We start from the raw sequence: 60,948 nt of genomic DNA, 5'->3' as shown, positions 1-60,948 counted from the left end.
ACAAATCATAGATTTATTTAATGGTGACGGCTACTTAAGGCATGTCACCATGTCAGCAATGCCATTCATTCTCCCTTAATTGTATTAATATCATTTGCTTGTGACTCAATTAACTGTGGCCATGATGTTAATTATTTTGTTTGCTACCAAGGGCACAATTTTGTTTGGTAATTCAAACTAGTATAGAAGCCGTGCATAATGGAACTTCCTTTTAATTATTCTTTTGTAAGCAATAACCATTGATCTTTTGCTGGCTTTAATAATATGAAGTATAAACATCACTGACTAGTATACACACTAAAAAGTTTAAAGTCAAATTCTCACTAATGTTATAGAATTATCTATCTTGTTAACATATGTCAATATTTTTACTTATTTTAAGTCTAGTTGTAAAGTCTATCCTAAAATATAAGAATCGACTTAATTCTCTTATATTTGATTCTTGTCTTTGTTAAAATAATAATTGATCAACGAAAATCATGTCTTAAGAATATCTATCTTTCATGGATCATGTTCATAGGCCAAAAAAATATTTCTAGTGATCTCAAAATTGTGGTCACTTCCACATTATTACTAGTTCCTAGTTTCAGTTTCCACTTGCACATTTGAAGTGGAAACTTTTAAATACAAGACATTATTATTTGGCATGACATATCATGTGTTTATGATTCCAACCAATCTTGACTAGCCATGTAGTCAAGTTTTATTAATAGTTTCTCATAAATTGAAAAACTGGGTTATCTATTGCATGGAAATTGCATAGAATAATTTCTCCCTAAAAAGAATGTCAAAATAACAAAAAAAGAAGATTCAAGGAGAAAAATATTGCTACAATTTAACAGAAAATGCAAAGAAATATGACATATATATATATGTGTGCTGCATCTTGGTCAAAACAGAAAAGAAAAATTTAATCACCAATTGTGATGCCTTACATCTGAACCCTCATAGATAGAGGCATGTTTTTTAACTTTTCTTTCTTGCATGAAAATTTATGGAGCTTGGCAAAGGGTATTACTATTAACATTCTACACTCTGTACAATACAAAAAAGACAGTGAAAATAAGAGCTCCTTAATTATATTCCAACATCTGTCTTTGCTGAATCTGTTGAAGATGGATAAAAATTTACTCCTTACAAGCTTGATAATTCCAAAGCTCAGCATTTTTCACCTTAGACACACTCTGCAACACTTCAGAGGGAAGAATATCGCCCATAACCACTACTATTTTTGTTTCCAAATCCACCTTATATGAGCTCACTCCTGTTAAAAACGTGGAGTGGATTCAGAAATTTTAATTTTAAATAGATACAAAGAAAAATACAAACATACTGAAAATAAACAATGATAATGTTGACTTTTTTGCAGATTTTGTCAAAAGGAGTGATTAACATATTCTCTCTCCTGTGGTGGACATTTGAGCAAACCCCACTGTGCTCATCTTAGTGTTCAACAATATATCTGACAGAATTTGCTTTAGCTTGTGATGAAATTTAGAGAAAAAGATAAAGCAAAAAGCTAACTTGTCTAGCAGTGGCAGTAATGTTAGATCTGATTTTTTTTCCCATTTTGTGACAGTGAAATTACTCTAGAAAGCAGCTTTATGATATGAAAAAATTGGCAATATGCTCACCTTCCAACTTTGAGATATGTTTCTCAACTTTTTTTGCACAGCCATGGCAATGCATGGACACCCTCAATGTCACTATCTGCATGTTTGATCAACAGGAAGATGTTAGATTAACCCTTACAAGGTGTATAATATAAGAGAAAATAGATTATGTACCGAGTTTTGCACTGATACAATTTGTTGACTTTTCTAATAAATAACTAAAAAATATTAAGACAGTGAATTATAATTGGTTGACAATTATTTTATACTATCACTCCATACAATTAAATTCATTTTTACTTTTCATTTTTGGAAAGGGAGACTTGAGATGTTACAATAGAAAATTCACTACAGAATAAGAGTTGGAACACCTACAACAACAGTTTAAGACTAAACTAGAACAAAAAAGAAAAACAAAAGGCCTCACCTGAGGTTTCAATTGGAAAGCCAATGTCTGCTTTCCATCTACAACGTCCTTCAATCTTAGTTTATGATCAGTGGCACTTACAATCAAGGGCTTTGTCTCAAACTCATCTTCAAACTCCTTTGAGTTCATGCAGAAACAAGTGTTTGAACCAAAAGAAAGACAGAACGTGTCCAACACCCTCCCTAGTTTCCCCATTTCAAAGTCTTGATCTCAGTCACAAGCAAATCTGAGTTGAAAGAAAACCACACTTGTAAAACAACTAAACTAACCTTCCACACGTCTCAACCAAAGTAGGGTCTAGTAGGAATATCTTATATTAAGGAGGAGAGAGACTTCAAAGGAGTGGGGTAACACACAAACTTAAGGTCAAATTTCATTGGGGAAGCCAAAAGCAGCACAGAACCCAATAAATTTTACGAGGAATAACAATAGAAAATAGATTCAGTGTGGTTAGATATTGTCATGTGATGAACCTCCAAAAGCACTTGACCAAACTAAAATTCAAGGATGCAAGATGCAACTAAGATGACATTATTTGTCACTATAAACTATACCACTAATGTTGTCAGTCACAACTCACAAATTTTAATTATTTGAATCGGATGATGGGTATAATTGCTTTAGAAAACGTGATTTTGTGAACCAAAATACGTTATAATAAACTTTAAACAACACGTGAGAACAAACCCACTAGAAACAGATACATAAAAAAGTGTCATTAAAGGAGAAGCATAGTTTGGAAGTTGTCTCTCAGTGACTATTTTGGCTATGGAAGACAAGAAACAGGTGCGTATTAAAAGAGGAGAAACTTGGGTCACATGATCAAAGAGGACATAAGTAAAGGAAGAGAGGGATCTCAGGATTGGAAATAGAAATGACAAACTTTATTAGTGAATGTGATGAGGCTTGGCCCATGTTGGGGGAAAAGAATATGCGTGTAGATTGTAGATCCATTTTATCATCCAAATTAATGAACTAGAAGCTTTGAAAAATGGTCAAATATATAAACAAGCGTGCTACATATTCTTAATTAGAAGTTGAGACTATTGTATTAGTTCACTCATGTCGATGCAAAGTATACTATAGGGATATAGTAATAGCATATAGTGCTTAATTAATTATTTTTTTTCTATGGTATTAGTGTAAATTATCTTTGTTAATTAATTCTTCTTAAAGAATGTGACTAATCAATTTTAATAAAGTCTTTTTTAAATCATATTTTTTCATCAAGAAGATTCAAATATAAAGCTTTACTTAAAGAATTCAAGTCTAATTTCATTCGGATCAAAATATATTTTGTATAGTGATTAATTGAACATGCATAAGTTGAATAGTCTATAAAAATATTTAAAAAATAAATTACATTAGTACATTTAACTTCCTTATTACCAACATTACTTACATTTGTTAAAATGTTATTATAAATTAATTTAATAGATTATTTTATAATATTTTTAAAAAAAAATATTACTATAGATAGAATAATATTTTTTATCTCAATATTATTTTTTAATTATTTTTAAATTAAAATTTCATATTAAATAAATAAATGACACATTAAGAGAATATATATAGTTATAGAGTGGTACTTAAATGAATTTTGATATTTGATGGTAACTAACTAAAGACAAGAATATCTTGAACTTTAAAGGACTTGTAGGAGGCTAAAAGTCATAAAGTATAAATGATAGTAATATCTATAACAAAATTAATTATTATTTGATAAAAGTTAACTAAAACTTAACAACATTATCAAAATGTTATAAAAATACTACTTTAATAACATTTGAAAAATTTTGTCTAATTATATAAAAATATTATTACTAAAAGTCTTGAATAATGTGAACTATATACAATATTTGATAATATGATATAAAAATAAATTAACAATATTTATATATAATTAGATAATATTTTTTAATGTTGTCAAAATCTGTTTTTGTTGTAGTGTGACTCCCTATGCTTAGACCTAAATCGTTAGAAAATATACTTGATTGAAAGGTTTGGCATGCTTGATATTCTAGATTATTATGCCACTTAAAACTGTTAATGGTTTTTTTTTTTTAGTTATGATGCAAACTTTTTTATACTACTCTCCAATCATATATATATTGTTAAACCATTCAAAAAAAATTAAATTATTACAACTACTACTTAAAAAATACTTAATAATGTGTGAATATGTCATGTAGTGACAGTATATAGAGAGAAAAAAATAAGGTTAGTTATCAGTGCATCAATTTTATAGTCAAATTTAGATGCCTAAAAGGCAAAGAAGGAACAAATGATAGAATAAGTAATTGAGACCCATTAAGACCTGAATGAGAAGCTTTGGACATGTTTGTCTTTACCTTGAATATGTGATGGTGCAAGATGGGACAGAAGGTGCATGCATTATTGGACACCATGAGATAAGAAGCGTTTTCAAATTATTGAATCGTTGAATAATTGCGTTAAATAAAGGCTCTTTTATTACAGGTTGGTCCATGTGACAGTGGAAGGAACCTTTCAATGGAAGCAGAAGGAGAATTTTGAAAAACAAATGCTAAGGGCTAAGTCATGTGTCAGGTATGTTACTCACATGAGTTTTTCTAGCTTCTGCATGGATACATTAAAGTAGAGGGAGAGTTTCTTTTGGTGGTTAACATGATGTTCAAACACACCTAATAAAGAACAAACTGCAAGGTTCACAGTGAATTTATCGAACGCATGAATTAATTTACGCAAATTTATTTCAGTTTAACTAATGATTTTAAATTTTGAATATGTAACTGGTTAAATACTTAAAATAAAAGTTTATTATCTGCAACCATTTTGCTTGATCTACGCAAAATTGTGTTTTGTAAAAAATAATTGTAATCTCATAAAGAGACATGAGTTGCTGAGACTTGTGTCTGCTTTAGCTTAGAAAAACCAAACATGTTGTAGTGTATTCACAGCATTTTGCATGAACATTACTTAATTTCTACCAATAATACGAAGTATCTTTCACTAAAAACATTAGTTAATTTTTATCAAGAATTGCGAGTGTATATAAAATAAATATTCTTTTTTTAATATAATTTATTCTACACTTAAAGTTAATATTTAAATCCTAGACACTTTTGTCAAAAAAAAATTTATTTTTTATCTCTTTTTCATATTGTTTTATTTTTATCTCCTTTTACTGAAAAAAAAAAAAAGAGAAGTAAATATTTTTAATTATATATAAATAATTTTTAATTTATAATATAAATATAGAAGATCAAAAGCAACAAAAAGAGCTTTTGATAATATTTGAATGTTATTAATTTATTTTTGTAAAATATTAGCAAATGTTGTATGTAGTACATGTCATAAAAGATTTTTAATAACATTTATATATAATTAAGTAACATTTTTTTTAATATTATTAAATGAAATTTTTATAACATTTTAATAATGTTACTAAATTTTAGTTAATTTTATAAAATAATAATTAATTTTAATATAAATATTATTATCAATTATATTTTATATAGCTCTTAGACTCTTATAAATTTTTTAAGTTAAGGTTAAAAACATCTTTAATTAGTTATCACTAAGTAAATATTGTTAAAGAAGTAAAATATAAAATTCACATGTGTTGCAGAAAAGTGTTACTATACGTTCCAAAATCATTCATTTGAATCATTCTTGGAACCGACAAACAATTTACACCTACAATAATTTTATTTAAAATATTTCTTGAATTTCAATATTTAAAAATTTTAAAAGTTGGGAAATTTCGGGGGATGCATAATTTTCCATAGATTTAGAAGCAGAAGCAGAAATGCTAACAAAAAACTAACAGAAGCAGAATGCAGTGAGTGATGTGACAAAGAGCAGTTTAGTTGGTTCAGAAGTGGGTCCATATCCCACAGTTTCCTATTAGCTACCGGTCGCTATGCAAGTAAAACTATCCCTACATCCCAATAACTACGGATACAAAATAATATTATATATAGGTATTGTGAATAATAAATATAAGTATCTTTTTTATTCGTATGTTAATGTACTCCTACTTGTAATTATCTATTAATATTTATTTATTTAAATTTATAATAATAAAATATTTTAATAATTAAATTAAAATTCTTTTTATTAATAAAATTATATATGATGTTTAAATGATTTAAGTTTCAACTTTTAAATTATTATTTTTTAAAAATATTAAAATAAATAAAAAAATTATTATTATTTTAAAATTAATTATTTTCTAAAAATAAATCTTTAAATATCTATAGCTGTAACGATCCGTCATGTCTCATACTGTCTATAGCATCCAGATACAAGTATAAAATAAAATATCACTACTAAACAATTATATATATATTGAGAATACACAACTAAAAAGTCTCATAATATATATAACTGAAAGTAGAGAATAATATCCTATACAACAACTAGGTAGTCAAATGCTACCAATCAGCTAAATACAGCGTCAGCCCTCCTCCTGAGTCCCAACCAAAAAGAAGTTCACCTAGTCCAGTAGAGCACCTACCCCTGATCTGCTCGCATATCAAGGTATGGTCATCGCAGTCTCAACCACATGGGAAAACATGCTAGGGTAAGCTCACAACAATAATCATAAAAAAAATAGCATCAACATATAATAAACAGCAATAGAATTCTACTTTCAACTTGCAACTTAAAGCAACACAACACATACAACAATAGATATACAACATCATCTAATAGCAACAACATTTTCAACACATCGTACTTTACTCAAATTGACCGCTTGTAATCGGTATAGCTCGGCCTGACCCCTATACCATGGTCGTTTCATACACGTGTGCCTTGACCTTGCCCACACACGAGACCAACCATGTCCTAGAGGAGAACAACACATCATCCACTCCAAGGGACAACTTTCCAAGGAGGGTTTTTAAACAAGTTGGGCTCTTAAAGCACCACAACTATCTCAATCCGCACAATGGGATGAGCAACTTCGAAAACTTTTCCTCTAATCCTAGTGATCAACAACTCATCATCATAACACAACCACATAGTTTTTAACACAATAACTCAACTATCTGTTCATTCATATAACATTATATGCAACTTGAATGCAACAACACATGCAACATCAACTAATGCGTCGTCACGCATATACAACTAGGAGATCTCCAACAATTGAGGTTGAGCAGTCTAGGTGGCATAAAACCTACCAAATCCAACGTTTGACCTATCTCAATCATGTCAGGTATAGGACATCGTTAGGAACTCCGAAGAGAACCAAGTATACACAACAATAGGCGATTGCTCAAGTGTGCCACTTAGACTCGGAAGTCCAGTACTACTGTCAAGGCAGAAGGGTTTGGGTATGGGCCTACCACGGCCTTGACTTGCATAACCAATCCACATATGGAGTTAGCTCACCCACTACCATCCAAGTACCACTCACCCTCTAGTACCTGGTCAAAGACTACATCTCTAACTATATACCTTACTCAAATTGGTCATTCACCCATGACATGGATCGACTACTTCCATGTCGCCCACACAATACTAAGGGATTCAACTTTAAAACAACTTTCAACTTATCACCTTAGTACTATGTATCTCAACATAGGACATATATCTTCACCATATGTCGCCAACTTTACAATTTTACAACAATAGTCATCCGACAACTTTAAATCAACTCAATGCAACTTAACAACTTTAAACAACTTTACAACAATAAACTACTTCAACTTATACATCTCAATTTATTAATAATTCAACAATAAACATGTAAACAACTTATTTTCACCAAATACACAACATATGAACAACTTAAGTCAACAACTACTCAACTCATCTTCATCAGGAAACTTAGCAACTTAACCACGTTATAAACAACTTCTAAAACACAAGAACAACTACATGCAACCACTAATTTAAAATCAATCATCTCTTTTTCTTTCAAACAACAAAAACCCAACTTGTTAACTCAATCTGTACCCAAAAACTCAACCATTTCAAGGAAAACAATGCATGAAGCCTCCCTAACCTGAAGATTGACTCAGAATAGCCAAGAACTAAGAAGAAGCAGAATTTCCTTTCAAAGCTCAACCCGGGAACTTCAATCTTCCAAAAGCAAGCTTCCTAGCCTAGAGTCCTTCTCTCTAAAACTTCTCTCTAAAACCTCTCTCTAAGTTCTCCCTTTTTTTTCCTTAACTGCACGCATGTGGCCTATTTATAGAAGTCTAGAGTGGCCAGAACGACCTGTTTCGAATCTGAAACGACTCGTTCTGTACTCATTCGTCATGTGTAAAATTCACATGTAGAACGACTCGTTCTTAAATTAGAACGGCTCATTTTGGGGTTACATTTTAATCCATAACGGTCATGTTTGGAACAAACCATTCTTACACCAGAACGATCCGTTCCCAACTAGGGTTTATAGGTCTATTTAGTAGTTTGGAATGGCCCGTTCCAGTTTGGGAACAACCTATTTTGGACTACTAAATCACCCTTGTTTTAGTAGTTTGGAATAGCTCGTTTCAATTTGGCAACGGTCCGTTCCAATTTAGTAATGCTCCGTTCCAGTCTACTAATTACGTTACAATAGCTATTTGCAAATATTGAACAAATGTGTAAGAATCCACTTAATACATACTCACATAAATATGAAGACAGATGTGTAGTTGAGATTTATCTAATAAAACGGGTAGTGGATATCTAGTATTTGTACTTGTCCTATCATTTGACATTCCTACATGTCGCTTATATTAAAAAACAAACTTAAATATGTTTTTAATCTCTCAAATTTTAAGTAAATTTACTTTTAATTTCTAAAATTTAAAAATGATCTTTTTAATCTTTTTAATTTTTAAAAATCATGTTTTAATAATACTCAAATTTTGATAAAAAGGTTTATACTTTTCATGCACACAAATTAATTATTTTGTGCGGTTCTTTTTGAAACTGATTAACTTATTTTTCATGTTTTCTAAATATTGCATTCATCTATCTCTATATGTAAATTTTCCTTGTTATTGGTGATCTTGCTCCAACTTTTGGGTCTGCTCTTACAGGAGACATTGTTGATGGAGCTTCAAAGTGCGAACAGTGACATAATTGAAAACCAAAGTGGCATAGAATGCTTAAAAGATTCTGAGGTTTTCAAGAAACATTACGCCACGATACTGGTAGAGCTTAAGGAAGCCAGTGGACAGGCATGTGGCTTCCAATGGATTATTTCTTTAATTACAAAATTCTTCATTAATCTTGAAGCAACATCTGAGTATTTGTATTTTTCAGGTTTCTGATGTTATGTTACAACTGAGGCAACGAAATACTTACAAAGGAAACTCCTTGCCACCATGGATGAAGCCCCAAGCAAGTTCCAATGTTTATGACAACCTTACCAATATGTTGGATAGTTCTCTGACACAAGAGTTAGGGTCAACTGTTTTTCAAATTATTAAAGGATCCAGGCTAAGGGCACATGCAATGGTAGATGCCGCATTTCAGGTACAAATGGTCTATGGATCTTCTTTGCCCCCCTGCATTATTAATTTATTATGAATTGTATATAAAATCATTTTTTACTTGATTTTCTCTCCCCACTGTTCTCGATCCAACATTGCATCCCCTCTCTGTATATAAATTAGGATAACTATATTGAAGAACATTTTTATCAGCCATTCTTCATCTAGCGTTTTTAGGAATTTATTTGTTGTTGGTTTAGCCACAAATCTTAAAATGGTCATGGTGGATTTAGGTCACATGTAATGGTAGCTCTAGATTGTCGTGAAATATTTTATTCATCAGAGCATCATTTAAGTACTATATCAAGCTCTGACTTTCGTTAAAAACTTTTGACACTTTGATGCTACAATTCAGGCATTGTCTTTGACAAAGGAAGGTGAAGATGCATTCATGAAGATTGGGCAGGCATTGGATTCTATTAATCACCAACAATTGGCCTCTGTGTCTAGATTACCTGTGATCAGATCTCAAGAACAAGTGAATGTGAATGGCAGTTTTTATCATAATAATCATTCACAAACTGCATAATATGTGTACTGGTTAATCACTGTTTACTGCACTTGTACACATTTTTATTGGTACACCATTGCTATATTTTGAGTTGTGTTGGCTAATGAAATATTATTGTCCATATTTAACCTGCTGTGAATTGTGATTATATGTTGAATTGAACAGATTTTTAGCACTTTCTTACACTCGGAATATGGAGGTCCTGCTACACTCTTGGTCCTTCCTTTCGTTGACATGGCTGATGCCATAAATGAACGAGGATTGCCTGGTGGGCCACAAGCTGCACAAGTGGCATCTTTCATATTTTTTTTAGGATTGGTGAAGGATGTACATGCAGTGGATCGACATAGATGGAAATACTTATAGGATGACATTTATCAATGCAATATGTTTTCCTTTTTTATTTCTAATTAGCAATTTTAGCATAATGAATTTGTCATTTTTTAACATAGTTTGGATACTTATATGTCTAGCTCTATGAACAATGATACTTGAAATATAATACAAACATGATGTTTATAATAACATGATAACAATTACTAGTTGTTGACACTGATACTTATCTTTTCCTCTTTTTTATGTTTTGTATATATAGTTTTTATTATTTAATGAAATTTAGCAAGAACAAAATATTAAATTAAATATATTAGTTAATGAAATTTGACTTTTTTTTATACTTTAATGTCATTTTTTGTATACAAGATAATAATAAAATTTGAACTACACTTCATATAGAGTACACATATTCTCTATAAGATTATATATATGTATATATATATATATATATATATATATATATATATATTTATTTATAGGTACAATAATGATAATAATAATAATAATAAATAAATAAAAATATTTTTACCTATAGTCAGAGCATGTAAGAATAAGTTAATGACTTTTATCTACAGTCATGACATGTAAGTACAACTTAATAGTGTTTACCTATAGTAGGGAGTGTAAATATAAGTCAATGACTTTTACCCACGCATATTGCAAATTGTAGGTAGCTCTTCTAGTGACAGTCAAATGTAGTTGTAGGTAAAATTATGTCTGTAGGTAAAACTTATAGTGATAGGCTATTAGTTGTAGCTATATGCCCCCTCAAAGTTGACAACTTCAATGTCTGTAGGTCAAAGTCCATGATACCTTTACCTATGGAATTTATATTTTTTGTGACATTTTTTGTGTGTAGGCATAAGTCATTTTTCTTGTAGTGTAATAATACTCAAATTTTGTTAAAAAATTTATCAAGTACTATTACATAAAATATATTTATTAGTGTCTATATTAACAAATACATTACATAAATCTAGTAGATATTGCATAATTGTTTTCATCTATTATTTTTAGATATATTATTTACGACTCGAGTGATTAAAATATTTTTTTTTAAAATTATATGATTAAAAAAATAATTTTAAATTTAACAAATTAACAATAAATATATCTTTTTTTAGAGAAAATAATAACATATTTAAACGTATTTAAAAAACATAATCAACCTTATTTCTTAATTTGAACATGCAAAATAACTTTTACCGATGAAAAGAAGACACTCATATTCCACCAGTGATCATTAAAATGTTATTTTGCACCTTTTAAATATATAAAGTTATTTGTACATATATAGAGACGTAGTGGATATGATGTTTTAACATAAACTACATTGAATTTTCTTTATCTTTTTTTAACACCAACGTTGAATTTTCTTAAAAACAAAATTAACATAATAAACTTAATTTAGAGAGAAATCATTTTTAGTTTTTCATGTTTGATACTTAAAGCAACATCAATCATTCTTGATTCTTTCTTATCAGATTTATAACTTTTTTTAAAAATACCGGCATATCATCCACGTAAACATATGATAACATAATTGAAGTCTACCATTTTTACACGCACATAATATATATATATATATATATATATATATATATATATGAGTATGAGAATAGAACTGTTTAGCTTAAACTAATAATTCAACAATGTGTTATTGAACTTCTTGCATCATTACTTAGATGTTTGTTTTTAACCATGTAAAAATTTTCTAAACTTACATACGTTATGTTGTTGTCCGTATACAATAAGAATAATTGGTTACTTTATGTAATTTTATTCCAATATCTTAAGGTGCTAAAATATGCATTCTTGGTTCTTTTTTATAAGAAAAAAAATTACACATTTTTTTTTCAAATATTACTAAATTTTAACTAATACATTTAATATCATTTTTAGAAAAATATATCATTCTTTAATATATGACTCGCTAGTTATTACATCACTTATTTATAAAAGGATAATTTATGATTAGTAAAATTTAATATAATTAATTGATTTTTGTAATGTATGTAAAATCAATTTTTTTATTATAAAAGAGAACGAATGGTCTATTATTATTTAAGCTCGTAAATTTAGATGTACTTCAGTTGTATTAAAACTAATCAGTTTTTTTTAGACCAGATAATCTGCTTTACTCAAGCACTCCCACACATCTTATAATGACTACTTTAGATGTATTTCTATTTTAGTTATTATAAAAGCTCTTAAAAGTTAAAAGTTAATTACTTCTTATACACTTCTAATTTAATTATCACTAAAGCCTTTCTTAAATAAAATTTAATATTCGACAAATGATAAAAAAAAAGAATAATAATTAAACGTTAATGATAACTATTTTAAATGCACTTTTAACTTGGTTATTACAAAAGTTTTCAATGGCTAATAATGATCATTTTAAATGCACCTTTAATTTAATTGATTGTTGTGAACTTTTTTAAATAGATTTTAAAAGCATATAAATATAATTATAGTTCAATATTAATCACTTTAAAAGCACTTCTAATTTAATTAACGTGAAAACTAAAAAGTCAACGTTAATCACTTCAATTACATTTTTGGAGTCTATTTGTGTTAAACTTTTTTCCACTGCAACAATGCTTTTTTAATAAAAACAAATATTTATATTTTTTTAACATGTTTGTCTTAATTTACATTTTTTTAAATAAGAGTTTTTTTAAGCAATTCTTATCTAATTATTAAAGATTTTTTTAAAACCGTTTATTTAGAAACATTTTTTAAGTTTAAAAAAATGGACCACGAAATGTTAGGATTCTCACATTAAGTAAAATATAAAGTTCAATGTAATACTTAAATCTTGAGATTTTTTTCACCTAGTAGAGTAATTTTTTGGGTTGGACACTCCTTATGTACATAGGTCCTAACAATTTGTGTTTTTTTATCAAGAGTTGAGCTATAAAAAAAAAAACTACCTACACATAAGTTAAATTAAGGTACAAAGTGAATTCTCGTAGGTGAAAGAAGTCATTATAAAGAAAAGGGTTACCATCAGGTTAGTGTGGATAGAATGAAAGTCGTTGTAGACGTCAATCTTTAAAAGGGGTGACAATGTTAGGATTTTTACATAAAAGGCTAACTATATATAGGTTGAATTAAGGTACAAACTAAATTCTGGTAGTGTTGGAACCCAAGTCTCTACAATATAGTAAAAGGTTGTTGATCCTAAGGGACTTGTGAAGTAGAAATTGACTTCTATTATACTAATTCCTACTTGTTTAATCAATTTTTCGATGTTTACAAACATTAAATATTTGATATGAACAGTAAACCAGAATTGAATTAAACTTAAAGAAATGCATATATATTAAGCAGTTAGGATTAAGTTTCATCAATTTTCCTTCTATGCATTCCTAATAATTCTTGCAAATAATTCCATTATTCATTACCATTGAGTTCTCTATATTCATTCTAAACCAATTCCTTGACATTAGAAATTATAAGATATTTAACTCAATGAGTGATTCCTCACTTCATCCAGTTAAACGTCTCACATTAAGAATTAGAACTTATTGCAACTATCAGTTTCGAAACTATTCCTAGCTTTCAAAACTAATAGGTGATTCATTTCAAAACTAGACTCAGAAAACGTTTTCTAACCAAGATCTAAATCCAAGACCAACGATAAATGATCAGTTTATCAAAGCATTAAGAATAGAATTTGAATCACTAGCATTGAATAATAGATGTAATATATATATGAATCAAAAAGGAATACACGGGAGTTTGATGATTACATTTAATCCCAACCAAAGAGTTTTAGCTCATCATAGTGAAGGAGATCACAAGATGAAAACAACAAAAAGAAAGGTAGTTGAAAGAGATTGATCCTAAGAACTCTGTTCCCGCGAGCTTTAGGGTGTTGCGTTTGGTCTGTCTATCTCTGTTCTCCCTTTGCTGAATCTCTGATGCTTCTTTTTCTCCCCTCTGGTCCTTTTATATGTGTTGAAAATAAAACAGAGCAGGTAGGAGAAAAAAGAAATCGCTTAGCACCTGGGAATCGCTGTGCGGATTGGAGAATCCTTCATCATGAAGAAATCCAAAGGACTGAGCCTTTTTAATCCGCTGAGCGTCTGGGAGAATCCTTCAACCTTAAGTATTCCAAAGGGTTAAACCTTTTAAATGCGCTAAGCGCCTTAGAGGTCGAGAATGCGCCTTCTTCAATGACCAAACCGCTCATCCCTTTTGAGACACTAAGCCCTTTTGAGGCGCTAAGCCCTTTTGCCTCTGTTCCACTTATCTTACTCTCGGCCTTAAAAGCCACTAGTACAAAAGAGGTGTACTACGTCGAATATTTTAGGCTTTTTACGTCAAAAACGTATCGACATAGAAGCGGGAGACGTAAATTTTACGTCGGACCTGCAAACCCGACGTAAATTTACGTCGGACATTACGAAATCCGACGTAAAAAAGTAGTAAAAAAACAAAAAAAAAAACATAAGAACGCAGGTAGAACGACCTGTTCTGCAATCAGAACGGCCCGTTCTGCTTCGTAGAACAACAAAAAAAAAACGCCCACTACCTATACAAATAGAACAACCAAAAAATCGAATAAAACAGATAGCCAGAGTAACAATGCTAAGTAGAAAAGTGCTAACGAAACCTTGTTTCATACCTGAGGAGTAGCAACAATGTGCAAATGAGTAACAAATAGTTCATCCCTCTGCAAAAAACAAAAAAACAATTCAGTAACAAAGGAGAGGGAGAGGGTTTACAGAGAAAAAATGAAAAGTGATGAAAAGTGAATGCGCGCGGTGTGCCTCGCGCTCTCTTATTCAAATTTGCGTCTTTTTTACATCGGACCTGGTAGGGTCCGACATAAAATGTCAAATCTACGTCGGACAAACATATCTCTGACGTAGATTGGACTTTTTACGTCAGACCCTACCAGGTGCGACGTAAAAAAGTTCGTAAAAATTACAAAAATGCCACCGCGTTTTTTTTACGTCGGATTTTCGTATTTCTGACGTAAAAGGGGTGACGTAATATGCTTATTTTCTACTAGTGAGCGCTCAGTGTTAAGTCTCAATTATACTTCTTTTTAGATAGGACTTATTGAACAATTCCACTCATCCCATGCACTCTTACAATATAATTGTTCTCTTTTTTATTCAATTTTTGTGCAGATATAGCTAACTCAAAACTCATCTAACAATACCCTGATACACCTCATTTTTTGTGCAGGTATAGAGTGAAGAGTTGAAGTTGAAGACTCATTGGATTAGAAATTGAAAGAGCTTAGGAGCAGGAGAAGAGTACCTGCGCCGGACAAAAGATTACCCGCGCCGGGCTTGAACAAAACAGAGAGCCACACTCTCTGTAATTCAGAACTGCGTCGAGCTCAAGAGTAGATGCGCCAGGCGTGCTCGAGACAGAGAGCAACCTAAGCTCTCTAGAAGACATTGCGCCCAGCTTGAGAGTAATTGCGTCGGGCGTGTCTTGAGACAGAGAGTATCTAAACTCTCTGGAAGGCCCTGCACCGGGCGCAAAGCATAATGTGTCGGACGTGGTAACCCTAACCTGACTCACCCAGCTCGTATTTGATCAAGTCTTTGAGGATTTTTCCCTCATTCACACATTAGGCGACTTCTAGGAGCTGTGGAAGGGATTCCCGGTGCTTGGGACCGTTCGTGTGTGGGTCTTTCCTTCGGTTCTTCCACCTCTCTTCCATCTCTATTTTTGTTTTACCCTCATTGTTTTGAGCGGTTCTACCCATTATTTTGTGGGGTTAAATCTAACCAATGAAACTCTTTTGTAATCTTCACTTTATTAATGATATATATGTTGTTTCATTCATTGTTGTGTATGTTTCTATTCTTAATACTTGCTTTGAATTGATTCTCCTTTGCTTGATATAGAGTCTGTTGGGTATTGGAAAATAGCCTTTTGAACTAGCTCTGAAACAAATGCCTAGTGGGAGATGTATCTAGGAATGGAGCTTGGCCCATTAGTAGTCTTAAACCCTAACCCGTAATGCAGGTGTATGTATTGGATATTCAAGAAATTGATATTCATTACTTGCACCTAGGCTATTTCTCTAAGGGATTAGGTTTGAGTAAACTCATGGGTTGACTAAGCAATGAATGCAACTAGAGAACAAAGATTCATCAGAGTAAAGTTCGGAAACATTTGACCCCACAATTTTACAAAATCACAATACCATTTCTTATCCCTTCCACACACACACTAATTATATCATAGGTTTGAAATTCCAATAACCTTTATTTGAATTGCATGACAACCTATGAAAATTGGAATTATTCTTTAGTCACAAATAGTCATTAAATGCTTATTTTACCTACTAGTCCCCGTGCATACAATTTTAATTTACTATTTGAACGACCGGTATACTTGCCGTGTTTGAGTTCGTTGTCAGAGTCAAAACGATTTATGATAAGAACAAAAGTTAATTTCAACAGAAATCTCAACACTCAGCCCTTTAAAAAGGCTCAACCGTTTGCTCCCAGGGACTTCTTCTTGTTCTAATCTCCAAAATTTGCAAAACAAAGGAATAATTGGTCACAAAAAATTCATCACTCCACAAAATCACTTCATTTGAAATCTCTTTTGATTCTATTTATATTTTTCATAATTTTATCACTTTATTCAGGAAAAAAAATTATGCTAGATAAGTGTCATAATTCAATATTTTCTTTAGACACATTTGACACTTACCAGATAGCTTAATGAAATCATCATACAGAAAAAGATTACCATTAGATTAGTTTCAATAATAGAGTGAAAGTTGTTGTGGACATCGATCTTTAAAGGGAGTGGCAATGTTAGGAGTTTTACATTGGGTAGAATACAAAACTCAATGTAGTACTTAAACCTCAAGACTCTCCTATCTATTTGACTAATCTTTTGGGTTGGTATATCTTTCTGTGCATAAGTCATAACAATTGACACTTTCATTGATAATTAGGCTACAAAAAGACTACCAATAGGTTGGATTAAGAAGCAAACTAAATAATAATAAGTGAGTAAAGTTGTCATAGAGAAAATGACTATCATTGGATTGGTGTTAATAGAAGATTAAAAATTTATTTCAATTTTACAAAATTATCTTTTAAGATGATAATTGTTCTTCACTTATATACATTTTATTGATCTTATCACTAATCGATCTGAGAAGTTCAACATCAACTATAATAATTATAAAAAAAGACTTTATGTCACTTTAAATATATAAATAATATAAAATTAAAGAAATGCAAAATGTAAATTTCAATAATTAATATTTTTTTTCCCGATTCTCACCAATAAATAACATTTTTCCATTAGAATATTTTAAAAGAGATTAATTTACGAGTTTATCAAATTGGTTGATTCTTGATTGCAATATAGCTAAATTGTAATATTAAATAAATTTCATTCGTAATTAAAAAATTATATAGACAAAACTGTGTCCGTGGCCGGGGTCCAAACCCGGAAATTCAATATGAGAATTTACCCAATTGAGCTACGACGGACATTATGAATTCTTTATGTAAACATTCTATTTTATTTACTCTCTAACCATTTTATTCGAATCATCATAAAATATTGTAGTTATATATGTTCCCGAACTTGACTTGTATTTAAGTATTTAAGATGAATTTATATTTCTCTTTACCTAATGAACAAGAAATCTTGTTAAAATTATTTATGGAAAATCCTGTTGAAATTATTTATTTAAACATATAAGAATATTATGATTCATTAATATTTTTACTCCATCAAGATGCAACATTATCTAAATAACACTTTAACTGTAATAATTTTTTTTTATATGAAAATACGTCTCAATAAAATTATAAATAATATAATGTTAAAAAATATAGAAAATATATTTTTTAAAATTAACATTTTTATTAAAATATTATAAAAGTGAGTTTTATCAAATGATTGATTTTAATAAGACTGAATTGTAATCTCAACCTTACTTTATTAATTTACATGTAATATATTCCCTTCACATTAAATTATGCGACAATTTTTTTATTTTTGTCATGTAACGTGTATATTTTGACAACTAGGTTGATAATTATAACATTTCTGCTTATATTACTTTTAAGAATATGATTTACGAAAATATAATATCATCCACTCCAAAGTAATTAGATTAGTCTAGTCTGGGCATTTTACGATTTTGCGAAGAGAAGACTTTGTCATAGACGAGGTGAGACGTTTATTGTCTATAGAGCATGTTTAGTTTGGATTTGGATTTGGAGAAACTCAAAAATCAAAATCATGATTTGGACAAAATTCATGTATTCAAACCATGAATATGAGATTTCAAAAGTTAAATCACACATTACATTATCATTAGTCGCCATGTATGACCAGACGTGACAATACACCCAATTGCATTCCATTTGTGCCTAATCCAAAGTCCAAACCATGTCATGCCAGACGATAACATATTAGGTGCTATGTTATTATACATTTTATTAATATCTAATTAAATTACATATTCTGTTTTTTATTTTCAGAAAATTTATAATTTATAGTTAGATATAAGAATGATTTTTTTTTTCCTTTTTGTGTACAAATTTTTAAGATGTTTTTACTCATATTAATTGTCTTCTAACCATCTTCACCCTTTTCCAAGTAATTATTAATCCATCAAAATTAATTATTATTTTTCTTTCTTTTATTAATAAAGATACAAAGTGTCTTTTTTTTCTTTCTTTTCTTAGTAATATTAATAAATGTCCTTAAACATACTCATTAAACCCCCTACCACCTACTAGGGGTGTTCGTGGTGTGATTTAATTCGATTTTTATCTTAAAATTCATCCAAATCAAATAAGAAAAATAAGTTTAATTTCATTTAAATGAATTATGAAATTTAAATTAAACCAAATCAATCTTTTATCATTGGTTTGATTCGACTTTTGCAATTTTAAAACTTTGTCATTTAAAAATTAATTAAAAATATGTAATATTATGTTAGTTGAATTTCATTTTGTTTGGTAAGATTTTGAAAAGCTCTAACATTAAGAATGATAAAATGGATTAGTTTAATTGTTTAAATTTGTCTTGCCAAAAAGGAGTTTGGTTGGGCGAGCCCTCCAAATGAAAATGGGTTTGACAACTTGGTTTACCTTGCTTAAAGGTGGGTTGGCATGTCGAATACCAAAATATTTTTTTTTTGTATATTTCTTTTGTGTACCTCTTTCTAAAGGTGTTCCGATGCCGTTTCATTTGGTCTTTAGTTTAAGAGTCACTCAAATTAAAAAAAAAAAAAGTATGATTCAATTTGAATGAATTATGAAACCTGAACCAAACTAAATTAATCTTTTTGTGATTTTGTTTGATTCAATTTTTACAGTTTTTAAATATTATTATTTAAAAATCAACTTAAACTATGTAATATTATGTTATTTATTTAAAATTGTATGTCAAAAGTAAAATTAAAAATATATAAATACTAAAATATTTATGTCACTTAATGTACTTAACACCAATTCCTATCTTATTATTTTAATAAAAATATTTTTTAATATAATTTTAATTATTATATTAAATTTTTTTCTTACATATATAGTTTGTCATTTAAAAAATTATTTTCAAACATTATAAATAATTCATAAATTTTCATTTTAAAATTCACTTTAGTAACTTACACTTAGATAAATTACTTTTTAAATATCAAACGTATATTTGGAAAGAAAACCTTTTAATAGCTTAGGCTTTTATAAAACACATTTTGTGTTATATGAAAATTTTGTATACATATATTATACATTTGAAAAAAATATACATTTACAAATAAATATGATTTAGAGTAGTTTTACATTTTAATTCAAAAATTGAACTAAACTGTAGTTTTGAAAATTTAGAAACCAAACTGAACTGCTAATTTGTAAATTTTCATCGATTTACATTTTTTTTTAGATTAAATTACAATTTTTTTTTGTTTAAATTAGTTTAATAGATTAGACTAAACAAGTCAAACTGACTGACGGAGTAGAATGTTAAACTCAGACTATTAACTTCTGACAACTCAACGAGTTAATCTAAAAGACGGAGTCCATTTTTTCATCCTACCTATGTTTATATTTTTATAAAATCTAATTAATTTAATAAAATTAACACAAAATTATTGATAAAAAATTAACACGGGATTTTAGTGACTAAATATAAAAAAGTAAAAATAAAAATAAAAATTCAAAAGCCGGTGTAAGTGTAACTGTTTGCGGATTAAAGACAGAGAATTTTGGTGCTAAAACCTCTCTGAGCTGTACAAAGCAGTCATTACATTACAAATTGACGAAGATCTGCGACTCTCTCTCTTCGTTTCGGTGGTGCGTGACTGCTTCATCTCTCTCCTCTCTTCAATTCAAGTCTCCAACTGTTTTCTCTGGTCGGTTTCCAATTCCATTTCCTCAACTTCTTAGGGTTTAGTTTAGTTAACTTCACAGCATCATATTCTTCAATCTTGCAAAACCACAACACATTCTTGTTCTTAGATCTGCGCTTTTCTGTTCGGCAGAAAATTGTCGCCTAAGAAACCACAGATTTGTTCCTTTTTTCTTCGGCGATTTTTTAGATGCCTGATTTTGAACTTGTTCAAGTGCTTTTAGTTTAAAGATTGTTAAAGAATTGATAGTTTAAAGATTGTTACGGTGATGTGATTGACGTTTCGTTTTTGCAGTACTGCGGAATTGAAGTAGCGGAGGAGATGACGAGTCGCCTGAAGGAAGACGAGAAGAACGAGCGCGTGATTCGAGGTCTTCTCAAGCTTCAACCTAATCGCAGATGCATTAACTGCAACAGTCTGGTGAGATGTTATCCGAGTCAATATGATGCATTTTTAGTTTGTGTGAATGTAAATTGCAACTAACTTGGAGGTGGAATAGAAAGAGAAAGTAGAAACGAAACGGTTATGAAAATAAATAGAAGAATTGAAATTAGGTATGTAGTGTTATGAGAATAAATAGAAGAATTGAAATTAGGTATGTAGTAGAAACGTCGGAGTGCGATTTCACCTGTTTATAGCATGTGTATTGATTGAGTCTTTCACTAAGAATAAAATGGTTGAAAATTGGAGTGTGGGATTAGATGTGTGGTATTCCTTTTAAATGAAGTTCTGTGTACAAGGTTTTTAAATTAGATTTTATACATGAATTCTGCAATATTATGAATCTCATTAGTTGTTAGTGTCAACCACAGTAACTATAATTTGGTATTACAACAGACTATATGTTACCCTCAAATCCTATTATATTGAGTTACTTGGACTTGCTGCTTTGTAATTTGAAACCAGTTAATAAATGGTTGACTTTGTTATTATTAAAACTGTCAGTTTAAAAATCAATGATAGATATTGTCACATTATACCATTTCCTTATTTTACCTACCTTTATGAGAAATGTTCCTATTGATGATACCGTTAACGATATTGATTTCATTTTAGGAAATTTCATGAAAAAAAAGTGCTAAAATAATTTTTGGGTTCTTTGCATTGGTTGTGTAAATGAGATTTCTGGCAATAAGTGCTTCCATAAACTGTTAATGACTTTTTATTTTGTATTTGGTTGATTTTATTAAAAATTGCTGGATAAGTTTATTCTTGTCTATATTGACATTACATTATGTGTTCATATGATATTAATTAAAGTAACTTGTAGGCTCAAATTGGTCTTTTTTGATGAAATACTTTGAAAATTTTGCTGTTAGTATGACTGGGAATAGATAGGTCAAGTCAGACTTTGAATAAATAGGTTGTACTTATTTTATAAGTCTAATCTATTATTTATTATAGATTTTTTTATAGGTCTGGTCTGACCTTTTTAAAGTCTGGAATAATTATTAGCCTATTTAAAAGTCTATTTTGCAATTAGTCTATTTAAAAATCTATTTTGTAATTAGTCTATTTAAAAGCCTAGACCAATAAATTTAATTTTAAATAAGTCAACAATTATATTTTTAAATACATGTCCTTGTTTAATTTGCATAATAAAAAATAATTTACTCTATTATTATTAAAATTTAGAGTTTAAAATAAAAAAACTAATTGAGGGACAACTCATGCATGTCCATGTAACGTACAGTCACGTACAGGTTGTCATGAAGAAGATAATCTTATAAAAAAAATGTTTCCTACATCACATTTGAAGTATTTTAAATCATTAACCGTGAATATGAAAGAAAAAAGTAAGCGAAGTGTAGTAGAAATGTAAAAAATATTGATAATTTGAATTTTTGCATTACAAATTTATTTATTTAATTATATTGTTAATAATGTTATATATATATATATACACTATTTTTTATTATATCATAGATCATAGAAAAATAGATTAGTCTTTCAGGCTTAATAGATTTTTTTTTATAAGTGTAAGTCCAATCTTTTTAAATAAATAGACTTTTTAAAAACCTAAACTGACCTTTTTATTAAATAGGCCAGGGCATGCTTTAAACATGTTAGACCATAGGTTCTTGTTTAAGGCCTAATCTATTTTCATCTCTAGCGGTTAGTATTAATATGAAACAACAAGCTTTTTACTTTGTTATTTGAGATATTTCAGATTTTTTGATAACCATTCCAGATTTGTTTAAGCAGTTATTTGAAGTCCACTTCCAATGAACACATAGTACTATTTTTTTTTTTTTTTTAACAAAACACAGTACTATTTCTAAACATCCAAATAGGAGTAAATGTTCCTGGATTAGCCTGCAATGGGAATGGAACTATTAACTGAGTATTCAGACTGAAAAAAAGAGTTAAATAAATATCTTCATGAGATGAACAGTAACTAATTAATCTGTGTTTCAACTTTTTTGTATTTTTAAAAAAAATCTACTAATTTTCAAGGTCTCTGAGAAAAGTTAAAATTTCTATTGCACATTGGGAGATGTGTATAGATCATACAAAATTGAATATTAAGTTATTTAAAGATGTGTATAAATTGGTTGATCCTTTGCTTTAAGACTGATAGGATTAAATATCAAGTATTTAAGACATTTAATAGATATCTATGATAAGGTCAATGTGGTGTTTGAGGGCATATATTTCCTTGATTTTTCAGATTTTGTATCACCCATAGCCTGTTGCAGATGGATTTTATTTTATCATTGACATACAGTCCAATGTTTCCATTTGTATCTAATGTCAAGTTCGTAGCATGTAGACTATAAAATAGCCAGGATGATAACTGTTCCCATCAGGCCATCACCTTTCAATCATTCCCTAGATTTCATGCAAAAACAGGATCCTTAACAAAGATAAATTTGAAACTCTGTAAATATTCTTTTACAATCATTTTGTAGACTTTAATTTAAGTGTTGTTAACTGTTAACAGCTTTTAGAGCATTCTTCTGAATCTAGCAAGGAAATTATTGCATTTCATTTTGTGACAGATCTGTTACATTAGTTATTTTCTCTTCTCTTTTGGCAGGGACCACAATATGTGTGCACAAATTTCTGGACGTTTGTTTGCACGAACTGTAGTGGAATACAGTAAGTCCTATGCGATTTATGTACGCTGTGATTTGTGTTGAATACATGCTTTTATGGTTCATGATGACCTGCTTTGCTGATTTTAATGCTGGAATTTTTCATTTGCTTGTTTAAATGCTTTCAAATGTTTTGCTCATAAGTTTCTACTCAATGATGAATTTTGAAAGGTCTTCATACCGTAAACTCTGTTTACTTTGTGTATATGTTGGACTGTTTGTAATGGGTTGGATTTCATAAAGTTGTTTAAGTACAAAAATATTATTTTCTTTTGGTAGGGAATAAGTCTTGCATATAGCACTAATAATGTGCATGCTCTACTAGTGGGTATAAACTGCATTTTTTAAGATATATTATGCTGTACTGGAGATAGAATAATAGTATTTCCTTTCTAGTTTGCACTTTTCTTTGAAAGTCAACTGCTTTTTGTGTTGATTTATAGTCGGGAATTCACTCATCGAGTAAAGTCAGTTTCAATGGCTAAGTTTACTTCACAAGAAGTTAGTGCACTTCAAGAAGGAGGAAATCAGGTATAAATGCCTGTTTATGCTAAAACTCATGCTAGATATCTTCAGTTGGCCCAATATCATATATTCTCAAGTTGATTTCTGCTTTTTCTAATACCTGAAGCGTGCAAAAGAAATATATTTTAAAGAATGGGATGCACAACGTCATTCTTTCCCCGATAGCAGGTAATTAATTGTTTATATGATTGATTATATATATAATTGCAGGATGCGTCATTCATTTTTTCTGATTAGCATTGTTGGTGCCAGTAATGTTGACAGGCTACGAGACTTTATTAAGCATGTTTATGTGGATAGAAGATTTACTGGAGAAAAGCCCAATGACAAACCACCAAGAGTCAAAGCAGTAAGATGTCTCTTGTTCCCATTTGGATGCACCATTTTTAAGATTATATTTCAGTTTGTTATAATTTCAATATACACTGTTGTTTATCTTTAAAATTGGTTGAATATATCAGCTAAATCTAACACTCTAGTCTCTTCTCTTATGCTTGAACATATACAGGGTGACAAAGATGATTTCTATCAAGGAGGAGGATCTAAAAGCCCTCCCTATGAGGATGCATATGAACGTCGTTATAGTGACAGATCTAGTCCAGGTGGAAGAAGTCCTGGATATGATCAAGAAAGTAGGCAATATGGTGATTATAGGAGAAGTCCTGGTCGTCCTCCAATAATTAATGATTGGCGCCGTGAAGATCGTAGAATATCAGATGGAGATTATAAGGTGGAAAGCCAATCTCCTGAGCGAGCCAAAGATGTGGGTTCTTCAAGCCCACCAGTGGTCCGACCTGTTAGAGAAATATTGGGAGAAAATGTAGTACCTCTTCGGATAAGTGAACCACCCAAATCAAACAGTGGAAGACCTGCTGATAGTTCAGCATTGACACAGGTGAAATTATTATTGATGATGTTCCATATGGTTCTACCACCTGGGTCCTGAATCCTGATGCTGGATGCTGCATGACCTGCCTTTGGTGTTTATCTCTGATCTGTTTATCATTGTTTATGCTGTAACAAATTAACTATGTTTTGTTAATCAATGCTAATATTTTTCTGTTATTTCCTTGAAGATGTTTTTGGTTTAACATACTTTTTTATTATGCTGGTGAATTTATTATTATTGCATACTTCAAGATTTTGCTTTAAGCATTTGATGAACAATAGGAATCTGGTCAATCTACAATAGCATGAACACTAACTGTTCATTAGAGCCCATAGTTAATTTTCTGCAAGATCTAGCTCAGTGTTTACTGTTTACTTTGTTTAGCATGAATTATTTTGACAGACCTCCCCTTAACCTACTTAGGCACTATAGTTTAGTAAGGTAGTTGATAAGTGCCCAAGCACGTGGGGAATTCTCCCTTGAAAGCTAGCTGTTATGGTGGGGACTGGGGAGAACCAAGCACTTAAATACTCTACCAAGTATCCCATACTATTTTATGTGGGACTTACCCAAGTTCCTATTAGTAGTTGAACTTGATTTGGAATGCAGATTTTTTATGACAAATGACTGTTTATAATTTCAGAGAACTGCATCTTCCAGTAGCTTAACATCTGTCAACGAAAATCCAGTAGATGTTAAACTTGAGACGACTAAGAGCCTTATTGATTTTGATGCTGATCCTGAACTTCCGGTAGCTCCATCAGTTCCTCAAGCCCAACAATCTACTGTGCCGCAACCTGTTGTGCAACCAGCAAATTCCGGCAATGACAATTGGGCCTCTTTTGATGTTGCTCCTGGGGCAAAAGCAACTCCAAGCTCCTCAAATTTCAATTCACTTGAATCAGTGTTATCCGAATTGTCTGTGCCAGCATCTTTACCTGCTCAATTTTCTGGAGTCCAAGGTGACCTACTTGTTGCAACAGCTATTTCAAGGGCAGTGTGATATCATTACCAAGAACTGATGACTCATCTGTTTTACTTGCAGTACCTATTCCAGCACCATCTCTTACTTCTACTTCTGGACCCGCAAATGTTACTGGTTTCTCAGCTTTCCCACCCAGCAATGCTTCAGTACCATCTCCTGGATTGACATCAGTATCGCCTCTTAATAATGCAGGACAGTGGGCCAGTTTGCAGCAGCAACAACCATTGTTCCCTGCTGCTGCTAGTCAGTCTACTACACAACAATTTACACCACCATTAGGTGGAGCAGCAAATAATCAGGTTTGGCAGTCATCTCACATGCCGACTGTTAATTCAGGTTTAGTATTTATTTTCACCCTTCCTGGAAATATCTTGCAGTCATGGAATGTACCTTCTGCACCCACAGTGCAAGGACATCCAAACACACCAATGCCGCATACATACCATCATGCCTCAAAGCCTGCCAATGAGGCTATATCCAGTGTTGTTTCACAACCTCCTGCTGTGGAAGTTAAAGCAAGTGGAAGGAAAGAACTTCCTGAGGTATTCCTTAGTCCTTATTTTGCTTGACAACCATCTATATTGTGTGCAGTGTGCACATTTATGTGTATATTTTTTGTCTTACAGTTAGTTGTGTTTAATGCAGGATCTGTTCACTGTAAAATATTCTCCCTTCCCAGCTCCAGTTGTAGGTTGGCAAATGGGTGTTCCCCATGGCATGGGTATCGCAATGCCATACAATAATGTGGTGGTACTGTTACAATCCAGAATGATTAGCTTACCAGATTATCCTAGTGTGTGTTTGGATTAGTTTATTTTTTGTTCAAAACATCTCACAATCAAAATCATACTCTGAAAGACCTTTTCTCTTTTAAAGGCCATTTTTCCTCAAAAATAATCAAACCAGACACATGCTCAATCTGTGGCTAATGCAGTAGTGTGAGCATTTCTCTCATATAAGTGTCTACCCACTGTTGCAGCCTGTGCCAAGTTTTCCTCAGCCATCAAGGTCAATAAATCCATTTGATGTCAGCAGTGCACCAGCCCCAAATCAAGCCCCAACTGTATGTGATTTTCATTCATTGATTTAAAATATTTTTGTGCTATTGCCAATTATTGTTCATACTTTACTGTCAATCTTGTGTGTAATGCTGAGTATTGTATTAAAACCATTTACATTTAATATTGCCAATTAATGATTTTACTTTTCAATAGTGAATGTTTGTGGATAAATGATGCTTTGGATATTGTCCATTATTGAGTCAAAAACATTTCTTTTTTCATCGTTGTTACTTAACTGCATGTCACTCTCAAGTTTGCATCTTGCCTATAGCAGAACTATATATAAGAATGAAAATTGCTATCTTTTTTTTCTTTATGATCTCTTCACATTGAATTTGAAAAGACATTGAAGTGCAACTGGCTCTGTAATATTCATTCATTAGTTAGTTCAAACTTCAGAATATTTCGTTTCTGTTTTTGTTTGGAAAAATAAAAGACAATCATGGTTGATGATTTTCTGGTTGGTTTACTCGAGTACAGTTTCCTTCTATGTCATCCTTGCAAGGTGCCCTGCCTAGTGTACCGCCTGCAGGTGCAGTGCACCCTTCAAACATGGGTAATCCATCACTTGCCTGGACTCCACCCCTGTCATCATCATTTCGTCCTACACAAGCACAAATTCATGCATCTGCATTGGGGCCAAGTATGTTTATTTTTTTTTTACCATTCTTCAATTGATTGTTCTATGCCTAAGGTCGTTTGCTTTTGTATCTGTATTCTGAACCATGCGAAAATTTCAGGGGCATACATGGGGCAACAAATGCCAACTAACATGCCAATACCAAGGTAAACTACTCTTTAATCATGATAATATTTGTTGCAAGGTAAACTACTCTTTAATCATGATAATATTTCTTGCATAGGCTATTGTAGGTTTGGTCGTATACTAACTCTTGGAAACTCATTTTGGGTCCTTTGACTCCTTTCCTGTATCTATCCCAAATCATGCTGCATAGTATATAGAATGAACTTAAATGATGTAATGAACCCTTTACTCGTATAAAACACATTTTAGCATCTCATGTTTCACTAGTCTCTTATGTGGGCAGATGTTATTACGTTAGGTGCTATCATTGAGAACTTCTGCTAGTTTTTATTTAGCCTAATTTTTGAAGTGATTAGTGCAAGGAGCAATTCATTGCAGTTATATGGGATGACATCTATGATTATTTTTTGTTCAGCATTACTTGAATTGCCACTCAATGATTTTAACTGACTGCGTAGGCAAGTTGGGGATTTCGGAAATCAAGGAGCTGCTTTCGGCTTGTCAAATCCTGATCAGCAGCTGACCGGTGGGTTATCGAACACTCCCCCCTCTAATTCATTCCCTACAGGAGGAAACCCATTCGGATAATGTGAAAAATTGTCCACCTGGACTTGTAAAGTCAATCATCAACTTGTTGCCCCCTGTATAAATATGTGCAAGTTTCAGCTTCACTTTCTGTTGTCAGTCAAAGTGATACATACACTTACGGATTATGGAGTTTGTGGTAACCCCTGGGTTGAAGTCATATTGCATTTGGCCAGTGTAAATTGCTATTTCTATCGGAAAGGTGAAGACAAAATCTACTTTGAAGAGGGGAAAGGAGTGAGATAAAGAACAGATGAATGAAAGGGGTGAAGAGAACCATTCGAGGAGTCATAATTTTTCTTCTCTTTTTTGGGGTGCACCCATGTGTTGTTCATTTGTAATTGTAGTATAGATTGGTTGGTGGTGTTTTTTTGGTGCTCCCTGTAGCCCTACTCGTGTTCTTTTTTCTTTTTCTTTTTCTTTTTCTTTTTTTGGGGGGAGGGGGGAGTTTTACTATATTGTATGATTTGTGACCTCACAATTTTGGTAAGGTTTTTCAATTTTATGCATGAAATGAAATTAAGCTGTTTTTTTTTTTTGTAATGGGGTGGGCCAGAGGCCAAAAAATGGAACTGCTGCTGTTTAGTCTCTCTGAAGGTATGGATCACTTTTTGGGCCTGACTCAATCCATATTCTAATAATCACTCGAAAGTGTCACTCAATATTCCTTCAGCTGAGAAACTTCGCAACCATAGGAAAATGAAATCATCTTACTGCTACTATTGCAGTTCTACGCTATACCACCTCAACCTGTTTTCTGAAATTATTGTGCGTGATAGTTGCTGATGGTTGTTTCTTTTCCAGCGAGCATGGTATACTGGTAAAATAAAAAAATGCCTATTCTTAAAAATATAAATACAAGCATTGTGCATTGTGGGTGGATTCCATGATCTTGTATGTATGACAGTGACTGAATATATCTCATTGTCTCATTTCCTCCATAACCATCAAGCTCGAGGAGAATTGTCCGTGTCCTTTAGCCCATTCCAAATGCAAAAGCTACCTCTATTTCTACCAACCATGGTCCTTTGCCTACACAACAACATCTATAATCAGGTCCAGAAAGTGGATGTCGATGGGTTTCAGATCATGTTCAAGTGGCTAGTGTTTTGGACCAAAAAAACGTGGCTAGTGTTGGATCTAGCCATGATGGTAAATAAAGTTGCAAGTACTACAAGGTCAATTGATTTCATATCTCCTTATGAAAAGTGCTAGTGAATGGGTCCACGTTATTTTTCACGAGTGATTGTAAGGTTTACGTCATAAGTTTAGCAATACACATGGATCTAAACAAAGTATTATACCATGTGGGATTCATAATCTCCCCATAACAAATCATGTAAACTTAAAAATGACATCAAATATAGTACTAAGAGAGAAACTGTATGAAAGAAAAAGTTATAGAGAATAATTTGTAAAAAGAAAATGAAAGCAAAATCATTAAATTGTACGTGTATTTCAAGGTATCTTTTATATAAAATGGTGCCTAGATTTTCTAAGTTAGCGACTGAATTTCCTTTGGGACTTTTTGAACCTTTTTTAATATACAATTTTAACATAAGTAACCCTTCAAAACGGGACTGTCTCTAAAGTAAACAAGGGTACATACTCTTTTAAATTTTAGTGAGTTTAAATCATAATATATTTTGTATTACTAATAAACCTCACTTCACTTGTCCATTTTATAGGCAAGTTCACTCTTGAAAAGTCTTTTTTGTTTTAAAAAAAAAATCAAATGATTTTAATCCATCAAAATATGACTTTCTTATTTTTTTTATTACAAAAAAAAATATGTACAACAATAGTACAAATTATACAATATTTACCAAACTAACATATTTTACTGCGTTTTAAGACTATCCTTTTCCTAATTTATTTTTCAAAGTGGATTTTTTTAATAATATATGTTGCTGAGAAATTGGGGTTGACCACCCAAATTTCTCACAATTTTTTTAATTTTTATTTTTGATTTATTTAATTTCAGTTTTAAATTTAAATTTTTAGTGATTAATTTAATTAAATTAATTTGTAAAAGAATAGTGAATTTTAATTAAGTTAATTTGTAATTTCAGTTCAACCAAAAAAGAAATGTTCCAACTAAGGAGGAACACCAATAGAATAGATATAATTTATATTTGTGTTGTACGTTTTTTATTTAATTTAATGTACTTAAATTAACGTCATCAATAAATTTTATTTTTCTCTTTCTTTTTTCTTAAATATAATTATTAAATTCTATAAAATAAAAATTTTATTCACTGATTATCACAAGCTAAATTAAATTAATTTTAACAAAAATTTATTTTTAAATTTATAAATCAGATTATTTTTCTAAAATATAATCATTTAATTCTATAAAATAAAAAATTTAATTATAAATTAATAATCTTATTCACTAATTATTTAATTATATTTTACAAATTAACCTTTTAAATTTAAATTTAAAAATGAAATTAAATAAAAAAAAAAAGTTGCTGTAAGAAATTTGGATGATCCACCCGATTTCTCAGCTGTATATATTATAAAAACACAAAATTTCCTTTGAAGAATCCGAATTGGAGAAGGGACATTATTAAAAGCACAGTAAAATGTGCTAGTTTGATAAATATTATACAATTTGTGTTATTGTTGTACATATTTATTTTTTTATAATAAAAAAATAAAAAAAACTCTCAAAATATTACTACTTGTAAATGATTGCTCTAACGATAATAATAGATTAAAAACAATGAAATCTGCTTCATTGATTGTGCCTTGGATATTATTTGTTACTGACAAATGGTAATCCACTGCTTACCTTATGTTGAATATACGGTGATTCACTCACCAAAATGAAAATTAGTCTAATAATTGAAACACATAAATTGACTAATCATGAATTAATTTCCAATGAGCATCCCCTAAATGGTTAAGTTACATTATGCTCCCTCAGTGATAACTGAACAACTGCGTTGCTTCAAGTAACACATCCAACAACAGCTGATGCGCATTTGTGCCAGAACCATTGCTTCTGACTACAAATTTCCAGGTGTTGCAATTGCAGTTCTTTTTCCTATCTGAGAGAGCAGCAACTGGAGGAGTCCACTACATGTGTAGTACAGCAGATATATGGTGCCATTTAAGATCTTAATCCTCACAATATCAAACCAAAATGGGGATAACAGGGAACTTCTCAGGTAGAACCACCTTGTCTGCTCTTCCATATGATTGGAGCTATCAACATCCATACTGTGAAAACACAAGCTTTCTTTGCTCAAAAAAAGTGTTGCATTAAGAGTCTTTCTCTCAGTTTAAAATTTTCCAAACCAGCAACACATTCTTTGTTATTGGGTCAAATTTATATATGTCTCGATAAACAATGTCAGTCCCACTTCAATTTGATTGGTCCTAATTCCCTATTCTATGGTTTCCATATGTATTTCACCCAATAACAAAGAATGTGCTAGAAAGTGATTTCTAAAATTCCTCTTTTCATTATATGCTTAGATAAAATTCAAATCTCAATGCTAAGCCTAGTTTAGGGGAAGGAAAAATACAGCAATTAACTTACAGTAAAGACAAACTGCCAACCATTCATTCACTATTCTGACCCAGACGCTGGTCCATCCCACATCAATTGTCCATCTGCAATAGAATATAGGCATTACATCTTATTTCCAAAAAAAAATTATAACTTCTATTAAAGTCTTTTAAGGCATGATCAATTTCTTATAAACTTGCTACTATAAGAAGAGTGACCACATTTTGCTGAGTGACATTGCTGACAACTATGAAAAAAATGCTATATTAGGATAATAAAGTGCTCGGATCCAGGATGATGTTATGTCAAACACAGAATAACTTCTCAAACTTCATGTTGCACCACATTTTGTTGAGTTTAGGTGGCATCTAGATTTGTATGATTGTTTTTGGCAATGAATAAATAGAAATGCAATGAGTTTCCTTTCTTTTGGGTGACAAAGCAAAACAAGAAATGATATGAATGAGATGTACATAACATGCTATGGGCCAATTACAAGATGGGATCATACTTTCTCATAGAATGATGACTATTCCATCCGATCAATAGCATTGCAAAGTACATTGCTCCTGTGGCAAAAACGAAATGGAAGAAGCCATAACCATATGGAACTTCATCTTCTGCTGGCGGATCACTCTTCCTGAACTGAAAGAACTAATCCGATATGCTTTAGAGAACCTGATATTAAAATTCATGTTCAATTTAGATCTTGTAAATTGTAATATCTAACCTGAAAGCTTTGGGAATCTATGCCAGTAGAAAATGTTGCGACAACAAGGGCTAGTATTGCAACAACAAAGCTCTGCCAACAGTCATTTTCAAATGTCAGCCAATTATACAGAAGGCGAAGTAATGTCATGCATTTCATAGCTTTTGAAAATAAAATTACCAAGCCTTCAAAAACAATGTGTGATGAGAACAAAAGCCAAACAAAAGATCGAAAATGTTTTGATCCCCTCATGTCCATTTTTCTTTCATAAGTCGTAATAATGTCTTAATGTTACTTATTAACATGAGAAGATCTAAATTGAAAATCTTAAAGCTTGCAAAATAATTTTCATGATAAACTTGTGGGAATAGCATTTTTTTCTCCTTGAACTTTTTGAAGGGATACGTGCTAATCAAACTAGTAGTGAGACTATAACTGGACTAAAGACACATGATTTTGCATATTATACAAAACTTGCAGGGAAAAAGCATTTTTTGTTGATTCAAAATTATCATGTTTAAAGAGCAATTCCATTATGAAATCCAAATTTCATTTCAACATGAAATAGAGAATATTACAATGATACTTTGCCAGTCAGTTTTGGCTTCAGATTCTGACTTCCTGATGCATACAGCTCCCTCAGGTTCACTGCACAAACAAATATGTTCTAAAGCTCAAATTCAACAGAAATGAAGACAATACATTAATACAAGTTAGAGGGATCACAAAAGCAATAAATGGGCAAAAAAAAACTCCAAACATTAGAAGCTACATGCATTAGACAGCTATATCAAATTATCAATATTAAGAGTACAAAAGTGAAGGCAAAGATTAGTAAGCCCTACCTTCTAAGTGCACACCAGCAAAGGAAGACAACATAGAGACCCATCAACCCTGGACTTAGAATTCCAGCATTCACCTATCGAGAGAAATAAATTCAACATAAAGTCATGATGGAAGCTATAGTAAGCTGTGTTGAAAATAATGGCTGGATCCAAAAGGGGATGAATTGGATCCTTAAAACTTTTTGTCAAAACCTTTAGAAAACTTTATCAACAAGTTGAGCATGCAAAAGACCTAACAAACAATTTTTTTTTATTCATGAACATGATCTATGCAGTATTTTAAAACTCACGGTCAAGATAAATATTACTTACTTTTGGATGTAGAGATACACTTGTCATGAGTTGGAGAAGTACTAGGGTCCAAGTGATGAAGAAGATGTTTTCAAGGCAAGATGGTTGTGGTGCATACCAAATGTACATCAAAATGATCCCCACCAAACAAATAAAATATGAAACAGTTGCAAATAACATCACCTGGACTTGGCTACACAGAAATTGAATATAAATGTAAACATTAATTTAAAAAAATATAATACTATAAAAAATAAGTATAAATAATTTAATTAAAAATTTCGTACCATCTTTGTGCATATTTTTCAGAGCCAAAAAAATCAGTCAGCCACGTAATGAAGCTGATTATGCTTACTAATTGAATTAGGAGGAAAACCCTGAAAAAAAGTTACATAGACAATTAAAATAATCACAGAACAGTTCAAGACAAAAATATGCTGAAATAATTTAGCAGAGTTAAAAAAAAAAACACATACCCAGCACCAAAATGTGCAACATCCCCTGCCCCCAAAAAATAATTAGTGTTAGAGAAATAACAAAGTTAATAAATATAATTATATAAAATTTTTCATATCAAAGAGGAAGCATTTACCAACCATAGATCTCAATGAACTCAGTAGGAAGTAAAAATGGGAATATCGTGACAAGGATCAAGAGAACAATCTTGACTAACCACCATCCAGAGTGCCATTCATCTCTTCCTTCGTTCAGTTTAGAAGTGCCAATAGTTGAACAAAACATTATCATATAAAATAACTGATCAAGAATTAAGGTTCAAAACTCTGCATAAATATTGATTAATGATTGATCTAATGTTTGGTTCTTTTTCTCCTTTTCTACAAACCTTATTTCATTCATGCATATAAGTATTTGAAATTTGAAAAGGATACAAAGCAACCCATGCTCACACGCAGAACACCATTTGGACCCAAACAATCTTGTCCAACCTTGCATCCCTTTAACTCTGTGGGTTCAATATGTGTTAGAATTCAAGCTATTGGCATCATAAGAATATACGATAATACGAATGTTAATGATACACTCTCTGTGGTACTCTTTTTAAGGCACATTGAAATTTATTAAAACCCTCCAACTAGAAACTAATTTAACACATCTTAAATAAACTTAATCTAATAATAGAATACAAATTAAAAATTAAAAAAAAACTTTTTAAGTGTTCCTTTTGCATGAAGATGCAATGCAACACCCTATATTCACACAAGGGTCTATGAATTAGGTTGGAAGAAAATTCTATCATACTCATGGCATTGTCATATTCATGCTTGAAACTAAAGTTTAATTTCAATACACCGACAATATAAAGAGATTTTACACTATCAATCGATCAAAAGTCACAATAAATATGATTTTTAAGATAATTATTGTAAAAATCAATAAATTTCATATAAGATATAAAAAAAACTACTTACTTATATATTAATATAAAAGACATTCTTAACATGATTTATGATTAGTTGTGGATGTAAAAATTCATAAAAGTTAAATCCTAAAAGAATACATTGTTGGTGTTCTTCTTTTGCATGAAAATGCAACACCCGATATACATACAAGGGTCCATGTACTAAGAAGAAAATTCTTTCCATCATGTTTATGGCATTGGCATGGTCATGTTTGAAAGGATGGTGAAGGGAAGTGAAAGTTCATTGATTCAAGGATTCAAGCAATCTTACCCTTCAATTGTATAAGAGCACTAAGACTAGAAAGTTCATCACGAGAGGCCCATGCCAAGAGATTGGCCACCAAAAAAATGAAGCCATACACGTATCTTGCCATCCAAGGATTTGAAGCATTTCTGAATTGACTGTACCATGAAGAATTCTTCAACACTTGACTCCTTTGGTTACCATTACTGTTGCTGCTTTCTCCACTCTCCATCTTTTCTTCAAAAAATCAATGCCACACAGTGCATGAATGGATCGCTCAGTCTCACAGACACAATAAATGGGTCCCACACACCTCTAATTAAGATCTTCTATTCTTCTCCCCTGCACTGTAAATCTGTAATGCATGAAAAGACTCAACATTACTATGGAAAATTCATCACATTCATTATGCCTCGAATGAAACAACACATTTAAATAAGAACCAAAAATTATCTTTCTTGGGACACTTCATCTTCACGTAACCATGAGAATAATAGTTGTTTTAGTTGGTCCTACTAGTCTCAGATTCTTTTTTGGCCATGCCATGCATCGTCTTACCAATCATCATAGAATAAAATGCTAAACACCAAATTTATTGGTATGCCTACCATATTATTAAAATTCCCTTTGATAATCAACCACAAAATTCATATCACTTGGTGAGAAAGTTGAATAATATCTGAAAAAAATATTCAATGGAACATTCCTTGGTTGTGTAAAGTCTTACCTGTTGTACGTTGAATTAGAAACCTCCACCTTCTTCAAGTGGAAACCGGTTTTCTAAAGTTAGAAAAGCCAAAAAAAAAAAAAAAAAAAAATTGTCTTTAGATTTTTTTATTTGTTTTTCCTGAATTCAAAAACCTCCACTTTCTTCGCTGGCTATAGTTTATTGTGATTTTCTTTATGGAAAAAAGTTAAAGAACTTTTTCACATCATTTGCAGTAACAATCGTGATATCGGGTTTCCCTTCGCAGTGTTGAAGAGATGTTTTTTGGGGGAAAAGTAAAGGGAAAGAGAAAAGTGTAAAATTACTTTTTTTTTTATTTTTTTATATATAAATACCAAAAATAGTTTAACAACAGTTAACCGTATTATTTATAAGTTGACAATTTATAAATAACTTCACCAACACTATCAACAGTTTTTTAAACTATAAATATTTAGTTAATCACAGTGTCAACTTTAAAATAAAAATACAAGTGGGACGAATAACTTTTTTTTTTTTTTGAGGAAAAGAAAAATAAAATTAGAATATAGCAAAATAAAGAAACTAATATTTATCATTTGCCCCGAAACAATAATATAAGAGAGCCATAGAAGTGATATTCGTTTCTCTAAACCTCGAAGTAAGCGTCCAATTTTTCGTTTATTCCCCTTTCTGATATTCTCGGCAAACAAGAAATCGATCAAACTTATGCGTTCATCAGTTCCACTCATATAATAATAATAATCATATATACATATGTGAATGTTTTACAAACCATAATCTATATCTATAATTTATATAATAAAGTATCAATTCACATATTGATAAAATGACTCATAACAACAGAAAAACTGATCAAAGACTAACGAAAGAGAAAACAAAAACAGATAAATTTCCCCATGAAAAAAAATTCACAAAGTAGAACACCAAGAATGAAAAAACCACGTAGCAGTTCATATTTCAAAGGCAAAGAAGTGCAGAAATGAAAGGAAATTGATTAGTTGCAATCATCAAATGGGGTTGATCAATAAATGAGAATCAAACAATTGCGAAAGAATAGCTCACTTTGCACTTATCACACACACAACTCTATTGTAATATTTTCTACGGATTAAAAAAACAAAATATTATTGTGATCAAAATAAGTACCTGAAAGATCAAAATTGGAGAAGAGAATTGAAGAAGATGATCAAAAAGCATAAGGCAATAATAACAAACTGAGTCACCCTTTATCTTGGACAGGCTTTGATTATTCCTTGCCATTACAATGTTCTCTCACAAAAAGAACAAAAGACATAGATATATATGGTTGTTACTTGGTGCATGTGTTTGTTGGTTGTGTTTAAAAGTGAATATAATAAAGATGAGAGACACTAAGACTAATTGTTGTGAGACAGCGACATAGAGGTGGCCAAGGTTGCTTTTCGGTGGTTTTTTTCTTAGCTTTTTCCTTCTTTTTCTCCCGCCGTAACCTTAAGCTTCATGCACTTTCTTCCCTTTCCCAATTCTTCTATCTTTCAAGCTAAACTTAACTATTCATCAATCATCCCCCACAACACAACTCTTTAATATTCATTGCATTTTTTTATACGAATATTCATTGCATTTATTCCTCCACTTTTACAAATGTTATCTCACATATAGATATATAAATAAGTTTTTCCCTTTTACGTATGTACTCGATAAGTAATTTTTTATTCGGTACAAAAAGTGATATCTAATAATAATATATTCCTAAACCTATTGATCTACTTAAGTCCATTGACTTGTTTATAAGTCTTGTATAAGATGGGCTAAATAAATAAGTTTTCGGTTCAGACTAAAATATCTACAAGTTTTATATAAGACAAATTATGTAAATAAGCTTTCGACTCAAACTAAGTTTTAAAAATAGACATGTTCTGTAAATTTAATTATACTAAATTAAAGAGATTTAATTCATTGGCATGCTAGCATGAATAACATGATTTTTTTCAGAGATTTGGAAAGGAATCAATTGTATAAAGGTAAACTGATTAATGGGTGTTTTTATAATACAAAAGGAAGAACAGCAAGCAGGCATGCTGGTATGGGGGTTGGTGACATGAGGATAGTAATGATGCATGTACCATCCAGGCATTAAATGAGTTTAAAGATAGATTCTATAGTGTTTGTTTCACGCCGAACTTAATGATTGATTTCATGCCACAAATTATTATGTTTTTGGTAGTAATAACAATAATGATGGATTGCTATGATTTTTGTTGCCTGCATGTAGCCAAATGGAACCATGACTTTTGACGTTTGTAAAAGGTTGTTGAATTTATTCTTCCCAATTTGACTTCTCGATCTTACGAATAAATTTCCAAATTCTTACCAAATTGTACGTTATAATATGAAATTAAAGTTAAATATTTTTCATCCAGTGTATAAATTAACTGACGTAAGTTTTTTACTTCGGCTTCTCTAAAGTAAATAATATATTCATTTGAAGAAAAAAAAATATCAACCATTAATAAAATTAACTGTACATATTATGTCTAATAAAAAAGCCTATAGATATTATGTGTAGACATATCACTACAAGAAAATATTGAAATAATTGAAAAAAAAATAAGCGATAGTTAATAACCGATATAAATACTGTCAGAAAGTGTTAATATTTTTGACACTAAATTTAAATTGAGTTTAGTATTAAATAAGTTGACGCTATTTCTTTAGATATAATGTTGAATTTTTTTATATTAATTTAAATTAAGTTAGTATCAAAAAAAAGCTGACGCTATATATAAAAAATAGTATCGACTTTTCTGATACTAAACTTAATTTAAATTTAGTGTCAAAAAAGTTGACGTTATATCTTAAAATAGCATCGACTTTTTCGATAATATACGTGCTTTGAGAGAGATAAAAAGAATTTTTTTTCAATCTTATATATATATGCATAATGTGTTGTGGTGCACTTGATTATCAGGTTCACTTAAGATGTCATGATTCCAAGATCGAATCTCGAGAATGTTAAAATTATGAATGAATTTTGTATTGACTTAGTATCGAATAAATTTGTTACCGATGACTTAATCAATACAAAAAAAAATGGTGTCATTTCGACTTATTTAACGTTTTTATTATATAAACATTTTTGTAGTATACATAAAAAAAAACGTAAATATTATTTTTTGTTTTTGGAAAAAAATCATATTCTTTTTGTTAAAATAATATTTTGAATACAATGAAGAATCTCATTATAAATAATTCTCACAATTAAAAAAATTAAAAAATCTATTTAGAAATGAGTTATCAAATCACTTTCTCTTCTATTATATTGAACAATAATTAATAAAAGGAAAAGATCTCATAATCTATAAAATTTGATTAGAAATCATGTCACACTCAATAATATATTTCTCATTACTATATGAATTAAATTCACTATCAATTTGTGATCTTACTTAATAATCATATAATGAAATTAGTGACTGTAGAATCAATAAGAGTATGTAATTAATATAACACTTGTTTCATCCTCTTTTATTGGATATTGTTCTTACAAAGGTCATTCTTACTTAAAAAAAACACCTATTTCATTCTTTAATAAACTCTAGTTTTAGTGATGTCTTTCTCAATTAAAAAGTTACATTACAATTACACTTCAATTTGCCTAATAGTTCAGAGAACCCACATATTTAAGGAAGATTTCATAACTTCCACATGATGTGCTTGTTATTCATCAATATTTTACATTTTGTTAGTATTTAACCAATTTACAAGAGCAAATTTTGCTGAATTCATTCATGTTTGTTCATAAATAAGATTGTTACTTTTTTTATTATTAATAATTTGAAATTATTTTATTTTATTATGAAATATTATAACCTCGACAATGTATATTCTATGTAATGTAATAAGTAATGATGTAAGAAATTAAACAAAACATCATTTTTTTTTATTTGGCTTCTCTAAAGTAATATCAATCATTAATAATAAAATTAACTATAGATACCATGTGAATATACATAAATTAATTATTAATGAATGTATTTCTAGTAGGAAAAAAGTAATTTCAATTAGTAAGATCGTTATTTTCATTATTATTAACTAGCAGAAAAAAAAAGGTATTTCGTATTTCTGTGAAAAAATAAATGTATATTTTATATATAAAAGAATAAGTGAGTAATTATTATTTTTAAAGAGAATAGTTGTTATATGTATACATATATATATAATTTTATTTTTTCTTATTTTTTCCTTAAAAGATATATGTGAGAAAAAAATTTAAAATACAATAGTTTTAAAAAACATAGACACCAAATAATATAATAACTGAGATTACTTTTTTTGACCAATAAATATAACAATAATAAAGATCCAACCTAAATTCTTGTATGTTTATCCAATCCTTTTCTATTGAACAGATATAGTGGTTTTAATGACCGAAATTACTTGTTTATATATTCACTTTTTGAAAAGCCAAATCCCCACTGAAAATTTTGTTAATTTGTGCTCATTTTAATTTTCTTTCACATGAGAATATCAAACAGAATTTTGTTCCGTCCTTGGATAATTCTAGCGTGGTACGGGAAGAAAAGGTTCCTTTAAAACTAGTGGATTTCTGCACTGAAAGCACATTGTCCATCCATTATTGTTTCATCTTCTTAAAGGAAAAATAAAAAGGGTGGTCCATTTGGCTTCAACTCTGCCACCATCTTTTCCCTCCATACGCACACATTAACATCAAGAATGCCATAAAGGAATGTTTGCTTCTTTTCAACGCTCGTTTTTCTTGCCATAGAATAACTCAAAAAATGCAACCAAATCATATATATGGATTTATAAGAGTATTAGCCTCAGATTAGGGTCATCACATATAAAATATTATGGTCTCTTTGATACTCATTAGACCATTATGTGTTTATCTTTAAAAGATACTTCAATAAGCTAAAAAGAATAAGTGTTTCTACACGATCATTGACTTGACTCCTAATTGATGTAAAACTTTTAAGTGTATTGGCTTAACATAAACATTTATAAATATATATATATATATATATATATATATATATATATATATATATATATATATATATATATATAACTTGTCTCAATGTTCATAGAATATCATATATATGCATGTTATGTAATAATTTGAACTGAATAATTAAAATTGAATTTGATGACTGGTCCATCACGCATCATCCAAACATGACTTAACCCAAATATTAATATAAGACAAACAAAAAGGAATTTATCTTTTAAAAAGGGGTGAAGCTGATAACAATAACGTGTACATGTATAACTCACATAAAGACCACTACGGAATTGAGGACGGCAAATACATGTACAAAAAGTAAAGATACATGAAACTTGAAAAGAAGATGTGGTAGAGTAATAAACCACGTACCCAACAAAGTTCTTTTTTGGATCTTCTTTGCTTACCATTGAATAAACTATAACATATATATATATATCTTGATGTCTTTTTTAATCCTTTGACGCCAAAACGTTTAGTCCTATGCTGTGAATAATGCTAAGAAATACAGCAAGTAGAAGATATATCTATCTTCAAACACTTACAAAAACTATAGTATAGTATATCGATGAACAAAGTTACAAAAAGATGTCAAGTGTTATCTTAGTTAATTAGTTTAATATTTGCTTAACAAAGATTAAATAGTTAGTTACATATAGTAACCAATAGTATAATGCACTATTGTTTTAAATGGAGTGCTACACGAGTTTTCTCTTGAAGCTTTTAATGTTATTAAGTAATGATATTGTATGTGAGTATATATAACGTTGAATTTATAGATAATCAAATATGGTGTTGAATTTTCAAAACAAAACAATGGTACGTGAGAATATATGTGTTTCTATCGAAGATTGTAATGATGAATTTATAGATAATCAGTTAATGCATATTAGAGATTACAATATGATATGTATCTTTCACACATAATATATGAAAGTGGATTTTAATTAGATATTGATTGTCAAGTGGAGTAGTCATAATATATTTTGATTACGTACTCTTTTATTGTATGTTTAAAATTTTGGTATAGGACTTAAGAAATATAATTAATATGTTTTGATTCTAACAAAAAATCATATAATTTTTTAATATAACTTTAAATCTTTTAGATTTCCACAATAAAATAAATATTGGAAAAAAATACATTCTTTCATGCATTAATAATGATTAAACTATAATAGAAAAGAAATATTATCTCATTATACTTTTTGAATAATCAAATAATATATATATATATATATATATATATATATAGTAGTGCAACATTTTCCAATGTAGACTTAAGATGCTGCTTTTTACCAAATTATTTACACAAATAAATCATTATACGTTACTCACAACTTAATTTCTTTGAGAATCACTTACTAGTAATTAGCAAACTTCTCATGCACTAGACTTTTTGATTTGAGACTTCATTCTCAATTTTGTCCAAGTACAATCGTGTACGAATCACTTACCCTCAATTTATCTTTACGCGTAAATCAAAATAAAATTTTATATTTTTATCATACCTTTAGGATAAAATGTATATGAAAGCTTCAAAAGTTCACGTAGCATTGTCTAAGAAACATGTTTGTATTGGTCATCATGTGGCTCCCCAAGTCTAAGGAGAGCGATGACATCTAAACAGAATGAAAATGATTTTGTGTCTTCGCCTGTCGCACAATTTACCTGTTAGGATGACCCACTTGTGTCGGATAAATCATAAAACTTTGGGAAAAAAACAAAACAACCGAAAGACATTTCTAGCAAAAGAAGAAAAGGGATGAATAAACTAAATTCACTATGACGTGATTCAAGTTTCCAAAGATTTGTTTGTTTTTTTTTAAAGAGGTTAAATGACCTAAGATTAATCTATGCTCAGTTCAATTATTTTTTCAGTTCATTTTGCAGAATAAGAAACAAAATTGACATTCCCATGAACCACATTTTAGTTTGGATCATGCATGCTAAACGACAACATATTTCCCATTTTAATAGGATTTTAATAATCTTTAAACGAAATTGAAATAATGAAGCTAATAAAGTTTTTTAATCATATTTTTATTATTATTTATTTTTTAGATTTGAAATAATAATTAAAGTAAAAATATTGACAATAGAATTATTAAATAAATATTTGATATTAAATTATCAAACGACTCAAATAATATGTTAAGTAATTATTATTAGAAATGGATTAAGCCCAACTTAATCCTAAAAATTAGTTCAAGGATGACTCAATTTTAAAAAGTATTTTGACTATATTTCTAGTCGGATCAACCGTATTATTGGGTATTATATGGTTTAGATTATCTAATAATTTCTTGTGTCTTACGTATATTTTTTTATCAAAAACAATTTTGCTCCAGACATGTAGAATTATAAGTATTTCAAATACATGTTTTTTATCAAATATTTTTTCATTTTTAAATTAATTCGCATTTTTTCCGTTAAACGTGTTTACTTTATATCGTAAAATTTTGTTTGTTATAAAAAATTGTTGTTTCCTAAATGTTTTACCTAATATTAGCCGAATAAGGTTTTGAAGTTTTTTTTTATTTGTTTTGGCCCAGAATTAAAAGCTGAAAAGCAGCAACAATAGCGGCCCAACAATAAAGGCCCAACTAAATCATATGATAAACTCGTATTCATTCTACTAATATTAGATTCGTACCTACCTATATCATATGATACACGGTTTATCTATACCTATTATAAAAGGGATATATTTTAGTAACCACCCTTTTGATCTCTACTTTTTAATGGACCTTTATATCCTTGAATGTAAAAAAAAAATCTTATATCTTATATTTGTCTATGTATAATTATTAGAGGCACGAAATGCCTTGACCCCTATAGTTATTAATAGAGGAGATTATCTCATTTAATGCCCACATTTTTTTTTTACAATTTTACCTTTATAAATACCTTTTACAAACTATAGTTTTTTTTTGGTTTTTTTATAACTCTTAATATTTTTAATAATCACCCATTATTATATTGGGTTATGGATTGTCATAATATCGCTTAACATAATATTGGGTTATGGATTGTCATAACTCGCTTTAACCAATCATAGTGTGTGTTTAGTTCAAATTTTGAACATGATTTATCACGTCAAAATAGAAGCTATCAGTTGTAAGTTTTGCATTCTAAACGTGATTTTTGATTCAATTCATGTTTTGGATATGTTACCAAACATGCACATAGTCTTATTTTAATAAATTGGATTATTTGATATTTAATTGATTATACAAATAAAAATTTATGACAAAAATAAATATAAAATATAATAATATTAAAAAATAAATATACACTAATTTATTTAAATTATTAAAAAAATTGTAAATAATATTAGAACACACTTTTAAATTTTCATTTTTAATATTAAAAATTAAAACTTTTAATTCCCTATAATGTAACTCTTGAAATTGTTATATATAAATGATTATAAAAAAAATCAATTTTAAAAAATATACTTCAATATACTTTAAAGATTGATTTTAACTTTTATCAATAGTTATTGCAAATAACATAATTAATGAAAACTATTTTTGTTAAAATTTAAATGAAATGTTAACATTCGAAGGGTTAATATATATCTTAATACTAATTTAAGTACCTTATATGACCTTTTCTTTTACAATATATTTTCTCAATTTTGTAATTATCAATTATGGCTTTAATATCTACAAAATTGATAATTGATTATGAATTTAAAATTACTTTAGTTTTTCTTCAGCTTGGAAACTTATTAATATTAAAATAGGTTTGTCTTTTATTGTGGTTGCTTTTATGTATGATGATAATAAGGTTGAGGAATATTCTATAAGATGTTGAATTAAATTGAAATATACAAAATAAAATAAAATAAAATAAATATTAATAAAAAAAATAGAATGACAAATAACTCGTAAGAATTAAATATAAACAAAAATTAACGATATTTTGATACAAATATCTATTTTGATATATTTTAATATTGATAAAAAAATTGACATTATCAGAACAAAAATTATTTTGATATTATCAAAGTTTTAAATCTATAATAAACATATTCATTAAAATAAATATATTAAATTTGACGTTATCAAAATCAAAGACATAATGATAAAAACTTTTATCAGTTATTTTTCTTTCTTTTAGGTCAATTTTTTTTCACAAAATCAATGCTATCAAACAATTAGTAAAACTAACGAAAAAGGAATTTTGTCACTATGTGGGTTATCAAAAGTCAATAATTCTAAGTCGTATACTTTGGTTCCTAGTGTGTGAAAACTAAGAAAATTAGTCGATTTCTGTACCGTCCCGGTCAGAATCCGATCCAACCCATCTACATGGGTGCACTCGGTTAGAATCCGACCTGTCTGCTCTGCAGGAGTAACTCGGCCAAAATCCGATCTAACTCTCCCACATAGATACTGTTCCGATATCAGGGATAAAATCCCATCTTTAATGACAAAATATTCTCCAAATATTAACGGTTAAGGAAATCTCTTGATCCTCGGGGCCCAAGTAGCCCATGAACGACGTACCATAAAACCCAAAACCCTAGAGTTGAGAGGGCAGATTACACTTTTTGAATGCTCTGACTTTGCGGCTTGACCTAGGAAAAACCCTAGCGCACCCCGTGGCCGGAACATTTTGGCGCCCACCGTGGGGCTACGGTAAAACTCTTCCTACGCCCCAAGTCACAAGAAAAACCTACACTCTACTATGGCGAGAGGCGGCACATCCAACCACGACCCACAACACCCTACCATGGAGGAGATGATGGCGTTGATCAATGGCTTGAGAGAGGAGAGCGACCCTGAGAGAGAGAAGGAGAGGAAGTTTCCCGCACAAAAACAGAGTGGGCTCTGTGTTTTCGTCGGTGTGAGGTCTTGCACCGTTGGATCGGGCTGATTTTTGGACTGTAGGTTCCAGAAGTGTGGTTCTTCATTCTGACCGTTCGGATTATTAACCGGAGGCCTGGTTTGGGAGAAAAAAACTTCGTATCAGTAGGTGAAAGTGTTCTAGCGCAAAACAGGACTGGTACTGTGTTTTAATCGGTGTGAAGTCGTTCACCGTTGGATCGCTCTGATTTTTGGACTGTAGGTTCCAGAAGTGTGGTTCTTCATTCTGACCGTTCGGATTATTAACCGGAGGCCTGGTTTGGGAGAAAAAAAACTTCGTATCAGTAGGTGAAAGTGTTCTAGCGCAAAACAGGACTGATACTGTGTTTTAATCGGTGTGAAGTCGTTCACCGTTGGATCGGGCTGATTTTTGGACTATAGGTTCGGGAAGTGAGGTTCTTCATTCTGACCGTTCGGATCGTCAATCTAAGTTCCGGTTTGTCAAAGAACAGCTTCGTATCAGCAGTTGGAACCGTTTGACGGGAAACAGGATCCTAGTCAATATCTAATGGACTTTCGTGCCCAGGTGTTAATTCGTGGAGGAAGCATGGGAGTCTGCTGCGAGGGTTTTATGCTACAAAGGTTTTTTAACGAGGTAACATCAAATAATAAAAATCATTATTTTCAAATTATTTTCAAATTGATTCTGACTTGTAGGCAAACTCGTGATTGTCGGCAAAAGTCCGGCTGGGCGAGTATAAATAACTCGAAGAACTCGTGATTGTCGGCAACAGTCCGGCTGGGCGGGTATAAATAACTCGTTTTGTGAAAAAACTCGACCTTGATCGGTTAGATTCCGACTTGGCGAGTACTCGTGATTGTCGGCAACAGTCCGGCTGGGCGGGTATAAATAACTCGTTTTGTGAAAAAACTCGACCTTGATCGGTTAGATTCCGACGTGGCGAGTACTCGTGATTGTCGGCAACAGTCCGGCTGGGAGAGTATAAATAACTCGTTTTGTGAAAAAACTCGACCTTGATCGGTTAGATTCCGACTTGGCGAGTACTCGTGATTGTCGGCAACAGTCCGGCTGGGCGAGTATAAATAACTCGTTTTGTGAAAAAACTCGACCTTGATCGGTTAGATTCCGACGTGGCGAGTACTCGTGATTGTCGGCAACAGTCCGGCTGGGCGAGTATAAATAACTCGTTTTGTGAAAAAACTCGACCTTGATCGGTTAGATTCCGACTTGGCGAGTACTCGTGATTGTCGGCAACAGTCCGGCTGGGCGAGTATAAATAACTCGTTTTGTGAAAAAACTCGACCTTGATCGGTTAGATTCCGACTTGGCGAGTACTCGTGATTGTCGGCAACAGTCCGGCTGGGCGAGTATAAATAACTCGTTTTGTGAAAAAACTCGACCTTGATCGGTTAGATTCCGACTTGGCGAGTATAAATAACCCAGAACGGGTAGTTCAAATGAATCAGTGACAACAACGAATCAGGGCTTAATTGTAGGTTCAAATTACCACGACTACGGCTCAAAGTTTCTATAACACGAACTGCTTTAGAAGTACTCCTAATTTGAAAATACTGATCGACCACCGATTGCAAATCATCTCAATCCACAGGCGGAGACTCGCAATTCGCTTCAGTTTCCACAAGATCAAGCTAAACATCAATCTTGGCCCCCTCACATGATTAGGGTGGTATATCGGAACTGGTAGTTCAATCAATACATTCAGAGTGATTCTCACAAGATGATTCTCATATCTTTCCTACTTCAGAGGTACCACAAGTTCCTTACTTAGTTCAGTTTCTGATGTTACCAGTCGGTATTTTAACGACTAGATATGGTCGGTATTCGGGCGATTAGTTATTTTTCAACTGTTGTAAAACTTGGTGAAAAATTTGGAGTCACTAGTCGGTATTTGAACGACTAGATATGGTCGGTATTTGGACGACTAGTGATTTTCACCTGCGTTTTAAATTTAAGTAAATTTTTGGAGTCACTAGTCAGTATTTGAACGACTAGATATGGTCGGTATTTGGACGACTAGTGATTTTCACATGTGCTTTAATTTTAAGTAAATTTTTGGCGTTACTAGTCGGTATTGGGACGATTAAGTGCATTGCCACATTCGCATGATCAAATGGGAAGTACAGGAAAGTAGTTAATGCAACAAGACATATGCGCAATGAAAAAGAAGCTAATTCTTGAAATATTGACAGGAAATTCATCATTGGGAAATTTCCCTTGTTCGCTATGTAAACCGGTTTTTGGCCGACTTTGAGGTCCTTTCTTTAATCGGTAATTGGCCGAGTGGTTCTCCTCAAATTAATTTTAACTTGGAAAAATTTTCCTTTCTTTTGAATCGGTATTTGGCCGAGTGGTTTTCTTCAAATTAAGTTTCACTTGGAAAACTTTTCCTTCTTTAGTTGGTATTTGGACGACTATATATTTTCATATGCACTTTATATTTAATTAAATTTTTGGCGCTACTAGTCGGTATTTGGACGACTAGATATTTTCATATTCTTGTTAGATAAATAAATCTTCGGTGTTACCTAATCGGTATTCGAACGACTAGAAGGTTTCGTATTTGGTACTTGGACGACTAAATGTTTTCAAAAAGTGCTCCAAACTTGGTTAAAATTTTTGGTGTTATTAGTCGGGAGAGTTACATCAGATTTTGGGCGACTTGTTCTCAACTCGGCCGGAATCCGCTTTGACTCTACTTATTTCTGATATGGTTCGTAAGAGCCAAGCCAGAAGCCCTCTCGCCTTATAGACTCAGGGCTGGAAGGCAAGTGTACCGTCTAGGTAAAAATCCGACTAGTGTACCGTTTAGGTAAAAATCTGACTTGACCTTCTGCTCGGCTAATACCTGACTAGGTTACCAAGCTACAAGCCTTTTCGCCTTATAGGCTCAAGGCTGGAAGGCAAGTGTACCGTCCCGGTCAGAATTCGATCCAACCCATCTACATGGGTGCACTCGGTTAGAATCCGACCTGTCTGCTCTGCAGGAGTAACTCGGCCAAAATCCGATCTAACTCTCCCACATAGATACTGTTCCGATATCAGGGATAAAATCCCATCTTTAATGACAAGATATTCTCCAAATATTAACGGTTAAGGAAATCCCTTGATCCTCGGGGCCCAAGTAGCCCATGAACGACGTACCATAAAACCCAAAACCCTAGAGTTGAGAGGGCAGATTACACTTTTTGAATGCTCTGACTTTGCGGCTTGACCTAGGAAAAACCCTAGCGCACCCCGTGGCCGGAACAATTTCCTTGGTATGTATCCTTTTAGGCCCCTACTTAAAGAATAACATCTCACCACAAAAACTAAGAAAAATTAAAGATAATAATAATAATAATAATGACTTGTTGTTTGTAAGTTACTATTTCAATTCTTTTAAACTATCCCATCATGGTGATGGTAATAATCTTTGACTCTTGGCTCATGATCCAAGCCAACTTTTGTTGTGAAGTTATTGCTTTGATTTTGCCTCACACTGGACAGTTTATGAGAAAATTTTGGGTAGAGTTCAATCCTTTTTAGTGGCAAAATCACAAAGACTTCCACATACTAGATTCATCCAATAGTTTGGACCCTACAAAATAATTACAAATGTATGATCAAGGAAAAAGCCTAAAATCATATTGAATGACAGTGGGGTCTAAATCCTGTAATTAGAGAAATTGCTAGGCAATGAAGAGTAACAAGGGCCTTAGGAGTTAGGATGAACCAACATATATAAATATAAAGGCCTTAAATTATTGGGCCTTAATAAAGACTAACCCCATACTAGGTATTTTGCACGGGAATTCAAGTGATATAGACTAGGCATAACTCATAAGCAATGATGTTTGGAATTGATTTCAATGACATGATAAAATATAAGGTTTAGTTACCCTTTTAAGTTTTATAGTTTGATGTTGTTAAAAATATTTTATTTTAACTCTTATACACATTATTTTAGTTTTTTTTTTATCGATAAGAAAAATTAGAACAATAATATAATAATGAATACCAAGGTGAACTTCAATGATCCAAAGAAAGTATGTAGTTAAGTTGCAAAGAAATAAGAAAAAGGAATGAAAAAAAGAAAGAGCAAGAAGAGGCGCCACAAAACGTGTGCTGAAAAGAGAAAACAAAACATTAGGAAAGCACGGGAATCTTGTCGGTGACTTATTTATGCTCAAATTATCACGAGTGCTCACCTCTTCACTAGTTTTAATGAAATTATTAGTTGTTAGTGCTTTTGGTGTTATAACAGAAATTCAGAGTATCAAGTTTAAAACATAAAAGTGCACCATCCACCAAAACAAACATAAAAGTATATTAATGCGGGCTTCAAAGTTATTTTAAAAATTATAATATTTTTTGAAAATAAATATAATATTCTATTCATATGTTAAAAAATATACCCAAAAAAAACTCTAAAATACAGCTGTATGGCATAATTAAGGTTCTTTAAGATCAAACAAACATACCCAAAGAGTAATTTATTGTAAAAATGACATGCTACAAGCACGATTTATGTATTTCGGTCCTAGTGAATTTATGACAAAATTTACTTTCAATAAATTTCGTGGATTCGAATTAGAGATAGTAACAATTAGAAAAATCTTCTAGCTAGCATGATGTGAACTACCGAATTTATAGTCTTGTTCAATACAAAATTACGTGAATAGAATTATATAATAAATGACATAAGCATGTCAATGTATGTGAAAATAACTACAAATCAAATAGGCAAATCAGGAGCAAACATTCTGAGTATAGAAAACTCCTCTAATTGAATAAGCTGTGGATGGAAATCTCAGTGGGTCTTATTCTTGTGTTTGCTACATCAAAATCCAAACAAAAGTTGGAGCTAACATCATTTTCCTCCCAGGTTTTATTTTCCTCAACATCCCTTTCATTTTTTTTTTCCTTTTTCTTTTCCATGGGGTCTAAGAAAAGGGTAACAATTGGGGTTACACAATTGTGACTTTCTCATTGACCCATCAATTGCGGCAAAACTTTCTACTCTCCCTAGGGTAATTTATATTGTCCTTTTCTATTTCCTCTTCTACTTCATCGTTTAGGGTGACAGTTTTTCATTTTCATTTATGTATGTGCACTGCTCAATTCAATTATTTGATTAGCAGAGAATGGAAACTGAAAAAATATTAAAAAAAATATGGGTTGCTCAAAAAAAGCCACAACTACTTATTACCTTAACTATTATTTCAGTACACAAACCCCTACATGTCAACATTGCCTTTACATTTTGTTCGTCCGTGAATAATGCCTAAGATTAGGTGTATGCATATATATAAATTAGTTGGCAGTGCCCACCCTCTTGCCCTTCCTCAATTAATGAATTACCTACAAGTTTAAAGGAGTTAAATCTCTCCTTGCTTTCCATTCATTTTGGTATCATAGTGTTCCATTTATGGCACCACCGACATTAATACTAAACTTTTAATTGCAATGTGCCATTCCCCATCTAGTGTCTTCTCTAGCTAATTACTAGATCATAATAAAAACCTGTTAGTTAAGTATGTACTCAGTGATTCAATTATTGACTGGTGTGCATTAAAAAATGTTAGAAAAATTAACTCCTCAAATAAATTTCATTATTTCGAGAGATTAGTCTTTTAATTTTAACTTCAATCAGAAAAATACCTAATACCTAATTTACTAAAGAAAAGACAGTAAAAATATATTAAATTTTTTTTTTTTTGTCTTATTTGTTATGAAATTGTGGGGCATCTGAAAAAGGGTAGTGGTAAATCTCAGTTGATTTGAAAAATGAAATTTCCTATAGTTTTTGTAAATTCATGGGGGGTGTTTTTCTTTATCTTGCTTGAAACAGAGACTTGTCTGTGCTTTTTAATGGGACAATGGGGTCAATATCATGAGTCACTTTATGAAATGCCATTAAATATGCTTGACCTAATCACAGGCTGTCCTAGAACCCTAATTAAATGAATACTTATGTCCCGGTTGAGGCATAGAACAAGTCAACCAACTTCTAACATTAATATTTTTCATTACATGTTGGATGTGAAAAGCCTTTACAGGCCATGTGAATTTGTATATGGAGGGACCCTTTCATTTACGTCACTATCCATTCGGTGGGGGGATATGCCCTGCTTGTGTTGCCATTTTTCTCATTTTTCCTTTCATCAAAGGGTAGTAAGGGCAAGTGGAAGTTGCATGCTTTCACTTCTTTCCACTTTTTTCCCTTCCCCTAACACAAAGGGTGTATCGAATTAATTGAAAGGCTGAACCCACCAAGGTATATAGAACTTTCATCTCACTTGCCATGGTTTCCATAGTGGAGAAAGTGACCCAAGAGGCCAAGGGCCAAAGTTCCCTTCTTCATCTAGAAATTTCAAAAAGGGAAATTCTCTTCATGCGCGCTAAATGGCGCATAAGAAATTGATTCATATATGTAAAAGGTGAAAAAAGAAAACATTACTAGAACCGATATAGTGGTGGGGATAAGAGTAATATACACAAGTCTTAGTTTTAAAATTTTGATGAATTTTAAAAAAAAATTAAAGATGTTAATGATCCATGTCCTAAAGACATTAACAATATAAATAATGATTAAAAGTCGTTTTTTAAAAATCATTTTATTCAAAATTCTATTCTTGATTCCTTACCCTTAAAAATTCCCCCACTCATTTGAGACACCTATGAGCAAACACGTTAAGGCAAATACATTTAAAGCCCTACTAGCCACCGCTAGTGTACATTTTTTTCTCTTAAATGCAAACAAATTTATTCGATGCTACTGCCCTTTTCCCTAATATGATGGAAAAGTTGCTATCTTCTATTCAATTCCGTGTCTCACATCAAGAGAAAATAAATGACAAGCAGAAGATAATGGACATCAATGTGCCGTGGAAAGAAGTTGAGTAGGAGGTTGCCATGAAAACTGGGAGAGCCCTCTGATGAGAAGCGAATATTGATCCCAGTCTACATGTTCCTGAGGGAACCGAGTGTTCCTTGTTATTACAGTTTCCTTATTTCAACATCAAAAAATTGATATTGTTTGTGGCACTTTATACAAATAAGTTTATCCTTTTAACATACGTCTACAATATATCCTAAAAGTCGTCTCAATTTTAATTGTATTAAAAAGAAAGCATTTCATAGTAAGAATGAATGCCCCAAATTTATTCGGGCTAGACAGTTTATCCAAATAATGAACCATAAACATCGATGGGCTTAAAAATGATAAGAGAGGAATAATAGCTTCAATTGAGTTGGCTCTTCGTCATTAGGAACAAAAATTTCACTTTCATCTTGCCTTCACTTTTATGTGAGACAAGATTCAGCGGACAACACCCGAGGAATGCAGGAGATGAAAGGGGTAGCACAGAAGAGGCGCAACCAACAAAAAGAAAAAGACAAAAGCATTTTTTTTCATTAAAGTCAAGCCATTTGAATAAAAAAGTGTGTATCGATTGACAAACTTTAGTTTACGATTTTGATTATGTAAAATTATTTTTGTTAAAAATAAATTCAAAGTTAGTTTAATTTATCAGCGTGAGTAAAAGTAAAAGCAACTTGTCGTTATGTACGGCGAAAAGTAAGTTTTGGTTAGTAACTAAACAGGTGTGTTCAAACACGAGGAAAAGCAAGTTTGAACGTTTGCTAAACGAGGCATAATGCGAAGGAGACTTCTAACTGAACGAGCTTTGCTCAAACTTAACAGTATTTGTGTCCACAACTCCATGGGGGAGAAGTATGCATAAAGAAAACAGATTTGAATTCAAACCTAATAGTAATGACGAAGGGTGCACATGGGGGTATTCTTAAACCATACCGCTAATCAATGAAAAGTAGGCATTATTCATTCAAAAAATTAAATAAATGAAATATTAGGCATGCCATCCTTAAAGGTTCTTAATGGTCCCACCACCATGACTTGAATTTGGGTCCTCTAAAGAGTCTAAACCCTAGACAACGGTGGTGACCTCGATCGAAGATTGAGGATCATTTCAAACCGCAAGTATAATCTTTGATAACACCGCCATAATTACAGGCCTAACTCCAACTTACTAAGTTTTTTATATTGAAAGAATCAACAAAATCTTACTGATTTCGTAACCCCTCCTCCACGCACGTTGTAAAGGAATTAGAGTTGAAAGCATTGTTTTGCAAAGACGATGAATATTGCTAAACTCATTAGCACGGAGTCACAAGTAAGGCAGACATCACATAATTGCAGATAGATAGGGCAAGTCAAGCAAAAGCACACAACATTCTCAGCAGATAAATATTTTTGAGACACTGATACGAGAAAGGAATTACCTCAACTCAGAAAATCATACATGTAAAATGTTCATAAATTATACTATAAATTGCAAAAACAAAAGAAACAAAAATTAAACAAAAAAAAAAGTATGATATAAGAGAGACAATAACAATAAACTCCACAAACATGCAGCAGCAGGAGCAGCAACAGAAAGTGCCACTACTGTCTTTGCAACCCTGAATTATGGTCTCCAAATTGATCCCTATACATACACATTTTCTCTGCAACCTACTCTTTTTCTGCCATTTTTATTTCACAACTCGAATATCCATAACAATTCAAATCAATATGGAGAGACTTTCTCCTCTTACCTCAATTCCCTGTAACCTCTTCTAATGAGACATTAATTAGCACAAACATGCATGCAGCCTTACACAAACCCTTCTCGTTCTCCTGGTTTTATTTTTTGCGACGAGAGTCGCGTACTTGACATGGCTGGCACGGGAAGAAGAGGGCACAGAAGAAATGGCCACCAATAATAACAAAAGTATGAAATGAAGAACATGAATGTTTTTTTTCCTCGTTGCTAGAGTAGAGCGAGAGGGTTAGAGGAGAAAAGTTCTCAAAAGAATCAATAAAAGGGTGGTGGAGGAGGAGATGCATATGAGACTCCGATGACAGGTGGCAAAGGCCCTTCATATACAGGTGCAGGTGGTGGAGACGCCGGTGGCGGCGGCGGCGGAGAATTGTAATAAGGTGGTGGTGGTGGTGGTGGTGAACTATATTGAACCGGTGGAAGTGGGGGAGATGGGGATGGTGGTGGATGGTAGGGAGCGGGTTGTGGTGATGGTGGTGGCGGTGAATGCTCTTCACACGGTGGTGGTGACGGTGGGGGAGGTGGTGGCTCTATACAAGGTGGTGGGGGTGGTGGTGGTTCTATACAAGGTGGTGGTGGAGATGGGGGTGGTGGTGAATACACTGGTGGTGGAGGCGAGTGAACAGGTGGAGGTGGTGGCGGTGATAAATAGGGATAAACAGGTGGCGGTGGGGAATGTGGTGGCGGCGGTGGCGAGTGTGGTGGCGGTGGGGGTGAGTGTGGTGGAGGCGGCGGTGGCGAGCTGTAGTATTGCACAGGTGGTGGCGGGGAGAATACAGGAGCCGGAGGAGGCGGCGGGGAAGGCGGAGGCGGTGAAGGTGGCGGTGGAGGCCTTACACAGTATACTGGCGAGGGTGGTGGCGGTGAGGGCGGTGGGGGAGGCGGTGAGTACACCGGTGGCGGCGGAGAAGGCGGCGGTGGTGAAGGTGGTGGCGGGGAAGGAGGCGGTGGAGGGGGTGAATAAACCGGTGGTGGTGGTGGTGGTGGAGGAGGAGGAGGTGGCGGCGGCGGTGGTGGAGGCGAGTACACTGGTGGCGGCGGTGACGGTGGTGGTGGTGGCGGTGAATAGACTGGAGGTGGGGGCTGTGGTGAGTACACAGGAGGTGGAGGCGGCGGTGAATAGAGCGGGGGTGGTGGGGGAGAATGTGGAGAGAGATAGAGTGGGGGCGGGGGCGAGGGTGGAGGAGGAGGAGGCAACGAAGGAACAAAAGGCTTACAGCTGAAAGACTTGCAATCGACAGGATGCGACAAAAAGGACTTACATTGTCCAGCAGAGCGCTGGAAGGGCCTGCTGGGCAAGCAGTTCCGGCGGTCGTCAAAGGCCGGCAGAGCCAGACACCGCGGTGGCTCGCCGGTGAAGAAGTTATAAGAGTAAGTAAAGTTCTGCAGATTGGGAAGCTTACAAATGCTGTCAGGAATGTTCCCCGACAGCAAGTTATGCGCCACATTCAGCTGCTCCAAACTCACCGCGCTTCCAATGGCCTCCGGCAACGGCCCTAGCAACTGGTTAAAGCTCACATCGAACACCGTCAGATTCTTCAGCAACCCTACCTCCTCCGGGAGACACGACCTGAAATTGTTGTTCATCAGAATAATCTCGTTCAGCCTCGTCATGTTGCCGATTCCCGCCGGCACGCATCCGTGGAAGCGGTTGTTGGCCAGCACAATCACCGACACCGGCGAGTTTCCGAAATTGTCCGGCAGGTCGAAGACGAAGCGGTTGTGGTTGATGAAGATCGCGTCCAGGTCCTTGTCGAAGAGCTCCTTGGGCACCGTCCCTTCGAATTCGTTAAACCTCAGATCTAGAAACTTGAGCTGCGGCAGACGCAGCACCACGTCGGGGAACTTGCCAGCGAAGCGGTTGTTGCTGAGATCCAACTCGAAGAGGAGCTTTAACCGTTCGAACTTGTGCGGCAGGGTGCCGCAGAAGCGGTTGCTGTTGATGTGCAACAGCGCCAGGTCCGTCAACAAACCGAGCTCCTCCGGCAAGTATCCGGCAATGTCGCCGTGGTTGAGGTCGATTCCGGCGACGGTGAGGATCTTAGGATTGTCCGGCGCAGGGGCGCAGAAGACGAAGGTGTAGTTGCAGACATTGGGTCCCAGCCAGTTGTGCGTGAGGTTGTTTGGATCGGAGAGAATGGCTTGCTTCCACGCTTGCAAAGCTATGTAGGCGTTTCGTAATCGATCATTGGGGAAGACAAAGGAAGGATCTACGGTCACGTTCTCCCCTCTGTCGCCGAAGTCGTCCTTGTAGTAGAGAAGCTGACGGTGCTTGATGTAGGTGGCTTGGGCGTCGGTGAGAGGTCCATTGTGCGAGATTGCTGCGGAGGCACAGAGAGTGTGTGGTACTAGGAAGAGGAAGAAGAAGAGGAAGAGAAGAGAGAGTGAGACGTGGGAAAAGGTTTTCTTCCTCATCTCACATGCGGCATCTGATGCATCCACAAATGCAAATGCAAATGCAAATTGAGATCTGCTACTGCTACTGCTAGGGTAAGAGAAAGAGAAAGAGTGTGTGTTGTGTAGGCTAGGGATTTTGGAACTGTGTGTGGCGTGGAGGAGCGTATATGAGAGAGTGGGGATGAAATAATGCATCAAAACGACAGCTATATCACAGCTCTAACCCCACCAGATTCTCTATCCCTCTTCCTTCCTTACTCGCTTTCTTTCTTTTTTTATTTAATCTATACTTTCAAATATTACGTGTCTTTTCTTTCTCGACCAAAAAGGAGCCTAAGACGCTCGTTAATTATTTTTTTTAACTTAGTTGGCACTCACTCCTCCACCCTTTCAATAAAGTCGTTTACGCGGAGAGATGAGATGGATCATACACACTTCACACCTGCCCCTAAACACATGCACTCATTTATTCTTTTTTAAGCAAAATCTTTTTAACTCTAATAATAATTTAATGTAACCCATTGTTTAGTTAATAATTCAATATGTATTACAGATTTACAATGAATGTGTTCAAAATTGGGAAATATAAATTCTTTTCAACAACTTAAGTGAACAAGGATTCTGACACTGAAATCTGATATCATGAAAATATTATTTTCCATAACTAATGTTTATTTCCTAATCATTGTTTCCATCCGTATTATAATGGAGTGCTTCTATCCTTCAAGTTATGACACAAGATTTATGTTGAAAAATGAAATTGGAGGGCCTTTGGAGGATGAGGGTTGAATTTGGAAAAGACACAAATTAAATTTAATTGTGGAATTTTTGGTGATTCATAACCTGGGAGGTGGTTGTCTGTGTCGGTGTTCCTTGTCAAATCGCAGTAAATGAAATGCCCTTAACTTTATTTCTAATGTAATAAATAAAAATGTAATCTATTTTATTCATAAAGTCAAATATTATATGAATTAACTTGAATATATAAGAGTATATGTTTTTGTTTTTGTTTTTTTAAAAGAGAAATAGTATTTGTAGAAATACGTATAGGATTAGCATTGTTTATAAAAAATTAAAAAAAAATTGTATATAATAATGTGATGTCACGCACTCACACCTCTTGGACTTTTTTTTTCCCCATATTCCACATTCCCGTGATGGCGATAACTTAGGACGACCTTTTGGCTTTCTAATTTATGGCATTTTCTATTTAACAGATTCCACCGATTTTTTTCTTTTATTTTCTTTTTTTTTACGAGATAATATCATAAAACAATTATATAAGTATAATAATTTATACAATAGTAATTTTAATCTTTATATTTATTTCAATATTATCAATAAATATATTAACCGATGTGTAAATAGAGATAAATACAAAAAAAAAAGTTATATAACTTTTTAAAATTATAAATTACTATTTTAACATGTGTTTTGCAAAGGTTAAATATTTAGTATTTATAACAAAAAAATTATAATAAATGATACATATACAATAAAGAAATAAATAATTAAATTATCAAAATCAATAAAAGTGGTCAATCAAGATAGTTAATTTTTATTAATGATATCAAATAATTAAATTTTATTTCAAAAAAAATATTCTTTCAATTGATTGATTTAAATAGTAACTGTATTAAAAACATCTAGTCTAATTCAAGAAATAACTTGTTTTTACAGATGAATATAACTTGTATTATTAATAGATAAATAAATGCATTCACTTGTATGAGTGTATAAAAATAAATTAACAATTAATAGATCTTAAAGTAAGTATTTATTTCATATAATTAGAATTAAAAAGTGCACTCACTTATTTCTTATATAAAAGATCGGAAGAAGTATTATATTTAAATATATGAAATATGTTTAAGATTTATATAAATAAATATTTTGACATTTTAAATAATATTTTTATTTATGATAAATAATTTATATTATGATATAAAATTATTTTTAATTATTTATATTTTATTTAAAATTATGAAAATTTCATTTATATATAAATGTGATAAATAAAAATTAAACTAGATATAAAAAATTTATAAGATCTTTTTTGAAATTTATTTCAAAAATTAAAGATTATTTATAAATAAATATGATAAATACAAATTTAATTATATATAAAAAAAAATAAAAATTATTTAAAAAAAGTTGTCATTAAAAAAAATTCTCATGTAAAATAAAAATTCATGTTTAATATAAATTTGTGTTTGTTAATAATTAAATTTTTATTTTACAATTAATGAAGTTAGTATGTATATTTAACCATATAAATATTTGATTAGATATCGTTTTATATTGTTTTATTTACTGATACAATGCGAGACAAGATAAATAGTTATTAAATATTTTTCATTAAAATATATAAAAAAAATTAAAATCAGAAAAAAAGAAAAAAAAAAAAAAAAAAGACTGATTGGACTCGTTGAGGATTAGTAGTTTTATAATAAGTTAAGTATATCATTAAATGATAAAGCTATTTGAATAATAAAATACTCCAACAGTTCTTTTTAATTATTAGATTTTTCTAGTAAAATTTTGTTTTAATTATATTCTTATTCTTCACTTAATTTTTTTATTAATTTACACATAACAATTAATATATATTTATTATGAAGAAAATAAAAGATAATATAATAAAAATATTAAAATCATTTTAAAAAATAGAAATTTTTATTTTTATTTTTATTTATATAAAAATAACTTTAAACAACTATTATTACAAAAATAGCGAATAATTAATTATAACGTCAGTGATAACTTGAAAATTATCATCATAAACAAACTACCAGATTAAATCATTGCACAATCTCATAAGATAATCGAACAGAAGGTTGAATAGTCATTTCCAGTCAATACCTATTATAAAATTGATCTGAAATTATATTTTTCTTTTTAATGTCTATCTTAATACTTTCAACCATTAGCTTTTTTTATTATGGAATCGAACACCAGTATTAAGCTAGACTTCCTTTATTAACTCATATATTTTGATTATATTTAAATAAAATTTTATAATTATTAATTAAAAAGGACAAATATCAAATTAAAACTCACATATGCATAACTTAAAATGTTTTTTTGGAGAACTAAATAGTTTATAATTTCATAACATTAACAACATTTATATCGATTATTTTCAAGAGGTAATCGAAAATATTGTAACTGTTATTTAATATAAATAACTTATTTTTAAAAAAAAAGTATTACCAGTGACTTTTTTTCCCTTTCGCTATGTTTTAAGAGGATTCTTTTTTTATCTTTATCCTTTTTAAAGACGATTATAAATTATTATTTCATATAATGAATATTATGTAAGAAAAAAAACGCATATCAAAATAAATGTTATTTTAATTTTTAATATATAATTAATTATTTTTATACTCCTAATAATGTTATTTAGAAAATTGTGGTTGTATTACATTATTTATATTTTATAGTAAATAATTTTTTTTTAAATTATAATTATATATTATTTATTATTATTTTTCTTGTTTTATGAATAAAAAAATCTTATACCACATATAAAATGAAGATAATGGGGGAGCTTGTTTCATGCATTAAAAATTGATTCCTATGAATGTGAAGATGAGAATATAATATTCTCATGTTTATTGTGATTTTTGGAAAATTATTCCAAAGTATTGTTCATTTTTCGAAATGTCTTCCTATCATGTTTCTTGTATTTTTTATTCT

At 31.6% G+C, this 60,948-nt stretch overlaps 4 protein-coding genes across 8 annotated transcripts; 1 reads left to right on the top strand and 3 right to left on the bottom strand.

Annotated features, from left to right (window-relative positions):
- Positions 1 to 841: 841 nt before the first annotated feature.
- LOC109813438 (protein SODIUM POTASSIUM ROOT DEFECTIVE 2) lies at positions 842 to 2,975 on the bottom strand. The gene is made up of 3 exons (XM_020377628.3): positions 2,041 to 2,975; positions 1,635 to 1,710; positions 842 to 1,264 (listed from the first exon to the last, which is right to left on the bottom strand). Exons 1-3 carry the CDS (start codon positions 2,233 to 2,235, stop codon positions 1,128 to 1,130), a joined length of 408 nt encoding a protein of 135 aa, XP_020233217.1. The 5' UTR covers positions 2,236 to 2,975; the 3' UTR covers positions 842 to 1,127.
- Positions 2,976 to 20,549: 17,574 nt separating this feature from the next.
- Positions 20,550 to 29,184, top strand: LOC109813462 (putative ADP-ribosylation factor GTPase-activating protein AGD14). Of its 3 annotated transcripts, none has more exons than XM_020377654.3 (15): positions 20,550 to 20,681; positions 21,032 to 21,157; positions 23,778 to 23,839; positions 24,279 to 24,366; positions 24,467 to 24,528; positions 24,613 to 24,709; positions 24,869 to 25,255; positions 25,893 to 26,211; positions 26,295 to 26,533; positions 26,612 to 26,776; positions 26,880 to 26,984; positions 27,214 to 27,297; positions 27,776 to 27,938; positions 28,036 to 28,081; positions 28,520 to 29,184. In XM_020377654.3, the coding sequence occupies exons 2-15, from the start codon at positions 21,059 to 21,061 to the stop codon at positions 28,647 to 28,649; spliced, it is 2,046 nt and encodes a 681-aa protein (XP_020233243.2). In that variant the 5' UTR covers positions 20,550 to 20,681; positions 21,032 to 21,058; the 3' UTR covers positions 28,650 to 29,184. The 3 variants fall into 3 exon arrangements, with proteins under 3 accessions (XP_020233243.2, XP_020233242.2, XP_082928877.1); XM_020377653.3 differs by having other exon boundaries at positions 20,580 to 20,740; XM_083072751.1 differs by lacking the exons at positions 27,776 to 27,938; positions 28,036 to 28,081; positions 28,520 to 29,184 and having other exon boundaries at positions 20,580 to 20,740; positions 27,111 to 27,231.
- A 2,177-nt stretch (positions 29,185 to 31,361) lies between these two features.
- LOC109813440 (uncharacterized) lies at positions 31,362 to 37,936 on the bottom strand. Of its 3 annotated transcripts, none has more exons than XM_020377631.3 (13): positions 37,531 to 37,934; positions 35,703 to 36,030; positions 34,902 to 34,975; positions 34,608 to 34,767; positions 34,488 to 34,512; positions 34,299 to 34,388; positions 34,033 to 34,204; positions 33,721 to 33,794; positions 33,454 to 33,523; positions 32,897 to 32,968; positions 32,678 to 32,820; positions 32,197 to 32,270; positions 31,362 to 31,874 (listed from the first exon to the last, which is right to left on the bottom strand). In XM_020377631.3, the coding sequence occupies exons 2-13, from the start codon at positions 35,905 to 35,907 to the stop codon at positions 31,819 to 31,821; spliced, it is 1,215 nt and encodes a 404-aa protein (XP_020233220.1). In that variant the 5' UTR covers positions 35,908 to 36,030; positions 37,531 to 37,934; the 3' UTR covers positions 31,362 to 31,818. The 3 variants fall into 3 exon arrangements, with proteins under 3 accessions (XP_020233220.1, XP_020233222.1, XP_020233223.1); XM_020377633.3 differs by having other exon boundaries at positions 32,678 to 32,811; positions 37,531 to 37,931; XM_020377634.3 differs by lacking the exon at positions 34,488 to 34,512 and having other exon boundaries at positions 34,604 to 34,767; positions 37,531 to 37,936.
- Positions 37,937 to 54,515: 16,579 nt separating this feature from the next.
- Positions 54,516 to 57,478, bottom strand: LOC109813452 (Leucine-rich repeat (LRR) family protein). Its single transcript, XM_083072722.1, has one exon. It carries the CDS (start codon positions 57,442 to 57,444, stop codon positions 55,108 to 55,110), a length of 2,337 nt encoding a protein of 778 aa, XP_082928848.1. The 5' UTR covers positions 57,445 to 57,478; the 3' UTR covers positions 54,516 to 55,107.
- Positions 57,479 to 60,948: the final 3,470 nt, after the last annotated feature.

This window comes from Cajanus cajan, chromosome 1 (genome assembly GCF_000230855.2).
Source record: "Cajanus cajan strain Asha chromosome 1, NIPB_CcT2T_4, whole genome shotgun sequence".
Classification (NCBI taxonomy): domain Eukaryota; kingdom Viridiplantae; phylum Streptophyta; class Magnoliopsida; order Fabales; family Fabaceae; genus Cajanus; species Cajanus cajan.
Note: the sequence above shows the minus strand (reverse complement) of the source record. Positions and strands in the feature narration are given on the sequence as shown.

What these genes read in the sequence shown, in the direction of transcription:
- LOC109813452 (XM_083072722.1), bottom strand. Translation starts at nt 57,444, where the DNA reads ATGCATTATTTCATCCCCACTCTCTCATATACGCTCCTCCACGCCACA.
- LOC109813440 (XM_020377631.3), bottom strand. Translation starts at nt 35,907, where the DNA reads ATGGAGAGTGGAGAAAGCAGCAACAGTAATGGTAACCAAAGGAGTCAA. An exon ending in GAAAAATATGCACAAAGATG is followed by an intron (nt 34,205 to 34,298) that starts GTACGAAATTTT and finishes ATTTCTGTGTAG; the next exon opens with CCAAGTCCAGGTGATGTTAT. An exon ending in GTTGGCAGTTTGTCTTTACT is followed by an intron (nt 31,875 to 32,196) that starts GTAAGTTAATTG and finishes GTGTTTTCACAG; the next exon opens with TATGGATGTTGATAGCTCCA.
- LOC109813462 (XM_020377654.3), top strand. Translation starts at nt 21,059, where the DNA reads ATGACGAGTCGCCTGAAGGAAGACGAGAAGAACGAGCGCGTGATTCGA. An exon ending in TGCCATACAATAATGTGGTG is followed by an intron (nt 26,985 to 27,213) that starts GTACTGTTACAA and finishes CCACTGTTGCAG; the next exon opens with CCTGTGCCAAGTTTTCCTCA. An exon ending in CCCCAAATCAAGCCCCAACT is followed by an intron (nt 27,298 to 27,775) that starts GTATGTGATTTT and finishes ACTCGAGTACAG; the next exon opens with TTTCCTTCTATGTCATCCTT.
- LOC109813438 (XM_020377628.3), bottom strand. Translation starts at nt 2,235, where the DNA reads ATGGGGAAACTAGGGAGGGTGTTGGACACGTTCTGTCTTTCTTTTGGT. An exon ending in CTTTCCAATTGAAACCTCAG is followed by an intron (nt 1,711 to 2,040) that starts GTGAGGCCTTTT and finishes TCAAACATGCAG; the next exon opens with ATAGTGACATTGAGGGTGTC. An exon ending in ACATATCTCAAAGTTGGAAG is followed by an intron (nt 1,265 to 1,634) that starts GTGAGCATATTG and finishes CGTTTTTAACAG; the next exon opens with GAGTGAGCTCATATAAGGTG.